General features: G+C 31.3%; 2 protein-coding genes across 2 annotated transcripts; both read left to right on the top strand.

The window, feature by feature from the left end:
• The first annotated feature begins 14,852 nt into the window (after positions 1–14,852).
• Positions 14,853–25,231, top strand: LOC148605238 (plasminogen-like). The gene is made up of 3 exons (XM_088548035.1): positions 14,853–15,009; positions 23,386–23,619; positions 24,525–25,231. The coding sequence occupies exons 1-3, from the start codon at positions 14,952–14,954 to the stop codon at positions 24,785–24,787; spliced, it is 555 nt and encodes a 184-aa protein (XP_088404161.1). The 5' UTR covers positions 14,853–14,951; the 3' UTR covers positions 24,788–25,231.
• Positions 25,232–26,888: 1,657 nt separating this feature from the next.
• On the top strand, positions 26,889–67,388 carry LOC148605237 (uncharacterized). Its single transcript, XM_088548003.1, has 27 exons — positions 26,889–26,991; positions 34,132–34,365; positions 38,252–38,497; positions 39,951–40,148; positions 42,136–42,333; positions 43,303–43,500; positions 46,758–46,955; positions 47,412–47,579; positions 54,010–54,210; positions 54,896–55,010; positions 55,833–55,933; positions 56,526–56,740; positions 57,982–58,069; positions 58,612–58,685; positions 59,221–59,257; positions 59,472–59,569; positions 59,944–60,069; positions 60,441–60,589; positions 60,755–60,890; positions 61,915–62,064; positions 62,901–63,000; positions 63,246–63,319; positions 64,283–64,414; positions 64,976–65,098; positions 65,589–65,740; positions 66,321–66,456; positions 67,019–67,388. Exons 1-27 carry the CDS (start codon positions 26,931–26,933, stop codon positions 67,091–67,093), a joined length of 3,783 nt encoding a protein of 1,260 aa, XP_088404129.1. The 5' UTR covers positions 26,889–26,930; the 3' UTR covers positions 67,094–67,388.
• The last annotated feature ends 664 nt before the right edge of the window (positions 67,389–68,052 follow it).

The raw sequence follows: 68,052 nt of genomic DNA, 5'->3' as shown, positions 1-68,052 counted from the left end.
AATTATGTATTAGGTAGATTTGCCAATTGTTGTGTCTAAGCCAAAGTCGTCTTCGTTACATGTACGTGTTCAACGTCAAATGCGGATGCCCATTCATAACTAAATATTTCTGTAATGTTCCGAAGGAAGATACTTATTGAACAATATATTAAAGTAAACAAACGAAAGACATTTGTGTAAATGCTGCTCTCGAACTGGCATGAATTCAGATGTATTTATTTAATTTCTTTTTATTCAGATGATTACTATGACAAACACATGTGCGTTTCTTTGTCAAATACACTGTAACAAATGTAGACAAGTATGTTCTGTTCTTTATTTAAGTATTATGATGGTAATTTGTACATATACATGATTTAGTTAACGTTTGATTTCAATGTAAATGAAAAGAAAAAAAAATTGTGGTATGAACGACTGCAAATAGATGTATTCGTATGGATGACACAGGCGTACTTGTGTGTCAGTAATTTAAATTAAGAAATAATGGGTGGAAACATCACTGTTTTTTTTTAAACACGGGGACTTCATTTCGTAATTATTTTACCCAAAGTAAAGTAAGTACGAAATGGAGTTAATGAATTTGTTGTTTTTTAATTTGCTTCCAATCCGGGCTTCTAATGCGACTAATTTCTTCATAGATAGAGACACATCCTATTCGTTGCACGTCATGACACTGGTATGGTGCAAATAATTCGTCTTCAGTAAAACTGGGTAAAAGTCATACATGTACAATGTACATATGTATGCCGATGACGTAGGTTTTATGTTTATAAAATACTTACCCCGACTGTGGTCAAAAGACCTTTGCAACACTTTATATTATGATTTTAGGCATTTGAATAGCGGTATCAGTTATACAGTATTAAAATATTAAGTACCACTTTTTAATTCTATCCAGCATAACCGATCCAAAACGTTAAGGTAGTACCAAGGATGCAAATAGCAGATTTGAAGTCATTTTGTGTGTGTGTGTGTGTGTGTGAAACAAAAATAGGGCGTAGTAGAATGCCAGTAACTCGCCATGGTATTAACGATAGCTTTCCAAAACATGTTCAAACATATCCAGTGGTCTAGGGCGCTGGACTTAGTACAGGCGGTGTTGCCATAGATGTCACAGCGGTACAAATTCGAGTCCCGCGGAGGGAACGACCAAATATTTGCATCGCAAATTTGACAGTTCTAACATCTTTGAGAATTTTTCAGACCATTCTATATATATATATATACATATATATATATATATATATATATATATATATATTATACATATATATATATATATATATGTATAATTCCTGTATTTGTTTGTTCTGATTATTAACAAGGTATTGAGTGCCGATCCATAACATTGGAACATTCAAATATAAATAATCTGAATAACAAAAGATTCCCTGGTGTGATTCAAAAAAATATGTGCTACTGGTTACCACTTAATTTGACCCAGTGATATTCATTGCACTGCGTGGAGTACGTTACCGACATGTCAAGGTGAGTTTTTATGGTAGGTATATACACCGGTCTAATGATGAAATCTAAATTGCATGTAATACTAGTTATATTAATATTGCACTTTTCGGTGTACTGTATACGTGATACAAGGCGAAATCTCTTATCATCAGCTTAAAAAAACAAATTTGTAGGAAGATCAAGATCCTAAACCAAATTGTATATGTTAAATATATATTGTGATTTTTTGAAGATTATGATTTGTATGAAATTGGAGAATACAGATTATGACTTGTACAAAATCAACTAAACAAATCACTTATAAATTGTGTAAATTTATATGCATCTGTAATTGTTAAAAACGAAAAAGTTTTAATATGTCTGTATAAACACAGATTTAATTTATATGCAAGTGAACATGTTCAAACAGTTTCACCAAAAATGTCAATTTTGGCCTATTGAATATCTAATCTTAAGATGTACTCATCACAGCATGACGAAAATCCATGACAGAAATGTGGTTGCATTTTGATATTTTACTACTTAGTAGTTGCAAGACAAGTGACTCTACCAATCGGTTTTTAAAAGTTTGTGAACGAATACTGGCGAAAAATCTGCACGATGGAAATGTGGCCACATTAAGACCAAATGATATCTAAATATTAAAATGCCAAAAATATAAATACTGCAAATTTCGGTTGGCTATAAATGTGTTCGTTGGAGAACCATCTCATTAGAACCTAATACTTAGGAATACCTTCGTCCAAAATTTAATTATATACAAGTAAATCTCAAAACCTGATATTGCTAACTTTGAACATTTTGCAAAATGCACAAAATTCAAATAAATATTACAGAAAATAATTTTGTGAAGTCATAGTATTTTCTAATTAGTAAAATGTAACATTTTTTCTGCATTTACCAAAGGTCGGTATCATATACAGTTTCTTGTCGTAATTTTCTCCAAGAAGTACAGGAATTAATGTAATTTAATATAAAGTGTATTTGGAAATTTCGCGCGGGCTTTAATCGCAATCGGAGATTGAAAAGAATGTCATGAAATGTAATGTTCAGTCGACGGTCATGTACAAGTTCACTTCCGAGGAACCTTTCGAATATTTGAATGTTATCATAATTATATGTATTAACTAATTCATATGATTAAAATGAGAAAAAAAATCATGCTTAATGTTCATTATAACTCTGTTCGGTCTTTGCTAAAGAAGAAATATTTAATTAAAGTCACGTTTTCTTTGAACAAATATTGATGATTTTTTTTTCCTTTATGAGTAGACTGACATATATTTTCTTACTTTTGGCAATCAATCTGTTAGTTGAAAGAATTATTCGATGCCGGTAGTTTTATTTTCTTGAACAAACATTGCTAAATAAACAAGCTTATATGTAATGTGCTATATATAATTTTGCCTGAGGAACGAAGAAAATTTCTTAAGAAATCTTAAAATTTTGTGTTGCCTCTTTTCCCGCATTTTTAAGCTGAGCGATAGGTTAATTTAGATGCATACAAACAAAATCAAGACAAAAAACAAACAAAAACAAAAACAAGAACAAAACAAAACAAAACAAATCGATAGACGGTAACAGGAATATAATATCAGCAAGAATAAAGATTTCTGTAACAGTGTCCATTTTTTAAGTTACCAAATGTCCAACCTTAAACGGTTCTGATCTGTTGATTAAACCAATGACACTGACTGGATATCAATGTAACTCAGTGGTATTATATAAATGTGAAAATGGATACAGGATTCAAGACCCAACAGCGATAAGGTGCTGTATAGAATCAAAAGAATCAATTGAAGGTTATTGGAATGCAACAGAGCCAAAGTGTGTCGGTAAATATAAAAAAAAACAAACATCTTTTGCATAGGAAATTTTAAGCATTACTAGTTAAAACAATGTCAGTCGCATAAAAACGGATACAAGATTCACGGTTCAAAAGTCATAAGGAGCATTGTGTATTCAAAGGAATCGAATACAAATTAAGAGAATGCATTACAACCAGTGTGTGTTGGTGAATACTTATAATATGCATATTTGTAAACTACTTTAAATTGCAACATGTTTTTCTCGCATATTTTATTAATTGAATTTGAGAGAAAGCAGTCGCCTAATTCGAGAAACTATTTTAAAACACACAGGTGAATGTCATGATACATATACCAGGTAACAAATACTTTGAAATTGTTACATGTATCAGCAAATGACTGTAACAAAATTCAGGACCTTTACTATAAATATCGTAAAATTCATGCGACTTTTTAGTAGGAAATCGCACTCTTACATCAACTTGAACATTAGATTGCGTACTACATAACTTTAATTAGAGCAGGTAACATATTGGTCGAAATGGTGTTTAAATATTTGAAATAATAACATCTAATAGTTTTTGTTTCTATCTACCAAGAATACTATATAAGAATTGGATTCCTGCATTACAGATGCATTAAATACGCTATTCTACTATACCCTGCTCAGAAGGATAGAAATTATATTGTATTACTCTTGTCCTTGTTTCCGTGTGCTTGTGTTTCTGTGTGTTTGTGTTTCCTAAACAGTGTATGTCTGTTTTCAATGTCTAGTTTTTTTGTCCCTGGATTACATTCTTTTGATTACAACTAAAACCTTGGTTCCCTTGATTATTCCTTCAATCGCAGTTTTTTTAAGCAACTATTTATCGCAGCGGCTTGAAGTCTTAACATATTTTCGTGTAGGTATTTCATATTGTGGGATTCATTTTCTAAATAATTCTACACCAACTTCCTCATGTTCCTTTTAAATGACGACTTTGTTTATTGTTAACTTATTTTAAAATTTTGTCGTTACCTTTTTCTGAGAAACTACTTATCACAGCGGCTTGAAATTTTAAGACAAGCTTTCTCTAGGTATACCATATGGTGTGATGAAATTAAAATAAAAAAAATGACAACTTCCTGTTTCCCGTGGACTTTGTTTATTTTTTACATATTTTGAGAATTTTTTTTTGCATTTATCTTGACAACTATTCATCTCATCGACTTGGTATTTTAACACATTCTTTGTGTAGGTATGTCATATAATTGGATTTGTTTGGGAAAATATCTACAACTAATCGTTTTCAGAGGACTTTATTTATGTTTGACATATTTTGAAAATTTCGTCGCTTTTTTGCAGCCAGTGTTCATTACAACTTGAAATGCAAGCACAACCCACGCATAACAATTGTGTTTTTGTTATTGCGCAATCAGTTCCCCAAACCGATGAAGAGACATCGATTTATCATAACTTAAATGATAACATTGAACCTTCGAGGGAATTGCTTAAAAACCCTGTGTTGTCTGAGATATCAGTGTATCCCAGTTCCAGTCATCATATGTAAAATTGTATCGGAGCTAGCACAGATTAGCAGGATATTTCAAGTTGTCGTTGTTTGAATAATCTATTATTTGAATAATTGGAGGGTACGACATATTAAGGGTCGACTAAAGCAAGAGTAACAATTCCAACATATTAGACAAATACATATTTAAAATGTTGAATATTGATGTTTGATTGCTTTTAATATATACCTGAATCGATGTACACATTTTATTGAACATACAGCTTTACCACGTCCAGTTCTAGTCATATCGAATATGAAAAACCCGACACATCCGGTACGATAATATTACAAACATACTGTAGGTATACAGTTCAAAATGTGTTATATATTAAATGGCACATCAAACCTTAGATGTTTAGCCTGCCGTCAGTGGAATGCATATTATATTCGAAATAAGATTTGAGTTTTTTTATAAATAAAATGCTGGTTGTAACGAAAAAAAAAACACATTGCTTAACGGAATAGATAAAACAATCATAAATTATTATGAAATTATTTATCCTTAATCAAATTAGTTTGAAAAAAAATATTGTAGAATGTTTTCATTGCCTTGCTTACATGAAAACATGCAATGAAGAAAAATGTGTTCCATAAAATCATGCATTTTTTTCATATGTGTAGTTTGAAAGGAACAAATAATGTATTCGTGTCATAGAATAAGTACATTGAATAGCAATGTGTGCTTCGTTGTGATTTCTAGATGTATCCTGTCAAACCAACAATATGCCATCAAACGTGAAGATTATGCCTAAACACTTGCAGTACTTTTATGATCAAAATGTTACATTTTTCTGTGATGCAAATTTCATTAGAACCTCTGTCAGATCAAAATGTAATGTTAATGGATAATGGAAACCAGCGCCACCTATATGTTCGAGACTGGGAATAAAATTAGGTAAGATCTAAATATTCAGTGATTGACAATTGATGGTCTATTAACTATCTATCTTGTGTTTATTTCTTAATGTAATTTTAATCATCTGTTCACCGTGTTGGGAAAGATGCCACGTTCCTCGCACGTTAAAGAACCCTACTGTGGTATTCTCCTGGAATAAGAAATCATAGGGCTCCGCCACAGGAGGCTAAATTGCCCGACCTTACCCACCTCTCCCTATTTCCAGTGGCAATCAAAATTTGTCGACCCCATTGTCCTTGTGTCCCATCCGTTTTTCATTTCATCATCATTTCATGTTCATCTTATCATCAATTTCATGTTCATCGTCTGAATATAGCTGAAATATTGCTGCTCGGACGTTAAACCCAAACAAACAAACAAACAAACTCATCTAACAGCATAACAAAGTTATTCTTATTTTGTGTTCTTCAACAAAACGCGAATGTCAATTGAACAGTCTAAAGAATAAAAAAAATCACTGATGTTTGTTTATTACTGGCTTCATCACTGTGTACTGTAGATGCAAGTGATGAAGTGTTCAACATTGTATTTGGAGTAGTGGTATGATGTTTATTCATTTGTATTTACAGAAGTAGTTATACATTTAAGATAATCCTTTTGTTTAAAATTAATAATTACGCTTTTACAAGCAATATAACAGTATAATACCTTTGATATTCATTAAGGTATATCCGTCAATAAATTGATTCTCCTTAAACAATCGATTCTCCTTAAAAATAAGATCAGGAGTTGTAGTTTAAACAAAATATACAATCTCCGCATCGATAAGCGCAACTATTTGACGGGTCGATGACTGATTGTTTAGTGACTACTCTCGTTGACAAATTAATAGTCGATAAAATTTGACTTATCTGATCGCTTTTTACGATATGTAAAATAACGGAATATCGATTCATATAAATTTCGGAATATTCATTGGAACAAAACTATGATAAAGCAACTGCAAGTTTACTGTGACTTTATTATGTTGCATTCAAGTTTCATTATTAAAGACCTAAATGTAAAGGTCAAGTTATTACATTGACTGTTCAATCTTCATCATGAAGGTAATATGTGTGCAAGAAAATAGAAACAAACCATTTTGTAAAATATTAACAGGCTTGTTTTACGAATCGGTGATTAAACGGATTCTGATCGATGATCGAAGGCGGATTGCAACTATAGGTGCATCAATCCAAAAGGTACTGTTAATATATATATATTTTAAAAAGGTATGAATATTTTTAATTACTTTATTAAAACACGCCCATCTTTTTGTGAGGTAAATTTTGTGTCCACACGTCTAGGCGTATATATACAGTTGATATTGGCCCATGTATCTTTTGTCCATTCTTTATTTAATTCGTTTATTTCGGATATTTTTTCACCATTTCCAGTCTATTTACTTACTTAACACCATGATACTTTGCTGCGTTGATTGGTATCACCCATTTGTGATTGTCTTTGATTGTACCCCTTTGTAACTCATGCCAGGGGGGATCTGCATGTCTACCAGAATATTAGCGGTTTATTCTCACAATCATATGTACCGGTAACGGAGCTAGTCGACGTAAATCTTCGGCACCATCTGATGTCACTTCTGGTTTTTCGTGAGAATTTCTATTGTCAGTATATGACACATCTTTTACAAATTGTGCTCCTTTACTTGCTGACCTATTCCTTCACACTTAAGAGGCTGACTTTATAGGTGATCTGATCCGAAATAAAGAATATCGTTTGGCTAGATCCTTTCATCCCAGTTTCCGCTATATGGATGACGTATTATCCTTAAACAATCCTAATTTGGGGGATTTGATACATCGCATCTAACCAAAAGAACTTGAGATAATGGATACTACAGATACTATGAAGTCAGCCTCACTTATAAATCGATGGTAAAGGAAAACTATTGACTAAACTTTACGACAAACGTGATGACTTTATATTCAGAATTGTCAACTTTCCTTTCATCTGTAGCAACATCCCTTAAGCACCTGCGTATGGAGTGTTCATATCACAAATCATACGTTATGCCAGAGCTTGCCGAAACTACGCAAACTTTTTGTATCGCGCAAGAACTCTAAAAAAATAGGCTTCTAGCACAGGGTTTTGTTGCTACAAGATTGAAGTCATCACTACAGAAGTTTTAATGGTCGTCATCATGAACTCGTGGATCGTTATGGTGTATCCATCTGCACTATGAAAACTGCTTTATTCAACGAGTAATAGTTTTCCTTTCCTTGTTTGTCTAACCCGGACTTGACTTTTTATGAGCAACTCGGCGGGTGTTTCTAGAAAAGCAGAGGACGCTTACCCTACCGGTGCAGAGAATACTGTTATCGAGTATGATATAAGCCCTTTAAATATTTCTTGTTATTGTAGAGGACGGCTTAATGGAACTACATCCCAATATGAAGACACCAAAATGAGCAGCGGTAATTTTAGATGCTTCTTTATTATAATTCTTATATATTCTTTGTAATACACCACCTGAAACGTGTAACATTCCCATTTTAGCCTGCTTCGTGCGCTACGCGTGTATCGTGTGCGTGTTTCATGTGATCGTGTATCGCGTAGCGTGGGTTTCGTATGAGTGTGCCTTTCGTGTGCGCACTTCGTGATGCGTTCTTCGTGTATCGTGCAACGTTCTTTGTGCAACAGTTCTTTATTCTGATTGGATGATGAAAGTAGCTCCTATGGTAGATAAATTTTATGGAATATCATTGTAAATTCGTTTTCTACGCAAAAATCAATATCCATTTTACATTGAAGAAATATTTTGTCAGGAAATAATATTATAAATTATAAATTATATGACACAATTTTAGAAAAACAAATCGTCCAAAAATGATTGAGGTTGATTAAGACTTACAATTAAAGTAGACCAATAAAATGTGTTACAATTTAAAGTATGCCAACTTGCTTAAATACATAAATAGTTGAACCTCAAGGATATTAATAAAAGAGACATTATGATATTAATCTGTTGTGAGAGATTTAAATCATATAAAATTTAATATTCATATATAATAGTTAGATCATAGTGTCACCCTAGTTTAATCTAAAATCGTTCCCTTTTGACGGCGTAGAAAATATTAGAAATGTGCAAATAAACAACGGTCGAAATTGTGGGTCATGACAATTAAAGTAAGTGCGATTTTTGTATCTCCCTATATCAACAAAATGTATCTTTATACACATTTTGTGGTTACAGCTAGGCATTTTTAGCAGAAATGGATTAGTTTTACTTAAAATAAGAACTATGCACATTCAAATTGGGGGGAAAATGCCAACTTACATTTTACACCTTAAAAATGTAAACATAATATACATGGAGAAAATAGATAACAACATAAAGAAAATACACCTTTTTAAAGGAAGAACATGTGTTTATGAATGTATATATATATATATATAGAAAGGTCTGAAAAATTCCCAACGATGTTAGAACTGTCAAATTTGCGAAGCAAATTTTTTGGTCGTTCCCTCCGCGGGACTCGAACTCGTACCGCTATGACATCTATGGCAACACCGCCTGAACTAAATCTAGCGCCCTAGATCACTCGACCAGCTAGGATATATATGTATACCGTATAAGAATACTTCTTAACAGTAATATTCTTTTTTTATGTCATGTAATTCAACGATGCAATCGAACTGCTTATATATTCAAATTACCAAACGAATTATGCAATGAAAGGGCCCTATTAAAGCTACATTAGCTGTCAATTCGTATTTTTTTTTGTTTATGTTTAATTATGCCTTTAAATCATTTCTACTAAATTGTACTTTTCCTGTATAAATTCATTTGATATTCACAAATAAAATGCCTTAAATACGTGGAATAGGTGTCTATATTCTTATTGTCTTGCAAGACAAAAAATCGACCTAGATAAATCCGTATGCATCTGACTTCTAGTGACCTTAATCTGACCATGTGCTGTATGGGTCGCTTCTTTAATAACAAATCTGATTGCAAAGCCAAAATGGTTATTCAACGGCACGGAATACCGACGAACTGAATCCGTAAAAGAAAAAAGTCCGAATATATAACGAAAAGGATTCTTTTGAAATTTACGTATTGTGATATAATGTGTCTCAAATATGGTCTTTATTTATTTGAAAACTAATCAAGAAGTAGATGAAATGAAATGAAAACAAGACTCGTGCTTACCCGTGTATCTGTTATTGTTATTGTTTTTCCCAAGGTTAACGTATTTTTAACCCAGGTGTATGTCATGTCGGCAATCTTCGGAAGAAATGGCGAAAAAAATTATTAGACCAGAGCTATCGATCTTCTCTGATTAAAAAAAAAATGTGTTTTTTTACAATTTTCTTTGGTATTATTGACATTTATTGCATTACCTATTTTATTGAATCAGCAAAAATTTATTTGAATCGAAATTCAGCAAATTTGGCACCTAATGCAGCTTTAATATTAAATGCAACAATTGAAATACAAAATGTATATGACAATGCGTGTGATTGAAATGTCGTGCATGTGGAATCTATATACAGGATACATATCAAACCGAAATCTTGAAGATGTGTATACTGAATTAAGCTGATATTGGATGTGATTTCTCAATGAATAATAGTAATTGCATCGATGGCAGATGGATACACCTTCCGTCGAAATTGATTTCCGAAATAAAAACAAAAACAAAAACAGAAAACAAAAACAAAAAACAAAAAGAAAAGCGACGGAAGAACAAGGAACTAAGCAAATATTAAACAAAAATATAATACTGAATGCTATATAATACGAAACTTTGAATAGAAGAATATTTACTGTATTTCTTGTATTGACAATTTTTGTCGTATTTTATTTCACCAATCTCCTTATTGTAAATTTTGGATTTATCCTAATACCATTTTTTAATTCCGATCTCGCCGAAGTATTTACAATTGCCATATTTAAAGAAAATAAATGCCTTATGCCATTAAATAACAACTTTTACTCTGTCTGTTGCGTAAGGTTTTTTTTATATTGGGCGTCTTGTTTACAAAAAAACAAGGATTTTGTTGAATAAATACATTGTTCATAGCATTTTTTTTTTCTAAATAAAATGAAGATTCATGTATAAATAAATGAGTTAATTTGGGATTGTGAAGTATTGGTATCAGTATTTTGTCACTGATATATTGATGTTATTTTATGTTAAGAGAAATCATGCAAAGGAACGTACAAACAGTATGAAAAACTTCAAAAATGAGTTTGGGTATTAGTAATTAAACTGAACGTATTACATATAATATTTAATTGTCAAAACTAATCTATATACGTGTTAGATATGTTGTATTTTTTGGAGATTGTAAAGTATTACGAATTATGCTTTTCAACATTACAACTATTATTTTTGATAAAATCAAATACAATTGTTTATATCAATAAATACTTCACGATAATATTTTTCCATCCCCATTCAAGATCTTCATTGCCCATTACACTGTCCCCCCATTTCCTATGCTCATGTGCTATAGAATGGAAAGTTGTCCCGATACAGGTACGGTTTATGACATCTTTAGTGGGTTATATATCAGTAGTATTGACATTCTGAGACATATCAAAAACAAAGTGATCGTTTTTTTCATCTGACTACATCGATCAGTATCACTGCTAAATTGGGCAAAAAGAGTAACAAGAGACCAAGCTTAAGTAAAAGGCACGCAGTCGTGGGACAAATACTAGACAAGAAAAACAGACAGAAACAACATAAAACAACGAAGAAACAACGGTTTTTTTTTTGTAAAAATAGTACTAACAATATAACACCCCCGACTGTGAACAGGTACATCTTGAATCAGAGAATGATACATTTGTTCGACCTGTTATGTTTTGTAATTGGTGCCAATATATGTAAAATGCATCAAAATATTTAGTAAATTTTGTATGTCCTTCTACAGAACCTGAACCGATCCGTGCAACAAAAAATTGCAATCGGTCATCGATCACCGATCAGTTTCCCATCAGTCATCGATCCGTCATACCGGTCCATTTAACGGGTGATTGTATCACGTGACCACAGAGCGGTCAATGTAGTTTACGGATTTTGTTGTTGTCATCTTTACATATATTTACATAATGTAATATATTTAAACGCCAATTTATACTTTTATTTTACATTTCTTTTTTTAAACAGATCTTACGTCATTTAAAATATATAAAAAAAACTGCGATCAGATCGGTCACCGGTCATCGGTCTTCGACCTGTAAGCGATAAATCAGTCAACGGTCATCGATAAGTCAAATCGTTGCGTGGATCGGTTTAAGGACTGTAATCTTGGAATTTATTTTTATACGTTTAGTTAAAGCAAAATGTCTTTATTTTTTGTCATTTAATCATGTTAATGAACGAAGCTTTAGGGGTGTTCAATGGGGAAAAGTTATTATTTGCAATCAAGAAATTGGTGACTACAGTATAACTCGTCCGATTGAGATCAAAAATTAAATACTAAGTATTATTAAAGACCATTTGTAAATCTAAACCAATAGTATTATTCATAACTTGTGTAGGCTGTTAACAAAAGATCATAGATTTGTCAAAGGAGCAGATTAGGTAACGGTTTTAATCCCCACAAATATATATATCAGTTTTAATACATGTGCCAACCATTGATTTTTTTTATTCAGGGGAATATCTAATGACAGTGTACATTTAATTTCAAGGCGTGTGGTAATGCTTTTATATATTTTATATATATTTTTAACCTTTAAAATAGAGTCCTCTTTGGCAAAATGATGGAAAACTGTGAATTTCCTAAGAAGTTATGGTTAGTCCGCAGTTGTACTGAGACGTGATATTTCATCAAAGAGTTGGAACTGTAAATATGTGTCTCCACGTATTTTTGTATTATTTTTTTCAACACGGATGCGGCAAATGAGAGTTTCATTTCCTTCTTTCGTTTCTATGCACGCAGGAAAGAAAAATGTACTTTCACCGGCATCGGTTGTTTATTTGGCACGCTTATGCACTTCAAAAACTGTTTTACATGTATTCCGATTCTTTCCCAGCTTTGTCTAGAAAAACAACGCATGGGATATTCAATAAAATGCCTTAGATTGAGATCAAACTAAAACTAGGGCAGAATATTGATCCGTTCCCATACTTTTCCGTCCCCAAGTTTATCCGGCCCAAGTCGATCCATCCCTAGGTGTTTCGTTACAAAGTTGATCTTTCCCCTCTAAAAATTGTATTGTATAAAATTATGAGGTTAAAATTTAGTATCATATATTGAAACTTGTTATTTACAGACAATTTTATTCTAGGTATCTAGATTCTAAAATGAAAAATGAGGAAACTTTAAGGTTTTGTTTATTCATTCAAAGACAAAACCAAAGGTTGCATGTTGTTCCATTTACACATGTAAACGAGTACAAACTATCATGGATAACCCAAACAAAAACTGCGGGTCAGTTTAGATGTTCTGGAAAGGTGAATAGCTTCTGCTCCCAGGGACACACCCGTCGTACTTTTGTCCCTCAAAGATCGAAAATTTGATAATAAATGAAGTTCATCGGACAGTCTGAAAAAAAAATATATTTGCAATTTCGATTACCTAATTAAATAGCCTCAGCGTGGACAATTAAACCCTACATAAAGTATACTATGAAGAAAACTATGTTTCCCATAGCACACAGTTAACGAATCCATGGAAGATTGATTGTATAACAATAGTTAACCTCTTTTCTTTTTTATTGAGGGGAGGGAGGGCTTTGTACGAGTTTCCATAATTTCAATATGTACGTCATGGACAATTGACAATATAACTGATATCAAATCTCGTACTCTACTGCTTTTTTGGACCTCTTCGTCGGTATGCTTACGTATAAGGAAAGCTACGCTACTGTGTATATACAAAATGTATAGCATCGCTGTCATTCAGTTCCATTTTACTTTTGCAAAGTCCTTTGATCTTAAAGACTCTGAATTGGCCTCGTATTTCTGACGCTTTGGTATATGTTGCCAATAAGTTGCAGAAATTTTGATATAAAAAAAAGTAAAATCAATAGTATTTTTGGCTTTTTTAAGAAATGCGATTTTCATTTTATGTAATTTTATGTCAAGTGTTTTTTGTTTGTTTTTTTTCATTAACTTAAATGTTAATGTGTTTAAGCATTTGGTTAAACATTCACATTTCTACCTTAATGAACATTTACAACCTATTAGTTTTAGCGAGTTCGATTTATAAGTGTAAACCTCCGAAAATTAAATACTTCCCTGTAGATAGCGTGAATATGTTACACATAACATGTAGGGTATATAAATGCACATCACACAGACACAGATTAGCATAGATTTAAGATATTGTGTTCTTTCCAAATACAAACTCCATTTAAAACAAAACTATTTTGTAGTTTCGTTTTGTAAATATTCAGAATTGTACACTCGTGCATTCTTATCATGATATTAATTTCTTTCTTCTATTTGATTTAAAAAAAAATATATATGATTGAACATACTGTGTACCTGCGTCATTCACGCTTTTCGTTGAGTGTATTTTACCACTGATAATTTCATTTAACTAGTGCATGTAATTGTGTAACTATTGTAACACACAACCGCAATCACAAGTGAAGATAATTGTGTTTTTTCGTTGTTTTTGTTTTTGTTGTTGTTGTTTTTTTTGTTTTTTGTTTTTTTGTTTTTGTTTTGTTTTTGTTTTTTTTTACATTAACTTAAATGTTAATGTGTTTAAGCATTTGGTTAAACATTCACATTTCTACCTTAATGAGCATTTACAACCTATTAGTTTTAGCGAGTTCGATTTATAAGTGTAATACTTATATTGTATACTTACAATATGATGACTAAAAATGGAGAAACTAATTTGATATCAACTAGATCTCAAAAGATATTTCTTTTCAAGTCGAAGTAATAAAGTATTATTGATTATTAACAACAAACATATTGACGACACAGTCGCAAATATTGCGTTTGAATTGTATCGTATAGTATGGTCTAATTGGTGAATATTATTTCCTTATTTATTGATACATTTTTCAAAATTTTTTTTATACTAATTCTATTTTGTATCAAATCAATCCGTACGACAGCCCATATGTATCAGATACCGTATTTAAGAAGTGTTACCTAGAATGCGATATTTACTGAAGAATTGGACGTTATCTACAAAAACAAATACCCGAAATGCCTGTACTTCCTTGTTTTAGCTTTCGAAATATTTACGGGGTCTTATTTGAACTGACTTAAGTAACAAGTAACAATGCTAGCAAGTTTTGTAATTTTTATATTGAATACAGGAATACTCACAGCAGCTCAAGGTAAGCTTAGAATACAGTATGCAACTGTAAAACTTATCACGAGTGAACTAATCAACGGATAATATACTTACACATATCTTTTTCAAGTGTTTTGTTAGCTATATATATCATCACTGAAGGGTGAAAAAGATAAAAGCGTATCACAAAAATACAAAATATGCTTGTTCTGAACTCCAATAACCAACATCTTCAAGCATTTTGAAATGTTACTGAAAGAAATACTTTAATTTTAAAAAGGTGAAGTCAGTAATAAATGTAAATAGTTAAATTTAGATAATAGTAAATTGTTTGCAATAATTTGGTTTTTAAGCGAAATTTTACGCGAGGGTATAAGTCAAATTATGCGCTCCCGAAAGAAGTGTTCATGGTTGTATTTTCAACTGGGTTCAGTATAGCCAAACTGAATTTTCAATGTCAAAACATTGTGACCCAAAGACATATCGGGCACTGACAACCCTTAATTCTTTACCAAAATGGATTTCAGACTATGACAATAGGAGATTGGATAAGGACGATGAAAACCGTATACTATAATATTTTGTACCATTCTGGATGTTTATAATAATAGGGCTGACACAAATATGAATGAACTTAGCTATTTAACCGATTTTTTTATATTCCTCATATTGTCTTTTATTATTGGTCGTACATTAGTACAGATAATATTGTATATATTGTATTATACGATAATTATAAACTTATACACTACATAACTTATACACCATATATCTTCTTTGATAACATACAATTGCGATTTGGCTCTTTCCAACCGAACAATCCAAAAATATATATTATTAAGTGTCAGAAAAAAAAAATCTTCATATTCCCTAATGTTGTGAATGGAAACATCATTTATTATACAGTGTTTAAGCTAAAACCTGAATATTTGAAATAATTGTCTACGTCAGACTTTTTCTTTATATCGATTACAATGCATCGTGAAGTGAATCGAATTGAATTTTGTCTGAACGGCTGAAAGGCAGTAGGATTCAAAATGTTTCAACGCACATTAACGTATCAACGATCATCGATTATCTATCAGGTCTTGATTTTCATCGTTTGTTTCATAAATCAAAGTCAACCTTTTATAAAGGAAAACTTTCAGAGATGAAATATATATTTACATCATCATCTCGAGCAAACCTATAAAATGAATATTCACATTTTGAAAATATTACTTAAAAATGTTGCTGTCATAATTTAAAGCAATATCAGTAATTTGTTTTGACTAGGGTTAAGCAATGTCACGTTTTCAATGTAAATCACAAAATGTCTGTTGTCTTATTGACATGAGTTATGCAACGGACCGGCAATCGCAATGATAAACATTTTAATTTTGACTTCTTCATCGTTTTTTTATATGATTTATTTGCCTACGTCAACGTACTTTGTCTAAAAAGATTAGAACCCCTCATGTCTGTTTAACAAAGGTAATGTTATCTCCTTTATTGAATTGATAAAATTGAAGATATGTAATCAATACAATATTATCATTTTTATATTCTTATTTACGTTCTGTAAATGTGTCATTGAAGCTATTACAATAGATGAAGAAAATGAAGAAAAATATTAGTTCAAAGTCAAAAATGGTTAACAAAATCTTTACTTATGAAGGTTTTTTGCATAATTTTATATGGTAATATTTTTATTTATACATTACCAATACATTCAATACTTTTAGCGTGAAATGTAACACTAGTGTGGCAAACATATTAATTATCGTTCGAAATTGGACGTTTGAGGTTTATATCATAATGAATATGTCTTCACTTGTTATCTACAATATGCTATAGATTGAAAAATATAAAAACAAATCTAATTTTAATTAAAATTCTCCGTTGGTAACTGAAATTTTGAAATGAGATGACATCTTTTATTTATTTTCATCAGTTTAATCGTTCCAGTTAATCACAAAAGAAATAATAATAATAATTATAATAATAAGTTCATTTTGAGATGCACAATTTGATGTACACTCAGACAGTTCACACTAACAGGAGGGGATCGACAATGCACACTATAAACAAAACAAGATGATAGAAAAGAAATTATAATACTGACCAACAAGATAAGTAAATGCTTACTTAATTCGCAATATTGTTACAATTTGCACATGCAAATTTAATCAGGGACACCTGGCTTGATACTTCAAAACGTTTCGTAAGCCATTATTACTCATCATGTTTTTTTTCCACAATATTTTTTATAAGATGGATTAAAATCCATTTCTATGTACTCTAAATATTTATTATTACACGATATCATTCAAAACTGTTTACGAGAAAAGATGCACCTGTGATATGAAATAGAAAAAATGGTGTGAAAAAAATGTAGAATGCCAACCAGTAATGCCTGTAACAACCTCTTAAAAATTGTTAGAAATTGAATTGAGGAAATTTATGGTGCATTATAAACAAGCCAATTCCTTTGATAGATAAGAGTAATGACATATCATTATTTACGAATCACGTGAAAACAAAACTTATGAATGTTCACGTAGTACTTAAGTAAGAATAAGGCAATGGTCGGTACATCTTAATTCTCAATATGGTATGTTTTGCCTAAATAATATTCAATACATATTAAAAAAAAAACAACTGAAAAGCACTCTAAATTTATCCTGAAAGATCTTTGACGTAGAAATTATATTACTGCTTACATAAGGAAAAAGTGTGGTAAAAGTTTCCTGCTGTTTTCCAATAGTGTATTTCAATTATATTTTACCTATCAGTATCTTATGATGACATTTGGAGGTTATCAGTTATAAATACTTGGTGTATGCAATAAAGCAATAAAATATATGACCATTTTTTCTCCATATGCCACACCGTTTACACAATTTGTCCGATTTTTAGAAAGAGAAGTACTTAAAAGGTCACTGTCTTAATGTATGAACCAAGTTTGTAGCTCATTTTGACTAGGGATAAGCAAGGTCATGTTCTTACTGTAAATGACGACAAAATTAGATGCTCTTATTTATAAGAAGTATACAAGGGTCAGCAATGGCATAAATTTTAAATTTTAAATTTAAATTTGGACTATTTCATTGTTTGTTATATGATTTATTGCCATCGTCAACGTACTTTTGTATAAATAGATAAGAATACTTCATGTCTGTTTAATAAAGATAACGTTTATCTGCTAATCGGGGAGGGATTTAATTTATACATCATTTGTTGGTGAATGTACCAAAGGCATTATCTATTATTTAATTTTGTTTGCACTTAATTCCCATTGAAGTTACAAAATTGCGATTTACTTTTTCAACAAAACACTACAGAAATAACATTTTTTTCTACTCTGTAGATAATAAATATTGATCTGAAAATCGATGACCGGTGATAAGTAAATGTGCAGAGAAATATTTCTAAATCGAACCCCGAATTAAAACATGTCTATTCTTAACACTTCACGAACGGGGTAGGTTTTGGTTTAGACTAGTGTGTTTTGTTCCTTACTTTATTATCGCAGGGAATATAACGACTTAATTTGCTTCCGATCGCGAAACTTGATGAAGTATAACCTTTGATTGAACAAATCACAGTATATTTGTCTGAGTCAATGCACAGCAACATTGAAATTTAAATGTGGACATTAATGGTATAGGATAAAAATAACTCTTTTTTCATAGATCAGAATAATGAAATATCATTACCATGAGCAACTAATATTTAAAAAAAATGGATATTTACATTTGCATATATCAAGTAGTACTAAAATACTCCTCCGTCTAAGAATCAGTCAAAATGTCTATAAGGTGTGGCACATGAAGAAATAATACATTTTACTGCATTATCCAAGTATTTATGCCTCATAACTCATGTTTGTTTTATTTGTTTGTTATATAATATGTTTGCCTTCGTCAATGTACTATTGTATTAATAAATTGGAACACTTTAACTCTGTTAAACATAGATAACGTTAATCCGTAAACCGTTGAATTATTATAGCCTATATGTAATCAATATCATGTACTATATGCCTGTTAACAAACTTTTCAAAAGGTCATCAAAGCTTTCACAACATATCCAAGAAAAGGAAAAACGTGTATAAGTTAAAAGTCGACGATTGAGACAAAAAATAGTTTTGTTCTTATACAATTTCTAGTCTTATATAATAAGGTCTTTATTTATGCATAGCCAATAACGATTTTATTTAGCATGGAATTATCAGTACATGTAAGTGTGGCAAAAATGTAGCATTCTCTTTTAAAATTGCAAGGACAATTTTGCAGCACTCAAAGTATATATAATGTTTAATTTATATTCAACTTTACAACACGGTTGTGTTGAGGAGAAATGTCATGAAATGTCTAATTTTAATCAATCAATTCCGTTTTAATTCGTGAAATTTTGTCAATTTGTGTTTCACATCTACAAGTTCATTAAGTAGCGATTTCCAAACATGAACAATTGAAATTAAAGTATTTCAAAATGTGCAATAGGAAAAATTCACTTGATCGCTCATTCAAGTCCTGGTAAAACATAATAAATGTCAAAAGTGCAGGAGTAAGATGACAAAATTGTAACTTCAAAATTTAAAAGGTGGGCCATTGAATATGTATACATTTTTAATGCTTAAAATTTTTAATTAAAGATAATTATATAGTAAATGGCTCGAAACCTGCTTAAATGAGATTTTTTTTCTATACTTCAACGGCTTTTTTTAACGAAAACATTACTGATAGATACAAAATATGTAGCTTCCCACAGCCTATTTTCATAGATAAGCATATATTTGATAAGAAACACGAAGCATTATTATGGAAAATTGAACAAATTACCCTTTTCTATCAATTAAGATCACACTCTTTTGTTGTTGCTCCTGTAGAGCTATGCCAAAATTTTGTAAGTTTTTCAAAATACATTTGACTGAACCCCAACCTACCCCAACCTCACACATAAGCCAATATACTTCAAAATGCCTAATTATTAATTGATATGGAGTTTCATCCATCAGTGAAAACACATAAATCATACTAAAGAGAACCACACATTATAGTTAAGTAGCTTTATATAGACCTACGTTTGCATATAACTATTTAAGTAATGGTGGGTTAAATGCATGCATACTCCCTCAATTATTCAATCACTTGTCTGTGAACATACTGCAAGATAATATATCAAGTTTATTTTATTTCATAGTCAATATTTCACCATGTAGTTTAACCTTAACAGACAGTCATGAATCTTTGTTTAGATTTAGCCTTTTAAGTTGAAAAAAGCTAAGGCGTAATTTGAATTTAAGACTAGATGACAGTATTGTTTTATATGTATGCGCACATGCATTAATGCAAATACAACACATTTTGAATGAGCCGTCTAAACAACAAGCTTTATGATTTAATTCGTAAAATATATCTTTTTAAAACAAAACATTTATTTTCAAATATATAAATAAATGTATAGATCTGCAAACACACATGAATGTTTTCTTAATTTCTTCTTGTATCGAGCTAGAATTATAACAAATAGGCTTCTAGAGCAGGGTTATGTTGCTACAAGATTGCAGTCATCACTACAAAAAAATTATGGTCGTTATCATGAACTCGTGGATCGTTATGGTGTATCCATCTGCGCCATGAAAACTGATTTATTCAACGGATCATGGTTTTCCTTTCCTCGTTTGTCTACCCAGGACTTGACTTTTTATGAGCAACTCGGTGGGTGTTTCTAGAAAAGCAGATGACACTTGCCCCACCGGTACACCTGGTCAATGCTCCCAAATTTAGTGGAGTCCGAGTTGCTCATTTGCTTTTGTTATTTTGTATTTATGATTTTAGTTATTTAATGTTCTTTGTTGTGGGTGTCTGTTTTCCATATCTTGTCTTTGTCTTTGATTACATTCTTTTGATTACCGCTATAACCATAGTTCCTGTGATTACTCTTTCAAGATGTCTAAGAATCTGTTGATAGTTAAGCTATGTCTACCTCATAGAAAACTCTGTCTTATTTTATTAAATGGTCCTTTGAAAAATACAGTTATAAATTAATGTCTTGTAATTACTACAATTTCAGTGATTGAAAACGGTATAAACATATCAATTGAACATGTTTGGATATGACCAATTCTTTTTTATTTGGTAATACTATACGGACAGATCGCTGATATTCTAATGGGGCTAATTATGGTCCTTTTATATCCAATCTGTTTCACTATTACTATGAATTGCTGTGCCTGGATAAACTGTTTAAATATCCTTTAAAACATGAAATTTTGCATGAATTCAATACTACTTTAGATATTTTAATGATATTTTAGATCCAATAATCCATATTTCGACAATTATGTTCAAAATATCGCACCAAACAACAATAACTGTCCCGTTAGGCTTGTTCTTGATTAAGACACTACAATAGAAAAAGAAACCCTAAAACTAAAATTTATGACAAAAGATATGATTTTGAATTTCCTATAGGTAAATTTCCATTCCTAGTTAAGTTACGGTGGATTCAATTTCTTTCTTGTCTGAGCCTCCGAGAGCCTACTTAAAGTTACGTTAACACTTATTGAAGACCTTTTGGTAATGTTAAAGCATTTAATAATTTGTATTAGGATTATAAGCTGGTGCATTTGTTACATTTCACCATATTAATTCCATTTTTTGTCCATTGGACATTAATGAAAGTTTATATCTGGACCTACCTTATGTTTGTTGTATTAGTCATGTTAGTGGCTATGTGACAATGTTACAACAAGGATGTATGTAATCAAATTATTATTCTTCCCCAACTAATTTGAAAGTGGGAGTGATTTGTTTAACTATCCCGTCGTGTCCGTACGTTCAGTGTTTTTTTTTTCAAGCTATCCAAACATTTTGCAATCTGGTTAAAAGGGGGAAAGGTAGTAATGTCGAATATATTTCATATAGCACTGCAAATTAAACGGAGATGTTCATGAAAATTTTACAAATTTCTTTTAGATACAATGCCCGCACCTACAGAAAAAGAATAACAAACTTACTGGTAGCTTATTACTAGTACAAACAAGTCATTTACACCCACAAAAGTTATATCATGGATATAATTTTGTAGGTTTGCAATAATGCTTAGCACACTTTCTAATATTTCTCTAACTCTTTACATTGTGCTTAATTCTACTGATATTTACTACTACTTCTGTCTTTTTTCTTTTGGCTCAGATATTTTTTGCTCAACCCCGTGTAGTTATAATTATTATTACTATTATTATTATTATTATTATTATTATTATTATTATTATTATTATTATTATTATTATCATTATTAATATTATTATTATTATTATTATTATTATTATTATTGCATTTGCAATTGCATAAACCGTTGATTATTATGGAAATGTTTCATATTTACCATTTAGTTCTTTATCTTTCTAAACCTATTTGTTCACCGTATTATAGTTTTCCTCTTTTTACAATGTATGTACCGGCGGTTATTTCTAGATAAGCAAAGTGCGTTCATCCTACCAGTGCACCTAGTTAATGGTTATTAGCTGAGTGTCGTTTTGGGTATTTTTTTATGTCTATGTTGTATGTACGTGCCTGTTGTTTTTAAAACAGTTCCAATTATGTTCATGTTTCATTTCCAATGGGTCATTAAGTCATCCTAATTGCATCACGGTTTTCTTTATTATCTGTAACAATACAGAGTCTATAGTGAAAGGAGTACGTTCATCAATCATGGGATCTATATTTTCATAGATACTTTAAGGTACAAATATGGTCAATGACTTGACATATACTTCAAGTCATAGCGAACAAAATGTCCTTGTGAAAAATGTTTATTTGTCGCTGAAAATGAAAATGTCATTGGGTTATGAAAGACAAAGTAGAAGATAGATAAGAGGATTGGTAAATAAAATTATGGAGGAATAACTAAGATTATTGAAGAAAAAAACTCGGAGGTTTTACCACTTAACTACAATATCTAAAATATCAAGTACTGAAATTATCACAATTACTATATACAGACAACACACTATGATCAATGCATAATCTATATGGTTCAAACAAACCGCAAAATTTATGTTAAGATGTATCATGTGCATTATTATCAAACAGCATATTATTTTTTTTTAATTTTTTTTTGGCGAATTGAATGCATAACACACAGAAATTTTAACAATAATTAGATTTCGTGTATTTATGTATACATCAAATAAGTTATGAATAGAAAATTAACATTTATTTTAGAATACACATTGAGCATAAATAGTGACGTTAAAAAGAAGGATGCATATCAGAGACACAAATCCACCAGCATGTAAGACAAAAAATCAAAGGCATTCTATTGACGTCAATGAAAGTTGAAAATGTATACAAATGGAATTTCCTGTAAATCAGAAAGCTACGAAATTTCAACATGTATATACTGTTCACGGCTTTATCTGTTACAGGACAACGAGATTGTATTGAATCATATCCACCCGACTGGAAAGAACACTACGATGGAATGAGGACTACAACTGTTACTGGTAAAACGTGTATGATGTGGAGTGAAACGAATCAACCTTCCTATGGAATATCGAACTATTGTCGTGCACCACTTCAAGATCCAGAATCGTTAAAAGGACCTTGGTGCTATATTGATAAAGAACCTTGGTGGGAATTATGTTTTGTACCACTTTGCAGTGAGTCAATTCAGTGCTTATTTTTTATTATGTTAAGTATTTTTACCATTAACGATCGCATTTCCATAAAATTATTAGTTACTGTATTTTCAATTGTGTAATCTTGGCTTTTTAAGTACATCCTATGCAAGGTGCTGTTGTACATATATCCAATAGTATCGATTTAATCAATAGATAAAAGCATTCAAGTTTATTGAGGTAGAACACTACATGTAGATGTTTTAAGTCTTATGTTGACTGAAACAGAAAATTGTTTTGAGACTCATAGAAAATGTAATCACTTATGGAAGATTTAACGATAGAAGTAAAGACAACTGACTATGCTATATATGCGGTAGCGGAGATTTGGTAAGCAAACTGCAATCGTGTTCAAATGCTCCAGTTTTAATATAAGCAGCGAGCAATATCTCAAAACCAAATCGGCCAAACTTTCTAAAACATGAACATTTAAATAGCTGTGATCGGTTTGTAGAATTGACAAACGTATGTAAATTCGTAAAGGTTATGGACAATAGGTTAAACTTCCCAGAGTACCAAATGATATGATATCATCATATATGGCTTAGCCTTCATTTATCCATTAGATTAATTGTATGTAATTATATGTTTTTTGTTAATTATTCTCTATGCAATTTTGGTGATTGAGAATAAAAAGAGAAACTAAGGTGCATATATAGGATGAGGAAACTATAAATGCGTCTATTCTTTCTTTGCATGACGTTCACGGTTAAAGCATGATTTGATCACTGGCTGCATTACGTAGTAAAGTTTAAAGAGAAATTAATTTTTCAAACTTTAAAAAAAAAATAAATGAAGATAGTTTAGTTCAATAACTTTTCTTTTATTTTCATACAGAAATAAATTTTTATTAAAGTTTGACTTGTGTTTAATTATTACACCAATAGATAAAGATTGCAGAAAGAGCGCAACTGACAAAAAATACGAGGGAACTCTAAACGTTACAATATCTGGATACCATTGTCGACAGTGGAGCTTAGCGTCAGTACCTCCATCTGGTGGATATCGAACACAGTTTCCGGATGAAACATTAAATTATTGCAGGGCACCAAATGCAGATATTCAAACTATACCATGGTGTTACACAACAAGTACACAAAAGCGATGGGAAAATTGTAATATTTCTCTATGTGGTGAGCGTTTGTTATAATTAAACTATTATGCAATTTACGCCACAAATTACTAGTAAAAGAATAACTACCGTTTCACAACCTATGGCGGGATTCATTGTGTTAATTAGCGGCTTTTGCTGTATACCTAGATATTTATATAACAGGCATTAAGGTACATGAATCTTAACTCTATACTGGCCGTTTGAATGAAATATTAAAACAACATCTACACTTTTGACGGTGCAACAAATGTAAAATTTAAGGGGTACAGCAAATTATCAAAGAAATAATGCATAAGTTTAAACAGAAAAGAGTCACTTTTAAAATGAGTTGCATAAATTGCTTGAACTTAATATCACGTTTTCAGTCACATGCCTCTTTTAAATAATTTAACGACACAATTTTAACCCTAAAGATAAAAAAATGTACTGTCATGAAACAACTCTCAGCAGCCACTGTTACAACATACTAAACTGTATTCTATTATTCTACCGCTGCGTAGTATTTTCATATGTTTTTTTTTGAATGATTGCCACAGTAAAAATGCCATATTCATGTTTTTTTGTAGGTGATATAAAATGTAAGTTTAAGTAAATATGAACACTTGAATTGCATATTTTGAAATATCATTGAAGTTCTTTAAATGATTTGTTAAAAAATGAATTGTTATATAAATGTTTAGATTGATTTTTTTGTTTTGTTTTTGTTTGTTTGTTTGTTTGTTTTTTGCATTGCTAAAAACTGTTTGACTTTGAAAACTTTAAAATGTCCCTTTTCGGAAGTGATCCACGTGGTTCAAACCTCTTAAGGTGTACATAACCAAAGCACTTTACTTTCTTTTATGAAAATTAAAATTTGTTACGCGATTCGTGAAGAGAGCAAACTCTCCCAAATCTCTTCCTCTATTGGCGACAAAAAGTGTTTTTGTTATTCTTGTTATCAACGTATGAATGTATTTGTTCAAGACAAGGAAGAAACGATACGAGCTATATATTACAAGTTTTGTAGTCTGTTATCGATTGTACACGGAATAATTTTTGTTCTAATCGGTCCTGCTTTCCAAATTCAAGTTGTTTACCCTCCCATCAACATATTTTCAGCACTTAAGGTAAATACCCTGAACACTGAAACGTGTCTTTTTCCTGAATACCTTCATCAGATGGTGCATCTTAGATTGTAAAGTGACTTACTGTAATCACTAAATTTAACGTTTACATGCACAACATTTCACATGAGAATAATTGTCTACTTTCACAATTGATATGCAATTCCCATTCATAATTCTATATATACACATGTAAATGAAATATTAACCGAACACAAATATTTTAATCTATGTGTTTAATAGGTAGATATATTTTGTATCATTGAAATTAAACTGTCGAGTTATGTCTTTTAGGCACTAAAGGGGCGCTCAAATATACTTAAGATATGAAGGTATGTTTATTTGACTATCTTAATTGAATATAACTCTCTCATGTCTACACCTTCTTGGTAACATTTCAATCATGTACTTATCTTAAAGTTATCATGACTATAATTCCTTCTGATTTTTTTAAACTGAGGATTTAACATCAATCGTTTTATTGTGTGCATGTATCATACATCCTTCCTGTTGAGTATGGCATGTTGATGACATTTCCTTTATGCGTTTTATGTAACACAATTCTCGTGTTATGGTTGTACATGTAACCACAATCACCATAGATCATAACTGATTTGTATATACATTAAATTTGACAACTACGTCGTTTATAATATCGCACAAATTCTCTTAAATAGAAAAGGTAAATTGATCACTAATTGTCAAGTAGACCCAACAGGATAATACTTAAGCCAAAATGATAGGTCACGCTGACTTGTGAAATATATTGTATTTGAGTTATATTGTCTAACTGTTTTTTGTTTTTTTTTTTTTTGTTTTTGTTTTGTTTTGTTTTTTATTTTATTTTGTTTTCTTTATTCAGGTATTACTTTCTTTAAATGAATTTCCTTTCATTTCCAATTTGTATTGAAATCTATTTGGTCGTATGTATATGTACCTTATTTAAACAGTGCTATCTTGAATTCAATATTTACTGACGAATTGGGTGTTATCTACAAAAACAAATGCCTAAACTTCCTTGTATAATTTTCTAGATAAATGTGGGGTCTTACACGAACTGATTTGATGGAATAACAATGCTAACACATTTTGTGATTTTTATATTGAATACTGGACTACTCACTGTAGCAGCTGAAGGTAAGATCTGAATATAGTATGAAACGATTGCACTTATTATGAGTGAATAATTTGAAACAGCTGATGTACTTTCATCTAGTACTTATACAACACTGTCATTAACTGTACTGCATCACTAGCAGGTCGATGAAAGATACATATACAGATGTATCAATATAAATAAAAATATAAATAATAATAAGTCTTATAATCTTCTTGCATTTTTTGAACGTTACTAAATAAAAACATTTTAATATAAAAAAGTCAGATCAGTCATTAATGGAAATAGTGTAATGTAATGTAATACGTTATAAAATTAAATTGTATGTGTAATGTCTTCTAATGAAAGGTGTTTTACTTGGTAGTAAAACGTCTTTAGGGCTTATTACCCAGGCCTTTTTACTTTTATTCATTAAGGTGGAAAAAATTGGTCCTTCCATATTTACCAAGCGCACAGGTGATCACTTTGTAATATCGGATCTCAATATGGAATAACTACGATATATGACATAGTAGCATATCCGGCGTATTTCTTCAATATGTTGAAATAAATGTTCGCTTTTTTAAATAACTAAATTTTAATACAAGCTCATTAAAACACGAAAGCAGAAATAGGAAATAATTAAGTTCTAATTAACTGAAATCAAAGCTCTCATGTACTGAATCAATTTATATTGCTTGTTCGAAAATTTACTGTAGAATAAAAAAGAGATAAGATATACAGAAGAAACCGGGATCAACGCATCAAAACACAATTCGTTGTATTAAATTATTAACACAAAACCCACTGATTAAATATCACCATGATGCTCAGCATAAATGACATTAATTTAGTCTTTAAAATAGTACGCAAAAATTCACGTGGCATCGCAACAGTGCAGAAGTTTGCGTTTGATTCAAAATTGAGATCAGTTTCAACCTAACTGTCAGCTTTTAGTTTGTTTAAACTGGCGTGTTTGTATTTGTCATTACTTTTTTGTTTGTTTGTTTGTTTTTTGTTTGTTTTTTTTTTCGTTCAGAGGGATATAGGGACATGGCAGTGGCATCTCGGGGGCAAGGCGTGCGGACCCCTCCTTTTGTTTTTGTTTTTTTGTTTTTTTGTTTTTTGTTTTTTGTTTTTTTGCTTTTTGTTTGTTTGTTTGTTTTTTGTTTGTCATTTCAATGAAAAAACTCGAGAAAAAAATGGTAAGTACTGACCTAGCATTCCCCTGTTCTGAGGAACCCCAGCTGACAACCTCCTTTTTAAAGTGTCTGGACCCGTCCCTGTATGATATAAGAATGTTTTCTGTGGCTTCTGTGGCTAAAAACTTGGGAAAAAACCATTTCAGCAAACGGTCCAATACAAAGAAATTCTCCCAATGTTTATCAATGCTGAGCACTGCTCTAAAATGTAAGAAACTGTGATGGCTTCGGGTGTTGGGTCACCCTTTCATTAATACGCTTGAGTAGAATTTTGTCAAAAAGAGCAAATGAAACCCCTTTCTTTGTCGGATCACAGACTCCTTTTTGTTAACATGTGGATGAACTTCCGCATGAAATGAGAAGAAAGCTCATTTCATTGTTGTACAGTATCACTCTTAAGTCATCATTTTCACTTTAGAACTATTGAAATGGTGCAATCTAACAGGGTTTGCTTTGCCTAGTTAAACATAAAATGGCTTTGTATGCGTCCAACATTTGTACACAACTTGAATATCGCCAGTAGTATAGTCATGTAAATACATGTAAATAGAAATAATAAGAGTCAGTATAAGCAAGCAATTATTCTACTGACCTATCCAACATCATGGCATGACATAATGAATGGTTGGAGTTATCAGCTTGAACTCACAATTTACTGAAATATATGAATATACATAATATAGTTATTCATCTATACTTAGACTTTCACTGTAATGGATTACATGCTATGATTGGCATATCTTATATATGGCATATAATACACCTAATATAAGGGTTCTCTAAATGTCATTACAATCTTTATATCAAGATATTAACTATTTTCACTTCATAAAACCATGTCATAATTATGGACCAAATGGAAAATTGCAAGCACCACTATTACTAGAAAGACAAGATGATTGTAATTGTGCTTTTATATTTGTAAGAAGGGTACATGCCTTATAAATGTGGTAGCCAGTACATCCCATTATTTACAAATTTGCTAAAATTAAAAAATGAAACAATTGGAGACACAGCTAAAAAAATCTCATTGTATATTTCTTCACCAGGTAATACATGTATGTATATTGTACATGTTAGTTGTCTTATTTACTACTGGTACTTAGATACATGTATTAAGAAGATGATACCATTGAAATATTAATAGACAGTGCTACAATTCATCATCACCCATATACACTTGTGTGTGTCAGTGTACATTTAAAATGCACTTTGAATTATGAAATATATTAAATCACCTGGTTGTACTGGCAAATGACTTTCATATTTGGTCATCTTCTACATCACTTGGATAATACATACATACATACATTTATGTGTATGTATATAATCTTTGTTCAAACTGTTTAGGTAGTAAGTGAGAGTCCTAAATTTATAAATGCAAACTGAGTCCCATGTGTTTCATTAAAATATATACTTGTGAACTTATTATACAATTTTGCTGATAAATAGCAAACATGTATGAAATGGGTTGTCATCATTATATCTAAACTGCTGTTCGGTTCAGAACGAAATTATATGCATTTTAAATGCAAAATATTGCAAGAATTTTCCCAAAGTTTCAACACCATTGGTACAGAAATTTCAATTTCACAGGAATATTCTGTAATTATGGTTAATTGTTTTCATACTTAAGAGTTTTTTAGTCTGCATGTTTCCATGTATGTATTATATTACAAGCAGATCAAACACCGAAGTCAAAGATTTCTGTTATAGACTGGTAGACTAGTGCTGAATTGTATACAAGTAATGATCACAGAGAACAGATCAGAATGTAGCATGACACATGGATATACATGTATATATATATATGTACCACATTTCTGTGATGACTTCGAAGACAGAAATAACTTTGGATATACACTGCAAAGATATGCATGGCTGTAATTAATCTCGACTCTATTGGCATCCTCCCGAGTCAGGGTTTTGAGTCCATCCTCGCTCCCTCCAACCACATCACTCATTCATATTTAGCGGATATGATCAAAACGAAGACGACGGCGTCGACGTTTCTATAGCAACGAAATGACATAATGACAGATTTATCTCCCCTTGTGGAAACCTCAACGAAAGTACCTTAACTACCCTGCGTACTTACATTATCATTACAAATTGATAAATGTATCAAATGCATCTACCTTTTTAAATGTTCATACTTTTTTTCACAATGAAATCACTAAAAAATGCATCTGAAACTTGCATATATGTTCCTTCGTAGAAAATCGATATATATTTCAAATACGAATATTGCAAATATTTATGAAAATGTCGATAGATAATCGATGACCGACCATAAGGAATTTAGAGTGAAACCTGCCTGTCCATGAAAAGATTCGAATGAGGCACGTGTTCAGTTCGCATCGTTCCGAAATACATTGAAATCGATATAAAAAGACTAAAAACTAGTGTATACATGTATTCAGATTTCAGATTTCAGTTTAGACTGGTTTCACTGTATAGTGTAAGATGTTATGTGCCTTTCCTTTCACGACAAGAGGAAATAATCAGATTCAACTTCATATTAACACTTGATAAGGAAGACATTTGATAAAAGCATATCATATTTTTTCTTGCGAAGTTTGGAGTCCCACCATTGTAAAATGTAAAAGATCCTATGATTTGGGGAGCAAGGGGTAATCTTTCTTGCACTTTTTTCGTTCCAATGAATTGTTTACATCATATAAAGCTTATATTGTGTACAATCTGTTTTACGTGGATTGCTAAGAAAACGATTTAAAGAAAAAAAACATAACAATAAACTATTGCTAAAAAAGGTTTTATGCTTTTTTTATTTATTTTGGTCTGTTTAATCGTTCCAGTTAATAACAGCAACATTCAGAATTTTATTAACACTCAGAGTGTAAAATGCAACAAGTGGCATTCAATGATACAGACTATTGACGAAATTGAAAAAGATGAACTCATATCCACATTCAAACGATAACTAAGCGAGTACTTAATCCATATTGATGATACAATATATCATATAATCTTTCGACTTTTGTCTACAAAATTACATGGCCATTTACACGTAAATATTTCAATTTACAATATGTTATTCAATATTGATTCTGAGAAAGGGTGCTTTTGTGGTATGATATAGGTGAAAATGTTTTTTTTTTTTTTTTTTAAAACAAAACCTGTAGTGTGCCACCAAATGGCTGGTTTTTACATTGACAGACCCTTCAACATTATTTTGAATTTATAATGAGGAATGAGGAAATTCATGGTATATGACAAAGACACCAGTTCATTTCAGCTCTTGATTGGTATGAATTTTCCATGTAAACAATTTAACACTGCCTATTTTAGAATCCCGATTCTCCCCTGCTCATAACCAAAAAGGAAGTCCTCACCCCGTCCCCAACAAAATTTCCTTCTCCAATCCAATCCCGAGAGCATTTTCATGAAATATTTACATTGTTAATTGGGTTTTACATTTTTTGAGTTCTTCAGTATTATTCTTAATTACATTTGATGAAAACAATGTATATTTCATATAACTCAATGCCTTTAAAGCTAATTTCAACATCATCACAATTCATGGTCACAATTTTTCGTACACAATCGACATATCCCCGTCAACATTCCCCATCTCCATATTCCTGTTTTCTACATAACAGAGACTGGGAAGTTTACCCTATATAAGTATTGAAACTAAAAATAAAAATCACTTGTTTATGCAAAACATGAAAGTTTACACCATCGTTTTTTTTTATTTTTTTGTTTTTGTTTTGACAAATATACCAAACCTCGTTTTACCTTAGTATTGCTTTGGTTAACAGGTGTTCATTTGTTTACTTACATTTATATATTTGAAGTGTCTTGTTTAGACAAATATTCGGGTTTCAAAAGTACATCGTAAAAAGAAAAAAAAGAAATACTGTACCAAATTTAATAAAAAAAATAGCGTAGCGTTAGATGCTTCGTTGAATACAAGTATAGAAAACAGATAAAGAAATTATGCTTAAATTTGTAATTGTTTTTTTGAAATTGCATTCCATGCGGGATATGAATTTTTTTATCAACCTCAAAATGAAAAGTGTTTTATTTGTGACTAGTTCAAAGAAAAGATGTGCTTCGAGTGTTCGGTAACAAGTGACGAAGGTTCAAAATAAAATTTAATTGATATAAAGGGAATATAAAAAACTATAAATTGGATGTACATGTAGAAAAGTAGCGGAATTGTTCAGGGTTCTGTTAAGACATGTATCACTGTATAATGTTTTGTTTCTTACCTTTTAAGTGTAAAGGCTTATATTTATTCTGACACGTATTGCGTGTTACATTTGATAAAAGCAGATCTTGTTCTTAGAAGGTAAACAATTGCTGAGAAATTGAAAAAAAAGAAATTTGTGGAAATCGATGAAGAAGCTAAATTCGTTTTAACAGTTCTGAATAATGATTTATTGTTATCACATATAAGCGAAACTGCTTAAATGTGTTGTTACATTTATCTAGTAGTACTTCAGAAAATTCCTGCATAAGATAATAATTAAATAATTATGTCATTGACTATGGAATAACTAATTCGAAAAAGTGGTTTGCCAGAGGACATTGCAATTATTTTTTGTTTTCATTGGTTTTAATAAGCTTTCTAAATGAATGGTTTTCTTTCAGCAATCCAGGTTTTTCGTATAACAAGGTATGATATTCTTACGACATAAAAGTTGATCGTTTTGAGTGCTTTGTATTAGCTGTTTTCGGGTTTTTATTCGTAATCTTTCAGGTGATGATGAATTATATAATTACCTGTTACAAATATACCATTCTTTTATGTATACTTTTATCCATGCAAACTTTTGATTTTTTTCTTATCCCCCGTAAAACATCAAGGGTTAAGGCATAATTCCGTTTATTTCATTAGTAAAACGGGGTGAACTGTTGTTTTGTATACTCAAATAACTCATTAACTTTGATTCAGAAAATAAATTCAAATTGCAACAGAAGTAGTTTCATCTCCTTATGAATGATAATTATTAAATTGTTACATCTCTATATTCAGTTACTTCAATGGTATTGATATGATCACGATCGAATCCTTGTTTATCAGTAATCACCTATTTGTGTCATGAATTAGAAAAAAAAAACTGCTTAGATATGTTAAAAAAGTAACCAAGGGAACCGAGATTCTATCGGAAATAAAAAAAACTTATCCAAGAAACAAAGACCAGACACGGAAATAGGTAAAACACAACAAAAATAACGAATACAAGTAACAAAAGTGAATGAGCAATTCTGACTCCAATAACAACTGGGAGTATGGACCAGGTGCACCAGTATGGTATGCGTCCTCTGCTTTTCTTCAAACACCAATTGAGTTGCTCATAAAAATTCAGGCCAAGGGTTGACTTAAGAGGGAGAAAAACACGACACGTTGAACATATCAAATTCCATGGAGCGGATAGATACACCGTAACGATCTGACCTATCATAGTGATGACCATAAAACTTCTGTAGTAATGACTTCAATTAAAAAAGCCTAACTGTAAGAAGTCTAGTGCGATACAAAAATCCCGTATTGTTACGGCAAGCTTTGGTCTAACGTATGGGTAGTGATATGTAAAATCCATACGTAGGTGCCGAAGGGATATTGCCAAAGATAAAAGGAAAGTTAACAATTCTAAATGAAAGGTCATCATCTTTATAGTAAAGTTTGTTCAATAGTTTTCTTTAACTGTGGATCTCTAATCTGATCTTTAATATGAAAATTGAAGTCGCCGTGGATACATGTAGGAGCCAAAATATCGCCTAAATATCTAAATAGATATCACATTAAGTCAAGATACCTTAATTGGTAGATAAGGAAAAATGAAAGACAATGGAAAGTGTAACGATACAAAAAATTCGCCAAAGACAGTAGTTGGCCCTCATTTTGCAGAGTATAAGTGGAAAAAATGTAAATGGAAACAAAATGTATTTAAAATCGAAAAAAAATATCCTGCATTTGCTAACTGTTGATTTCTCAATATGTTAAAGAAAACCAAGACTGTGTTGAATCATATCCAAATGAGTGGATAGGAAACTACAATGGAACAGTGCATAGAACTGTCACTGGTAAAACATGTAAAATGTGGAGTGGCACAAAGTTTTCTACCTATGGGCTAACCAACTATTGTCGTGCACCAAAGAATGACTCAGATTCTCCAAACGGACCTTGGTGTTATGTTGACGGAAATTCTAATTGGGAACACTGTTTTATTCCAATCTGTAGTGAGTATATATTGTGTATTTTGAACACACGTTATTTTTCACTCCCACATAAATTATGTGTATATAATATTAGTGTTCCACCAACTGTGTGTGTGTGTGTGTGTGTGAATAGTCTTTTTTTTTCTTTCTAAAAATATATTTGCATTGATGAGTTATTGATTGTGTCATTTTGTCTGCGTATGAAAATAATACACAAACAGAGAACAGGTATTAAAAAATATCCGTGTGCTTAAGATTGTTAGAAAGCATTGACATTCAAAATTAAAGTTCAAATTAAAAAAAAAAAACATAATTGACAATGACAAGGGAGAAAGACCAACAGTGTTAATTGCGCTTATTGACTGGATCTTATTTAACTAAATTTCCTATCAATAAAAAGATAAAACCAAATTATCTAAACTTAAATGATGTAAGTGTAAACTTTATTCTATACTACACTTCCTTTACAAAACAAGTCCTGACACTCCTGTTTCCGACCCCACCTCATCATTATACAGACTTGTTGCCATCATTTTGGAAATTGGTTTCCATAGACTCTTTAAACCAGTTTGTGTGAAAAGTCAAGATGAAGAAAAACGATCATTTCTTTCACTACCGTTTGTCAACAAAAGTATAGATGCAATTAATTTGGCTAACGTCCTCCATCGTAAAAACGTAACCAACAAAATTCCCCCATAGTTCAAAGACAAATCCATACCAATTATTTCATATTCCTATACTTCATCCATTGAATCCAAAATTTTCAATTATAAAAGGCTATAGCAGAACCTCGAGATTGAGGACTTCAAGGCTAAACCACCTGACTGTTTTTGCAAAACCTCTCCATTCAAATATGGTCTTTCTGGTCACGTCGTTACGGGAGATTTAACCATTATCGAAAACGAATCTCTGCGTGCGTAATATATTTTCTTAAGGTCCAAAGTACCGTGAACCACGCTCCATGAATTGTAACTATAACTTTAAAATTCTTGTGGATGCCGTCGAGAACTATGCAAGAAAATGGATAAAACGATAAGAAGAAGACATTGATTCTCTGTCAGAGTGGTTAAAGGCCGTGAGGTCTTAAATTTTGAAACGAATAAAAGTTTTAAGTAGGTGAGTGTATGCCAAGGCTACATCAGTTTTCAAAGACCCCGATGTAGCAAAAACATTGTCTATTTTACATGACAAATATGTTGTCGTACCAGCAGACATAATCCAAAACAACATTGTTTTTGTCTGCAAAACATTTTATATCCAATGTTTATTATCAGAGGTAGACGTAGAAAATAATAGCAGTGATAAGACCTATACAGCTACCACTCTCTCCAAAGAAGAGATTGTTGAAAACCATAAATCTGTGCTATCCTCTTTTGGTCTCTCTACCAAGGACGATGATTGTGATTTACCGTCTATGCACTGGATTCTTAAACTTCACAACAATCCATACAAACAACGTTTCATAGCTGGATCTGCAAAATGTACCACCAAACCTCTTTCAAAACGTTTAACTTCTATACTCACAACTGTCAAAAAGGGTCTGCAGTCCTACCACAACACTTGTTACTCCCATAGTGGTATTAATTCAACGTGGATCCTGGAAAATTCGAAAGATCTTTTGAAGACAATCAGTTCAAGAATATTATCTGAATATAATAGCATTAAAACCTATGATTTTTCAACACTGTATACTTCTACTCCTCATACTCAGTTAAAATCCCGACTTAAAACATTATACAACGTTGTTTTTTTTTCAAAAAAGATGGAGCACCTAGATACAAATATATAGTTATTGGTAGAGATTCCTCATACTTTGTAGGACATAATTCCAAATCACCCTCAAAATATACAGAGGAAGATGTTTACAAAATGCTTGAATTTTTAATCGACAGCATACTTGTCCATTGTGGTGGACGTATTTTTCAACAAACGGTCGGCATTCCAATGGGAACAAATTGTGCTCCGTTAATTGCTGACCTATTCCTTTACTCTTATGGAGCGGGCTGACTTCATAGCTGATCTGATCAGAAAGAAAAAATATCGTTTGGCTAGATCCTTCAATCTCAGTTTCCGCTATATATATGACATATTATCTTTAAACAATCCTAATTTATGGGATGTGATACATCGCATCTTGACAAAAGAACTTGAGATAAAGGATACTACAGACACTGTGAAGTCAGCCTCATATCTTGATGTACACTTTAAAACCGATGGTAGAGGAAAAGTATTGACGAAATTTTACGACAAACTTGATGACTTTTCAATCAGAATTGTTAACTTGTAATTCATCTGTGGCAACATCCCTTCAGCTCCTGTGTATGGAGTGTTCATATCACAACCCATACGTTATGCCAGAGCTTGCCGAAACTACGCAGACTTTTTGTGTCGCGCTAGAACCCTAACAAATAGGCTTCTGGAACATGGTTATGTTGCTACAAGATAGAAGTCATCACTATAGAAGTTTTATGGTCGTCGTCATGAACTTGTGGATCGTTATGGTGTATCCATCAGCACCATGAGAACTGATTTATTCAACGGGTCATAGTTTTCATTTCCTCGTTTGTATACCCCGGACTTTACTTTTCATGAGCAACTCTAGAAAAGCAGACGCTTACCCTATGTATGATTTTAGTTACTTTATGTTCTTTGTTGTGTATGTTTGTTTTCCGTGTCTGGTCTTTGTCCATGGATAACATTCGTTTGATAACTGCTATAACCTTGGTTCCCTTGATTACTCTTAAGTTAATTTATGTTCTTTGTAGTGTATGTCTGTTTTCCATGTCTGGTTTTTGTCCCTGGATTATATGCTTTTGATTACCATTATAACCTTGATTCCCACGATTACTCTTTAACATTATCAAAATCGTTCGCTTGTTTTTTGTTTTTTGTTTTTTTTTTGTTTTTTTGTTTTCTGTTTTGTTTTCTGTTTTGTTTTTTGTTTTTTGTTTTTGTTTTTTTGTTTTTTGTTTTTTTGTGGTTTTTTTTTCGTTAATTAAGCATTGTAATTGTTATATTTGCTAAAACAGCGACACAAATCTAATGAAAAACATTCAAATTGATAGTAGAACAAAATAATTGCCCCATCCAAAAGAAAGAGGAAAACGGTAATTGATATTTTTCAAGACAAAAGTATGTACGTAATTTAACTGACTTTTTAGTTTTTTTTTTTCAAATTGCAATGTTCAATTATCTTTCTTAGAATATGCTATATAAGGTGCTTCGGTACATTTACCCAAAAGTAACGATTTAATCAATAAATTAAAGCATTCAAGTTCATCAAAGTATAACGTTACATAAAGATGTTTCAAGTCTTATTTAGACCGAAACCTATACTTCGTTTGAGGCTAAAATGTAAATACTTATGGAGGATTGAACATACAGCGGAGATTTAGGGGACAAATTCCATTATTTGTTAAAATGCACCCATTTTAATATAAGCAGAAAGCAAAGTCTCAAAACCAATGTCACAAAAAGACCAAACATTATTAAACTTAGAAATTTGAAGACCTGTTATATATTTTTAGAATTAAGAAACTAAAGTAAATTCATCAAGGTTATTGATAATAGGTTTAACTCTCCAGTGAAGGAAAATATATGAAATCATCATATATGGCTTAGTCTTATTTATTTGTATATTTATATGTAACTATTTGCATTTTATTAATGCTTCTCTCTCTATGATACGTAATTTTGGTGATTGAGAATAAAGAAAAGAGACTAAGATGTTATATATATTTGAGGAAACTATAACTGCGTCTTTTATTGTTTTGCATACATATGACGTTTACGGTTAAGGCACGATCGGATCACTGGCTCCATTGTGTAATAAGGTTTGTTAGAGAAATTATTCTATCAACCTTTAAAAATGTTTCAATGAAAATGTCTTCTATTGTAACATCAATAGATAAAGATTGCAGAAAGAGCACAACGGACACAAAATACGAGGGAACGTTGAACATTACAAGTTCTGGATACCATTGTCGGGAATGGAGTTTGGAATCCACACCTCCATCAGGCGGAGATGTTACAGGATACCCAACTGAGACTTTAAACTATTGCAGGGCACCAGATGGTGATAGCGAAACTACACCATGGTGCTACACAACAAGTAAAGAAAAACGATGGGAACATTGTAATATTCCTTTATGTGGTGAGTGTTTGTTATCTATTTTATAATGTACAATTAAAATTAACGGTACAAGAAAAAGAAGAACATACTACAATTTCCAAAATCATTAAGTGGACATATCAAATAGTAGAAATCAATAACAGCTACGTCTAGACGGAAAAAGCTAAATATAACTAATACTGAGCAGAAACTGATCTCACACGAAACAGATCTGAAAGCTTCACAAGAATGAATGTTACAATAATCTTATCTAGCCAATTAATCTATGACAAAACAGGATAGTTAAGGTGCTGTTTTTGAAATAGCATGACCTCTTTGCCAACTGTGGATTAGATTGTGTGAAATACATTTATATATCAAAGATTAATCAAGGGAACCAAGGTTATAGCGGTAATCAAAAGAACATAATTCAGGAACAAAAACCTGATATTGAAAACAGACATCAACAACACATAACACAAAATAACTAAAGGCATACATACAAAGTAACAGAAGCAAATGAGCATCTCGGACTCCACTAAAAACTGGAAACATGGACCAGGTGTACCGTTGGGTAAGCGTCCTCTGCTTTTCTAGAAATACCCGCTGAGTTGAAATGTTTTGAACTTGAATGAAATGTTAAAACTATATTTAAGCTCGTTAACTTTAGTCAATTACATCGCAAGAGATGTAATTAAGAGTGCAGGAAATTATCAAGAAAATGTTGCATAACAAGATAAGAAAGAGTCGTTCTACATGAGAGTTGTTGATGAATAATTTTCTTTAAAATGATATCGTGTTTTTCAGGTCACAAGCCTCTTAAACCTCAATATTTTTATATGTTTGTTTTCTGTATGAATGTTTTAGTAAAAATGTCAAACTGTTTTCTTTGTAGGTGATATACAATGTAAGTTAAAGTAAACGTGAAAACTTTAATTGCATTTCCATTGTAAATAGTTAAGATTTCTGTACTCTATCATTAACGTTTATTTAATGTTTTGTTAAAAATAGAATCGTTATAGAAATGTTTGGATTTTCATTCCTACAAACTGTTTGACTTCGAAAACTTTAAAATGCTTCTTTTTTTAAAAGTGACCCTCTTGGTGAAAAACTCTTCAGGTATAGATATAAAAAGCACATTAAATATGTTTTGTTTGGCGATGTAAATGTATTATTGGATTCGTGAAAAGGGCAAAACTTCTCAAGTCTCTTCGTATATTAGAATGGGGAATTTTCATTTGGGAATGGAGAATTATTAATGGGAATCGGGAATGGGAACAATGGGGAACGGAAATGGTATATGTTGAAAGTGGGAATATTATATTATTCAAGAGGTGTACAACGAAAGGATATATGAAATCAAATAATCAATTGTGCTTAATGTCTACTATGTATGTCGTTGGTGAGGCATACATTTTTCGGTTTTGTTTTAAATTTAGCATGTCAACTGTACCTGGTTTCGAGACTGTTGTATAAATACATCTTATTTTTCAAGCTACCCTATGTCCGGACGTGATTGGTTCTAATTTGTTGACTGAACCATCGATTCTTACTGGTTATAAATATAATTCAGTAGTAACATTTAAGTGTAAGAAGGGATACATAATTAATGGTTCCTCAGCTATAAAGTGTACGGTGGATGCACGCACATCGATTAAAGGTCATTGGAATGCATCACAACCACAATGTGAAGGTAAGTATTTCAAATGTATTAAATAAAACAACTTATTTTTTGAAACTCGTTACTTCTGTATTGTTTCAACACAATGTTTTGAGGAATTTAATGAAAAATTATAAACAATGTTCAAAGTCATAATTTTACACTTTGAACATTTATTCCATTAAAAACTAACAACAACAACTACCGATCAGCTGATAATATGATATAATCCTAAATTTTTGAATGACCAAATTCTTATTAGGACTTATTCTTCTATTACCTGATAATAGCCATATATGCATGTGTCAGTCAAAGATTAGTCTTTGTATAGTTTTCAAAATATTAATATTCATGGTAGATAGATAAACACATATGTATATATACACATCTCTGGACTGGTCTGGCTATTACAACGTTTGAGTGTAGAAAATATCCAAATCCAATTTGTAAATTTTGCTAGATTACTAAAAAAACACACGACAGTATTTTTTTTTTTTAAATTTCTCTCAATAATTAAGGGCATTTTCATTTAAGTTTGATTGCATATATATATATATATATGTACCCTAGGTTTCAAAAGTTTCCAATTTTTGTTCACTCAATTCTTTTGACTATTTATCCGTTTCATTAGAACATTAAAAATATACATACTCTAAGCAGAAACTGATCTCTTTATATGACACGGTTAACAGCAATATTTTTTCTGCCTATAAATAAGTCGATTGTTTACCTTTCAGATGAGATGATTTAAATAATGCTGTATCATTAAATAAAAAAAACATTTGTTTTGGTGAGGTTAAAATCTATGGATATAAATAAGGTATAAGTTATGCCTTTGCATGACAAAACGTGAAAACTGGACAGTCTGCGTATGAAATAAGGGTAACGAAAAAACTACCGAACAATAATCTGATCCGTAATCCGTAATGTTGATTCAAATCAACATCAATTCTAACGAAAAAGATATTACACCACATGCAGGCAAGAAGTTAAAACGACATCCGTCAAACTGGATGTTTTTTTTTTTATAATCTTTCGAATCGTAGCCAAGCTGTGTATACCGTGTCATATATGTGAGATGGAAACTTGACATCGAAGAATTCGAAGAAGTCCTCTGCAGCCCATCATAGTACCAAAGTATGATCTGATCACTGTCTTCAAATCTTATTTGACAACAAATTTCTTGTTCAACTAAGATATTTAAATTTGAAATAATGCAGAACATTGTGAAATTGGTATATCTCTATGGGTTCAAGTATGAAACAAATTTGTGAGATTTCAATTGCGTGCATGATTACTAATGTTAAAGACACACTTGTTAATAATTGCATTTTTTACACATAGCATTTTTAAAAAAGTGCTAAAGATATGTGTGATTGCCATGTCTTCAAAGTATGTTTCTTGTCTGAATTAATTTTATACATTATAGCGTGGCTACTTTAAATCCATGAACAACATGTAGATCACTTTTAATGTGACTACTTATTAATGTTGTTAAGTATTATGAATAAATTCATGTGCATGATGAAATATCGAGTTGAATGTCATAGTGTTTCAAATGATATTACTAAAGTGAGATTAAACGTAAAATGTTAGATTTGTACAATGCAATAAATTTGTTGTGTTTGAATCGCTTATTATGTAAATCAATAATAAAATTCACTTCGACAAGATTGTCGACTCGGCTGTTGTATATAATCCAAGACGACTGAGTTTATTGAAATGGAATCGACTCAAAGGTTACAAATACATCAAATAATCATTAAGTAAACTAACCAGTTCATGGGTCAACTATCTTTCTAAAACAAAACTTTATCGATAATGTCAGAGAAGTAGTGTAGCAGGGTTATTGTTTTTTTTCACAAATGGACTTTATTCTTCATTCGTCATTCGTACAAACAATTTATAGTAGTAGCGTTAAATAAGCTGTTTATGGTATACTGTTATTTAAATCAGTATTTTGCATATTTCATTTCAACAAGAGTCAATAATTGAATCCGTACAAATGTTTATTTTCAAGGTGTCCCATGTCCAAACATAAACGCCTCTGCTCTGTTGATGAGACCATCAACCCTGAAAGGATATAGGTATGGCTCAGTGGTAACATTTAAATGTAAGATTGGATACAAGATTCAAGGGCTTCCAGCCATAAATTGCACGGTGCACTCAAGAGAATCGATGATTGGTCATTGGAATGCAACACAACCAAAGTGTTTAGGTATGTTCTTCAGTCCGACCTATTTCACACATATATATATAAGAAACTAATGAATTTATCAATTTTGTCTTCGATTTATCTTTAAATTCGTTTAAAAAAACAGATAATTACTAGATGTTTAACTGATTTTAATGAAGAGTAACCATCATGATTTGAAAAATAGGGGCTTTACAGTACAAGTCCTAGATTCGATTTAAATCAACCAATACAATTTATACATACCTCTTTTTTAGATTAAAATATAGTATCTACAATACCAAAATTCAGGGTCATGGGCCACATATGGAAACACTGACACTTTTTGCGGAATTTTTTGGACGACGATCATTTATTTATTTATTTATTTTTCAAATTTCTTAAGTTTACATATTTAAGTTTTTTTAATACTCAATGTAGTGATAGAAATTTATTCAATCGATTTTAATTTTTAACATTTGAAATAAATGTATGAGTGGCCAGACTGTATATTACAAATCCAAGAGTCGACTTTAATCCTGAGTATATTTTGTCACCACTTTCTTTTTATTTTAATTAAAGACATTCAATAAGAGCGAAATGTTTTTCTTTTTTCTTTTTTGTTTTGTTTTGTTTTGTTTTGTTTTGTTTTTTTATTTTTTCGTTTTGTTTTGTTTTTTTATTTTAAATATATAGACTGGTTTATGTGCACTAGTCACCAACCTCTCAAAATAACTTCAGGAATTTTCCTGCAAAATACTGTTCTACTTATAAGCAAAAATAAAAACACAAAAACTAGTTTAGTGTGAGTAAGTCGTTAAAATGAAATGAAGCATTTATTCAATATATAACGGACCATTTTATTTTAACTCGTATTTTTTTTTCCGAATTTTTTAATACAATTTACAGACGAAGTGTTAATTAAGCAGCTTTAGTGATACAGTAACTAAAACAATAACAGGCCTTATTAAATTTCAACGAAATCTTGTAACTTTTATAAGTCTAATTTTTAAGCTGTCCCGTGTCCAGACGTCAACGCCTCTGATCTGTTTATTGAACCATCAACCCTGACAGGATATAATTATAGCTCAGTGTTAACATTTAAATGTAAGACTGGATACAAGATTCAGGGCCCTCAAGTCATTAAGTGTACGGTGCACTCCGAAGAATCGGTAATTGGTCATTGGAATGCAACACAACCAAAGTGTGTTGGTAAGTTCTTCAACTAAACATATTTCACACATTTATATAAAATAAATATTTGTCTTTTTTATTATTTTCTTCAATTTAGTAAAAATATATCTTTTTTTATATTTAAAATATTGAATCTAGTCTTACATAAATTTATTCTGGAGATTTTATTTTGACATAATTAAAAAAATGAAAATATGAGTGACGGTACCATTCTGTACGTCGCTCTCTTTATTTCTTATTCAATTAGAGCAATATTGTTAACATATTGGGCGAAATGACATTAAAGTACCAGTGCACTTTAAATTCAGACACCTCCAATAGATAAGTGAATTATGGTGTAAAAGACCTACTAAACATATGATACTTTTTCAGCCTACACATGCTACACTTTAACACGACAATCATTTCTGCATTCAATTCTGCACTTTTAGAAAACCATACATTCGTCTCCCACTAAAATCGACCAAATCAAATCAAATCAAAATAATAACTCTTGCAAAGTGCCAATTTCATGAAAAAATATATATAAGCAATTTGGTTTAGTTTATTTTGAATGCAACAAATTTTGTTTTGAAATTTGTTAAACTGTTAAATTTCCCGATGGATGCTCGCTGCTCATGTTTAGCAATTTTTGTCAGATTTTGGGACTCGTCTCGTTTTATCTTTTTCATAGCATTATTATTGTTTTTGCCCAGTGAGCAAACTTCATAATTTAATTTAACAAACCTTGAAATGTTATTTGATATATTTTGTATGGGATCCTTGTTATTCCCTTTGGGTTCCTATAAAAAAAAAAAAAAAAAAACATACTAATACAAAACAAATGTAAAACTTAGAGAAATCTTTTTCCTTTCAAAATTTCAAATCCTTATATTTAAAAAATTAGCACACTAAACCATATTGTAAATATCTGTAAAATTACATTGTAAATTAATATATACAAATACAAGTATAAAAAGTTCTTTAATATTATTTTCTTATCAGTTAATTGTTCACAGAATCACCATTCTGATATGAAAGAAATATATATATATTGATTTCTTTCATATCTTTTATATATGTAAATCTAATCACTTTGTCTTTCACGAACTTGAAAATCACGCAACAGAAAACAATCATGTATGTAGTTTTGGAAATACTTTCTGAGGAATTATAATACTGCCATGCGGCCGGCTCTTCCGGTGTGTTGATACAGATCTGTCCATTGAAGCCAAATCCATCAGCTGTATGTACGGCCTTTGACTGTATAAAGCCCGGTGTTTCCTTGCGTAATTCTTTTCTCTACAGCAGTTGCTCCTCAATCTCGCATCGACAATTAAACACCCTGGGATGTGCAGATTGCGACTTGTGTGGGAAATTGCAGTTTGATATTTAACATCCATGTCTCCGCATCTCAACCTTTTACCGGGTGGCGGGGCCGGGTATCCCCTACATCTTTCCATTTTGACACCATCTTGGACACCGGTAGCATATGGATAGTCCATGTCCGAAAATAATGAATTCATAGCATCATCGTGGATTGGGCCAAAAATGCCACCTTTTGATTCCTCATAAATATAATTTTCAAGCTGTCCCGTGTCTCGATGTTAACACCTCTGATTTGATTATTGAACCGTCGATCCTAACAAGATAATTATAGCTCAGTGGTAACATTTAAATGTAAAACTGGATACAAGATTCAGGGCCGTCCAGCTATAAAGTCTACGGTGCAGATAAGAGAATCGATGATTAGTCATTGGAATGAAACACGGCCTAAGTGTTAGGTTTAATGTCTATAAAAGAAACTTAATGGGTTTATTAGCTTTGCCTTCGATTAATCCTTCAATTCGTTTGAAAAAAGACCCAAAAATAACTACATGTTTAACTGATTTTTTTTTAAGGTTATCCCTCGTGATTTGAATAACTAGGGGCTTCGCAGTACAATTCCTCGATTAATCATCCACCATTTATTCATACCTCTGACTTTATAGCTGATTTGATCAGAAAGAAAGAATATTGTTTGGCTAGATCCTTCAATCTCAGTTTCCGCTATATAAATGACGTATTATCTTTAAACAATCTTAATTTCGGGGATTTCATACATCGCATCTACTCAAAAGAACTTGAGATAAAGGATACTACATACACTTAGAAGTCGATGGTAAAGGAAAAGTATTGACCAAACTTTACGACAAACGTGATGACTTTTCAATCAGAATTGTCAGATTTCCTTTCATCTGTGGCAACATCCCTTCGAATCCTGCGTATGGAGTGTTCATATCACAACTCATACGTTTTGCCAGAGCTTGCCGAAATTATGCAGACTTTTTGTATCGCGCTATAAGTCTAAAAAATAGGCTTCTGAAACAGGGTTATGTTTCTACAAGATTGAAGTCATCACTACAGAAATGTTATGGTCGTCATCATGAACTCGTGGATCGTCATGATGCATCCATCAGCACCATGAAAACTGATTTATTCAACGAGTCATAGTTTATCTATCCTCGTTTGTCTACCCCGGACTTGACTTTTTATGAGCAACTCGACGGGTATTTCTAGTTAGACAGAGAACGCTTACTCTACCGGTGCACCTGGTCCATGCTCCCAGTTTTTAGTGGAGTCCGACTTGCTCATTCATTTATTTTTTTGTTACTTTGTATGTATAATTTTATTTACTTTATGTTCTTTGTTGTGTGTGTCTGTTTTCTATGTCTGGTCTTTGTCCCTGGATTACATTCTTTTGATTACCACTATAGCCATGGTTCCCTTGATTATTCTTTTTGCAATTAAAGTATAACAATATTCTGACGTAGACCGAAATGATACATATGTATCTTCGATACCAATATCAAGGTCCATAGGCCACATGAGGAAACATTGACACATTTGTGACAATGATTTTAATCTACCTATATATTTCTTTGAAAGATTATTAAGATAAAATTGACCAAAAGTATCAAATATAAAAAGCCCAATAAGAAAGCAACAGAAACGCCAATGTTTTGAAATGTCATATTTAATGGAAGGATGAACGGATAAAAGGAAAAGTATGCTTTTCATTACAAAAGATGTTTTGTTTAGTAATTAACGAGATCGAAGTTGTAATTTAGAATATTTCTTTTTTTTTTCATTAATATAAGTATAATTACGTAATTGTCTTTGAACGCAACAAAGAGATCCGATATGAAAAAGCTTATCTTTTGACCAATTAGGAGTTAACTAACTACCTGTCAAAACTATAATACTTAAATTCATCGAACTCCATAACTGTCATATATTATAATTTAATTTTCAAGCTGTCCAATGTCCAAACATCAACGCATCTGATTTGTTCATTGAACCATCGACCCTCACAGGATATACTTATAGCTCAGTGGTGACATTTAAATGTAAGAAGGGATACACAATTCAAGGCCCTCCAGCCATAAATTGTACGGTGCAGTCAGGAGAATCGATTTATGGTCATTGGAATGTAACACAACCAAAGTGTGTTGGTAAGTATTTCTAGCAAACCTATTGTGCACACCGTGCCAATTCTATATCAAAATTAATTTATATTCGTTATTTTTTTGTTTATTTTATTATTATTATTATTATTATTATTATTATTATTGCATATTTCATTTTTTTTCTTTTTAACAGAAACAGTTTTAAATAGAGCGGTATTCTGAAGTTTGTTTAAATACAATGCATAAAAAACACTAACATGTTGGTTCGTTTTTCCGTTCAATTCTATACACAATGTGAAAATTTTCTTAGTTCACGGCTTTATATAGATTATTCAAACTAAGTCTTTTTCTTCATAAATATCATTTAAACAATATAACAGGAGATTATTCATATAATATATCAGTTAAAATATTGTTGTTTCTATTGTTCACAAAAAGTTCTTGATTATCTGCATTTCCAATATGTACGAGATCTGAAATATTCCTATTTCACTTAAATAGGTATTGAGTGTTCAACCATTACATTAAATCATTCTAATGTATTGCACCATATGACGAAATTCCCAGAAACAATACAAGTAGAATGTGATAGGGGTTACGTATTGAATGGACAAGGTAGTATACAGTGCACAGAATCTGGTAACTGGAGTCATTTACCTACATGTGATGGTGAGTTATATAATGAACCCTTGCATTTGATAAGTATTATATAGTATTTTCCTGGTATCATGAACTAGCAATTTGGTTCACATTACCATCAAAGATGTGTTGAAATGTGTATGTTTAAAAATTCTTTGAGATTTAAATTTTTTGCAGTCGCGATATCTAGACGCACAATAAGCACTCAGCATAGGCATGAACGTCGAACAATTCTAGCGGGTGTTTTGTATGCAAAACAAACGAAGACTCAATTCGTTCATTTAGAGTGCAAATTGAACGTAGTCCGAACATATGTGTAATTGCACGATATATATATTACACACTTAACTTTTGTTGCAATGCAGGTACAATGTAGCAACAAATTTAGTGGTTTTATATATATAAGAATACTATGTCATTTTTTCTTTAAATATTATTATGAAAAAGAAAGGAAAGCTTATCTTGCAAAATAAATAAGGCAGGACAGGTTACAGGGAAAAATAATAAAAGGGAAAAACAGATTGTCCTATACAGAACAAATACGGAAAATTCATTCTTGTCCTTTCTGTTGGCCACCTTAAACAGAAATGTTAAATTTGTACGAATGTTATCGGGCTAATGTAAACTTATTATATTTCATAAATAATTCAGATGTTGTAATATGAAATGTATTAATATAATTATATCTATTATTGAACCAAAATAATGTATCATATGTATTTGAATCCCGAAAAGTTCAAAAGTTCTACTTAAAACCCTAAATTCATGATTATTATCCGAATACAATGAAATTAAAACCTATTATTTTTCAACTCTTCATATTTCTATTCCTTATACTCAGTTAAAATCCCGACTCAGAAACATTATACATCGTTGTTATTCTGAAAAGATGATACATGTAGATACATTTATGTAGTTCTTGGTAGAAATTTGAAAAGCAAATTCCAAGGTATCTTTCATACATACCGAAAAGGATGTTTTCAATACAAAAAGAATTTGAGATCGACAACATTATTATTTATCAAGTGTGATGGACAAATTTTTCAACAAACGGTCGGCCTTCTACTGAAAACAAATTGTGCTCCTGTACTTGCTGACCTATTTCTTAACTCTTATGAGGCTTAAATTATGGCTGATCTGATACATCAGAGGGCACATGGGGTATGGGGAATGAGGTATGGGGCAGTGCTGGATGGGACAATGGGTAATTGGGCGTTGGAAATATTTCTGATTGATCAATCAAAAATAATTGTTTTGCCTTTTTCTGCAACCAACGTACTAATCAGAATTATATGACAACAATTAAAAGAGGTTGAAAATTTACGCGCTCATAAGATTTATAAACATATGTCACTTTATTTCATATTTGGATTTAAATAATTTTATGTCGGAGACATTTGCATAATTTTAATATTGACAAATTAAACGTTTTGAGCAATAAGAAGAAGACAATTAAAAAGTAATATGTCATTTTCGCAACCTCGAAAAGTATATTAATATTGCCATTTTTATTTTTTTATTTTTTTAATAATTTTGGACCATTATTGATATTAAAATTGTTCGTACCATTACTTTATCCTCTGCTTTTCTAGAAACACCCGCCGAGTTGCTCATAAAGAGTCAAGTCCGGGGTAGACAAACGAGGAAAGGCAAACTATGACCCGTTGAATAAATTAGTTTTCATGGTGCTGATTGATACATCATAACGATCCACGAGTTCATGATGACGACCATAAAAACTTCTGTAATGATGACTTCAATCTTGTAGCAACATAACCCTGTTCCAGAAGTCTATTTGTTAGACTTCTAGCGCAATACAAAAAGTCTGCGTAGTTTCGGCAAGCTCTGGCTTAACGTATGAGTTGCGATATGAACACTCCATACGCAGGAGCCGAAGGGATGTTGCCACAGGTGAAAGGAAAGTTGACAATTCTGAATGAAAGGTCATCACGTTTGTCGTAAAGTTTGGTCAAAAGTTTTTCTTTACCATCAATGTCTAAGTGAAGGTCAAGATATGAGGCTGACTTCACAGTGTCTGTAGTATCCTTTATCTCAAGTTCTTTTGGGTAGATGCGATGCATCAAATCCCCGAAATTAGGATTGTTTAAAGATAATAAGTCATCTATAAAGCGGAAACTGAGATTAAAGGATCTAGCCAAACGATATTCTTTCTTTCTGATCAGATCAGCTATAAAGTCAGCCTCATAAGAGGGAAGGAATAGGTCAGCAAGTAAAGGACCACAATTTGTTCCCATTGGAATGCCGACCGTTTGTTGAAAAATACGTCCACCACACTGGACAAATGTGTTGTCGATTAAAACTTTCAGCATTTTGTAAACATCTTCCTCTGTATCTTTGGAAGATGATTTGGAATTATTTCTTACAAAGTATGAGAAATCTCTACCAAGAACTATATATTTGTATCTAGGTGTACAAACAAAGTGTGTCACGGCCACACATATGACGCTTATTTTGACAATTTTAACATTTTAAACAATAATATAAGACTATAAGGTAATTTCAAGCATTTGGACTCATTCAATTTGCAAACAAATGTCTAATTTTAAAGAATTTGACCTGAAATATATATATCACAGCTATCACATCAACACAATACTGATATAGACAATATTAACATTTTTGAATATAATTTTTGATTGATAGGTATATGAAAATTGTTCGCACACATACTCTTTTGAAAATATGCCATTTAAAGATTTTTGACTGAAATTTGAGTGTAACAACCACCTTCCTGATACTAATATTGCCATTTTTAATATTTGAATATATTTTGAACCAGTATTGAAATTAAAATTGTTCGCACCCTTACAATCTGCAAAAAAAATATTTTTTGAGAAATTAGACTGAAATAAATGTGTCACAGCCATACATATAATGCCTATTTCGACAATTTTGATATTTCAATCAAAAATACAAGACCATAAAAGTAATTTTAAGTGTTCGCATTCATTTACTTTGTAAAATATCTCATTTTCAGGAATTTAGTTTGAAATATATGTATTACAACCATCAACATAATATTGAAATAGACAATTTCAACATTTTTTACAATAATTCTAGACTAATAGGTATATCGGAAGTGTTCGCAAACACACACTTTGCAAAAAAAAATGTCATTTTGAAGATTTTTGACTGAGATATGAGTGTCGCAACCATTAACCGGATGCTAATATTGCCATTTCTAAAATTTCAAATAATAATTTTGGCCCATTATTGAAGTCAAAATTGTTCACATCCTTACAATCTGCAGAAATATATCATTTTTAGAAATTGGACTGAAATAATGTGTCGCAGTCACACATATGATGCTTATTTTGGTAATTGTTTACATTTACTATCAGTCCATTATTGAAATTGAATTTGTTTGCACCTATACAGAAATATGTTATTTTGTGAAACTGGGACTGAATATGTACACATATGGAAAAGTGTTTCCCTACTTTAAATTTTAAATAAAACAAGAATATCCATTTTTAGAATCATTATAGAAATGAAATTCAAGTACAATTTATATATATATATCTATAGTTTTAAATAATAATTTGGATGATTATTTCTCATGCAGCTCGGAGTGGCGATAATACATATAAACAATGCAAATATGGCGTGATTTCGGTAAATTTCGGACTTTGCAGAGAGATTCCAAAATCAATATTGATTGCACGCACAAAACCTTTGCATCCTGTTACTATATTTGTTTGTGTCTATTCGACAGATCAAATCGTTGACAATTTCGTATTTGTTGTTTGAACTGATTAATGTAAAGTTGAGGTTTTTACATCCTAATTCAATTTCATATTACAACATCTGAATTATTTATGAAATATAATAAGTTTACATTAGCCCGATAACATTCGTACAAATTTAACATTTCTGTTTAAGGTGGCCAACAGAAAGGACAAGAATGAATTTTCCGTATTTGTTCTGTATAGGACAATCTGTTTTTCCCCTTTTATTATTTTTTCCCTGTAACCTGTCCTGCCTTATTTATTTTGCAAGATAAGCTTTCCTTTCTTTTTCATAATAATATTTAAAGAAAAAATGACATAGTATTCTTATATATATAAAACCACTAAATTTGTTGCTACATTGTACCTGCATTGCAACAAAAGTTAAGTGTGTAATATATATATCGTGCAATTACACATATGTTCGGACTACGTTCAATTTGCACTCTAAATGAACGAATTGAGTCTTCGTTTGTTTTGCATACAAAACACCCGCTAGAATTGTTCGACGTTCATGCCTATGCTGAGTGCTTATTGTGCGTCCAGATATCGCGACTGCAAAAAATTTAAATCTCAAAGAATTTTTAAACATACACATTTCAACACATCTTTGATGGTAATGTGAACCAAATTGCTAGTTCATGATACCAGGAAAATACTATATAATACTTATCAAATGCAAGGGTTCATTATATAACTCACCATCACATGTAGGTAAATGACTCCAGTTACCAGATTCTGTGCACTGTATACTACCTTGTCCATTCAATACGTAACCCCTATCACATTCTACTTGTATTGTTTCTGGGAATTTCGTCATATGGTGCAATACATTAGAATGATTTAATGTAATGGTTGAACACTCAATACTTATTTAAGTGAAATAGGAATATTTCAGATCTCGTACATATTGGAAATGCAGATAATCAAGAACTTTTTGTGAACAATAGAAACAACAATATTTTAACTGATATATTATATGAATAATCTCCTGTTATATTGTTTAAATGATATTTATGAAGAAAAAGACTTAGTTTGAATAATCTATATAAAGCCGTGAACTAAGAAAATTTTCACATTGTGTATAGAATTGAACGGAAAAACGAACCAACATGTTAGTGTTTTTTATGCATTGTATTTAAACAAACTTCAGAATACCGCTCTATTTAAAACTGTTTCTGTTAAAAAGAAAAAAAATGAAATATGCAATAATAATAATAATAATAATAATAATAATAAAATAAACAAAAAAATAACGAATATAAATTAATTTTGATATAGAATTGGCACGGTGTGCACAATAGGTTTGTGGGGAATGGGGCAATGGGGTATGGGGCAAATGGGAAGTTCATTTCATACAGTGACTGTATCAGTTTCCGCTATATAAATGACGTATTATTGTTAAACAATCCTAGATTCGAGGATCTGATACATCCCATCTACCCCAAAGAACCTGAGATAAAGGATATTACAGGCACTGTGATGTCAGCCTCATATCTTGACCTACACATAGAGGTCGATGGTAAAGAAAAAATATTGATCAAACTATACGACAAACGTGATGACTTTTAATTCTGTATTGTCAATTTTACTTCCGTTTGTGAAAACAATCCTTCAGCAGCTGCGTATTTTTTTTATATCACAACTCACACGTTATGCCAGAGCTTGCTGTAACTACTCAGACTTTTGTATCGCGTTAGACGTCTTACAATCAGACTTCCGGAACAACTTGAAGTCAACACTACAAAACTTTATGGTCGTCATCATGAACTAGCGGATCAGTACGGTGTATCCATCTGCACCATGAAAACTGTCTGTGAAACGTGTCAGAATTTCTCTTTCCTCTTTCGTCTACACCGGATTTAAATTTGTATGAGCAAATTGGTGGGTGTATCTAGAAAAGCAGAGGACACTTCTCTACCAATGCATCTGGCCAATGCTTTCAGTTTTTAGTGGAGTCCGCGTTGCTTAATTACGTCTGTTACTTTGTATGTATTATGTCCCTTTTTTGTATGTATGTTGGCATGTCTGGTGTTTGTCCCGTCATTACATTCTCTTGATTTCCTCTAGAATTTTGGTTCGCTTGATTACTCTTTCATATTTCATTTACTTGATATATGAACAAAAATCTTGTTTATACATTAAATCGCATGCAATCAAATAAAACACAAATATTAAGAAATATATCCTGTTTTAATAATACTGATTCTCTTACTTAAGAAAGTTTTAAAGTATAATTAAGGAACTTAATAGGTAAATGTATAACATTCTTACAATCTTAATTTCAATTAATGTTTCAAATGCATTGTCACAATGCTGAATTTAAATGAAAATCAAATAAAAGTGGTACTTATCTTCTACGTATTATTTCCAAAAAAAAAAAAAGTTTAATTTTGTAAAAATGAAAAGATATTGTGCTTTAAAAAAACATCTACGTGCAAACATACATTGGTCAAATAATTGTTCGACATACCCGTTAATAAGGGTTATTTTTCATTTCCCTAGAACTTATTTCAACGGATATAAATGTCGCCCCAAAAATTGATTTAGTGTTAATTGTAAAATTATATATGTTCAATAAATGTTTCACTAATTTTTATAAGATTATTATTTATATTTCAGACTTGTTTGTCTGGCCTAGTTTTCATTTTCTAATTAAAGTGCTCACCGAGAATTTTAAATACAATTATATACTTATTTATTTTTTCAAGCTGTCATATGTCCAGACTTGAACACCTCTGGCCTGTTGATCATTCGTCCATCGAACCTTACAAGATATCAGTTTGATTCCGTGGTATCATTTGACTGTAAGAATGGATACAGGATTCTAGGTTCTTCAGCTATAATGTGTACTGTTGATTTAGAAAATTCAGTTATGGGCCGTTGGAATACAACACAACCAGAATGCGTCGGTAAGCGTTATGCATCCATTTAAATTAAACGAATTCATTCCTCATTCAGATTTTTTGAAATCAATGCTTTGTAATCCTTCCATTTCATTATCTTATTCCGTGGCGAAGTTTTTTTTTAAATGACATTATCTAACAAAGAATCGAAGCGGTTTTATATTTTGTATTGTAGATCGTATATTAATATAAATATATATGGGAACCGAGTACTTAACAATGGTACGTGCGCCATAATTTTAATACATCTGTGACAGACAGCACTACAACATAGTTGTTAATGTATATATGTTATTTGTTTATATGTGTTTAATATAAGTTGCCGTTTTCTATTTGAACTGAAATTCGCTACAATTTACCCTGAATTTTTCGATCAATTTGACGTTCGTCAAGACAGTGATACGTATATAAACCGAACAGATAGTAATTTATTTCGTTTTAAAGAGTTTATTTTCGGTTTGTTTTGGTTTAAGATACATCAACTCATATTGCGCTTAGATGTCGGTTTTGTTCGTTTATTTTCGCTCATAAACAACATCTGGTGTATTTCAGGCGTCGTTCTTGGTAGAAGATATATCAGGGAAGAAAAAAACAAATGCGTCCATCTTTATACGTAAATGCAATATTAGTGATAGAGTTTTTCCTCAATAGGTGATCTCTGCTCATGTCCACTATTACATATACTTTGCAGAACTTTCGCATTCTTCTACACAAAGCTCTAGTCCTGGAGCGGTTATAGGAGGGGGTATATCTGCAGCTGTTCTCGTTGTTGTAATAGTAATAATTGTTGTTATCTTCATCAAAAGGTAAGATATTGTAATGTTATCAATGCAATGCGAACCGATTAAATTTATCTATAAAACTCTCTTGCCTTTTGCAAGCAGCTTGTGCATTTGCATAAATATGAACGGTTAACGTTTTTCATATTCCAGTATGCGTTCTTCATTATCTGGGAAGGCGATGAACAAAAAAATCTTATTAGTTTAAAATTGAATTAATTTGGACGATTGCATATTGTTCCTCCAAAGTTTGTTCAGATCGAATCGTAACCAACTTAACATTAAACATATTTAGATACACCACGAACATCGACGACGTTGTTGTTGTTTTCATATCTCGATGTTTTGTAAAATATTCATAACTAAAAGGTAGGAAAATACAACCATTGACAACAGACAAAAACAAAAACGATAATTCCTTTCCTTTTTTGATAAACGTTCTAACGTGAAAAAAAAGCATGAACCAAGATAATTAAAAAAAGCAAGTCTAGCTTCAGAAAATTGCGTATTTACGAACAGTTTTTAGCTTTAAACATATCTAATCGCTATTTCTATCCATTAACCTTTCATAGTTCGATGTGTTTATTTTTAATCGATGTGTTGTTACATTGGTAACTAAATCAACAATGTCAGGTTCTCAGCAGCCTGTACGGGGGTTTTAAAATCTTTATATCTTCATATTTTGTTTGTTTTTGTTTTTGTTTTTGTTTTTGTTTTTTTTGTTTTTGTTTTTTTGTCAGTGTTTCAATATTCACTATAAATGTGTGTTTTGCTATTATTTTTTTTAATATGGTTTCCTTTTCCTTTTGTTAAAGAATATTCTTATAAATAATGAGGACTCGTTTTCAGAAGACAACGTGAAAGTAATAGAAAAGAAGAACCAACCAATTACAAAGAACCGAACATAAGCAAAAACGAAAACAGCGAATATTCTGAAATCAGCCTATCAGGTATTTAGTTTAGAATTGCATTGTTTTTTTGTTTTTTTTTATTTCAGCATAATAACAAACAAGCTGATATTTTGCGATGTTCGATTTTCATGAGTTTTAAAAAAAAAACTTTTGCTCTACGATTCATCTTTAATATTTCGACCGATGAACTTTCGACTTCCGAAATACTTTGGTGCTTTTTTTCGTGTTCCCAGTTGTATGATAATGCATTTGTTCGTTTTACCACATCTGCTCCTATTTCTATGGCAGTCATTCTGAAACCGTCTGAGTATGTCGCCAGTGTGGGTGCTGCCTATAACCAATCGGGTTTTATAAGAAATGATAAACAAGCACATAAGAGTCAATCGCAACGAAAAATTTTGCATATAACAAGTTGGTATCACATCGTCCATTGTGTGATATCGCCGTTATCTAGCCTTCCTAGAAGAAGTTGAAACGACAAAATCATAGAGAATATTGATATTTAATACAGTTAATTTATGGTATACTGTGTACTTCGATCGACGAAGCTGTACTTTGTATTTTTATTTTATCGTTAAAAATTCTTTTTATGCATACAACCTAAGTTAATTTGCTTAAACATGAAATGCAGGTCTTGAATTACTTGAAGACAATCGTGATCCTTCACCAGCAATTAATGTCTCTGGCATAGACAGGACGTACAATAACGAAACAAATGAAGATGGTGGATATTATGATTTCACTAAAGGCCCACAGATGTCAAAAACAGCTATTCTAGTTAAGGATTTCTATAACTATGTAGAAAATGGTCGGATCAAAGGAGGAAAACTTGAAGAAGAGTTTTTGGTACGTTTAAGTTATAAATATTTGTTTTTTTAGACATATGAAAACTTTTGAAAGCAAATTGGGTTTTGATGTTCCGTTTCTTTTGGGTGCTTAATATGAGTTTCAGTGAAAGAATGAAGAAGGGTATTTTACCTCGATATTGCCATTTAGTGTATGGACTTTCATTAATTTACTTTTTTTTTGTTATTCTTTTCGTGTACCAATAATTTATCACCGTGGTAAATATGTTATAACCCTTCATGATTTGAAGACCATGTTCAGGATTTTTACATAAAAATTGGTCCAAGCAGGAATACATATGATTTGAATGATATGTACTGCGGGAAGCAGGTTTTCAAACATAAGATACATTTGAATGATTTTTTTTTATATTTCAGATGATCTGATACACAGATCATCTGATTAAACTTTAAAGCCAATTTTAAGTGGGACGATTCAGTGTTTCGTAATTAAATGCAGCTACAAAATCACTAACTATAGATTATTTTATATTGTTCTTGTTCTTTGAAATATTTTCACAAATGGCCAGTTAGTCAGTATTTAATTTGCAGTCATACGGCCTTTAAACTTTGTGTTAGGAACAAACAGAGCTAAATATCAGAAGATATTTAGAACGTAAGGAGCTATAAATCAGAGGAATATAAATCGATGGTTAAAAGCTTTATATCAGTAGAAAATGTATAAATAGAGCTATACATCAAAATAAAAGATATAGATCGTAAAAAAAATCTAATTATCAGAAAAAGATATATAGGGAAGTAAAGAGCCATATAGCAAACGATGATGATAAACAACATGAAAAATACACCTGCTGAAAACCTGAATGCAAGTTATTGAAATTAAAAATGCAAATCCCGAATATTGGTGACATGTGTTGTGATAAATAAATGCAACTGTTTTCATTGATCAATAATGTTCCTAAATCATGTTTTTTAATGTATTAAAAATATTTATTGAAATATGTTCAATCAACATTTTAAAATAGTATTCCCTATAGCTAAGATCAGTCATAATGTCTTTTGTAGCTTGCGGAGTTTCACACAATTATGACGCTTTTCGTTTCGTTTTGTGTATGTGTTTGGTTTTTGTCTTCTTTATGTGTTTGTGTTGTGTTTTTGTTATTGTTTTCCACTGTTTTGTTTGTTTTGTTTTGGGAGGATGTTCAGTCATTTTTCTAAAACTATAGTTTTCAGAAATAGTTCTGATACGAAACAATGTAATACAATCAAATGATATTACAGAAATTTAAGACTGGTCTACAGTACCCAACAACTGCAGCCATGAAACCTGGAAATAAAATTAAAAATAAGTACAAAAATCTTTTCGCTTGTAAGTATATTTTAATAGTTTCAGATAATTTCCTAACGCATTCACGGTTAACGATATCACAGAAACGTAAACTAAATTCTAAAAAGAATACGAAGCATCACAAAAATTACAATCAAATAAAACCAGAATCATAGCGGGCATAAACAAATGAAATCAAGAATCACGATGTAGACAATGGAATAACTACATATGGAACATATTGTATGTAGAGATTACAATTGTAGTAAATCAATGAAAACGATAGCATTGTGTCACGGCTAATAATAGCATTATATCATGAAACATGTTAGTGTGGTTTTATTGATATTAACATTATCCAATTTAAAATTATCAAAAACATCAAATACACTGCATTTGGCCACTTATAATATACAAAGTATGAAAAAAAATCATCTTCTTAAATAAAGTTTTTTTTATGAAATCTTAAGAATTTTGTTTACCTTATTTAACCTAATGACCTCTTTATATCTTTAATCATACAGATTTTTCACATTTTTATCTAATTCACTTTTTACTATATCTGTGTGCACTTATTGCTACAGACGACGGAACTCGTGTTGTTTTAAAGACAAGCCCACATTTAACGTCCGATTATATCAACTCCTCTTATGTTAATGTAAGTACATATAAGCTAAGACAAGAAAAAAATGGTGCTGTTTTATTAATATTTGGTTATTAGTTACTAAACACAAACATTTGGAAAAAACGTCTTAGATCGATGAATGTTTGTATTGTATATCGGCTAGGAGTCCGTCCTTACTCAATAGGTTCAAAATTCAATAAAAGAATAGACCAATGATAATTTTGTACATACACGTTATTTTTCTGCAAACATTACATTTAAAATTGACAGATTTTGCCTTCCAAAGTTCAATACAAATGTGTTTGATTCTACGGAACCCGTCGCCTCTTCATTACCCCATAAATTATCTACCTACTTTAAAAACAAAAAAATACAAAAAAGTACCTCACTCATTCAACGTGTCAATCTATGAAAAATGTGAAAAATATCTCAATCATTCTTTTTTACAATTACAACAATTACAAGTAAAACATAATTACATTCATCGCTCAGTGGTTTTCATGAACAGTATCTGCTTATAGATATGTGCTTTTTTCTTTAAATAAGTGCCATTTTGTCTTTATTTCAGGGTTATGGACGATTAAAGAAGTATATTGCATCACAGGGTAAGTTGTAAACACAAAATGTTCTAAATATAGCTTCTGATAAAAATCATGTAAATGAAACTTATTAAAACAATGTCAGTTAAAATTGAATTGAGCAAATATTTAGTAGCTTAATTTCTGTAATAATTTCTTGTATCTATCATAAAGAGGTAGTAAACACTAAAATTATTAATTTGTGGGTAGTATTAACAGACATTTTCAACAAATATTTCAGGTCCGCAGGACAATACTGTCAATGAATTTTGGCAAATGGTTTGGCAGGTTGATTGTGGCAAAATAGTAATGCTGACTAATGTTTTTGAAGAGGCCAAGGTACTGTCTAAATTATGCAAATCAAATTAAATATCATTTTAAGAAAATGTATTAGGGCAATACATTAATCCAAAACATTTTTATGCCAGTTTAAAAATCTTTTGATTTCTGTTTTTTTTTTATACAATCGCAAATGAGTGTAGTTATAAGATACATTGCTAATTACATATTTTTATATAATTTGAATATTACCAGAAACAATTCATCTGTTATGGGATCAATTTGCATGAAAGCCTCAACGTCTAAAAGATTTTAGAACATTTATATGAGATTTGGTAATAATCGAAATTCATGTTTCACGCATGAAAACAAACCGAGATATAGTCTGAATAAATGGTATATTTTCATTTCGATTACAATTGTGATTCGTTTAGCAAAAATGCAACCACTACTGGCCGGAGACTGTTGGAAAATCAAATGACTTTGACGGAATTGTGATAACATTGACGAAAGAAGATATATATTCAGATTTCACAATTAGGCATATCAAGATGTTAAAGGTAGTCAAAATAAATCATGATTGTTAAACAATTGATCAAGATCATTTTTTTTTCTAATTTCATACGCTTGTATGTGTGAATTCTGTAAACCTATGTATAAAAGTCCATGCTCTATAGGCGTCAGTAGTATATTAGTACTGGAATTTTTGGAAAACATTTAAACACAATTTGTTCGTCAATGGTTAAGTACCTTTTGAACCTTGTTGCTTTATTTAACCTTGGTACATAGCTTATTGCTGCAATGTATAATCGCATGTATAATAATGTTAATCAAAATCTAAAGAGAAAAAAAAACTTGTATAAGTGAGCCTTTTTAAGCGATAATGTTTGCTACACTGCTAAATTCAGTACTTCTCTTCTCATGTTATAAGGAAAGAGAAAAGAAGACCATCATACAATTCCATTTCACAGCTTGGCCAGACAAAGATGTACCGAAATATTCATCTTCTCTTGTATATTTTCGACACAAGGTTAATTCGACAGAAAGTTCATCAAAGGGCCCACTTATCGTCCATTGCAGGTAAAACAGTCTTTTTCATGTTCAAAGTAGTAAAGTAGCAGTATGACGAAGTCAACTGTTTTCTTTTACTTTAAATGAAGTAAACTTTATCGTTATTGTAAAGATCTATCAGAGGTGTATTGATGATTTTAAATAATGAGGTACATGTTTTACTTTATTTTTAAGTGCTGGCATTGGAAGAACGGGAACATATATAGCTCTTGATTACGCTGCAACCGAGGCAACAGAAGTGGGCTATGTTGATGTATTTCGCTGTGTTGAGACTTTAAGGAGACAGAGAGTAAACATGGTGCAGACTGCTGTAAGTTGAATTAACTACATGATCAAGCTTCATTGTTGTTTGACGGAAACAGGCGTGTTGTCCTTATGTGAATCCGGGGTAATAAATCGAACTTTATTGAAGAGGTTTACTAATGTATAAATAAGCAACAGAAATTTTCACACAAAATTGGATCGTTGAATTAATTAAAAATAACTTTCGGAAACTATAGTCGGCGTCACATAAATAACATACTGTAAAAATTTGAATAAAAATATTTTCTACTACTTTATTGACACCTACCGTCGTTTAAATTGTCTTAAATGACTTGCTCATTCGTTTAACCAAACGGCTTCTCCCTAAACATTGAATCGTTAAATTCCGGTCAGATTTTAATTGTAAAAAGTCGGCCATGTTTACAGTGATCGGGTTGCTAGGATATGTTGTTTACGTTTAAATGGTTTGTCCAAAAACCGAAGAACCCAGAATGCACTTCGGCGTTATTTCGGATATCTCGGATTTATTTTACGCGAACAACGTACAATACCGAGAAGTTGATCAAGCAGACGATTGTCACCGGAGTTCGACGGGAACTTACGAACTTCGTTTGTAAACAAATCGTCCCGTAAAAACCAACATGGCGGATATTAGTATGGGATTTTCCCGTAAGGAGTTGTTACGCATGATTTAAGCTAATAAGCGACTTATTTTTGAGAAGCTGTTTGGCTAAACGAATGAGCAAGTCATTTAAGACAATTTAAATGACGGTTGGTGTCAATAAAGTCGTAGAAAATATTTTTATTCAAATTTTAACAGTATGTTATTTATGTGACGCCGAGTATAGTATGTTTATGAGTTAAAATTCCTATTTCAAGTAATCGTAATGTGATCAGGGAATCAACAAATTTAGTGGATCTATCAAATTGCACCCTCTGTGTGACGTAAGTATATTTTTGTAAATGATAATAGGTGTATTTACTAAATTCCAATGAAAATAAAAATGACCGTTCCGCAGTAATTGGCAACGGGCTTTTTTTGTCTTACGAATTCAATTTTGTCATATTAGCGCCAGTACGTATTCCTTCACGATTCTGTCTTAGAAGCACTGGTGTGTCCTTACACTGGGACCCCTACCAACGATTTCCCAGACGTTTACAAGGATCTGATGAAGTTTGATTCTACTAAGAAAAAACATAAGTTACACGTTGAATATGATGTAAGTATTCTAGTGTTTTCAACTCGGTGGGTATTTATAGACAAGCAGAGGACGCTTACTCTACCGGTGCACCTGATTCATGCTTCCATTTGTCAGGGGAGTCCGAGTTGCTGATTTACTTTTGTTACTTTGCGTGTATTATTTTGGTAATTTTATAATCTTTGCTGTGTGTCTGTTTTCCGTGTCTGGTCTTCGTCCCTGGATAACATTATTTTGATTTTCGCTATAATCTTGGCTCACTTGATTATCCTTGATATTGAATTGTTCATTTGAAATCGAAATATACACACATCAAGTACAAGGTAACACTTATTTTTTTGGAAATGTTGATGTTGCTATGATGGAAATGAAGAGTAATTTTAAAAAAAAATCGGCCTGATAAACTCAATGTAATAGTCATGGAAAAGTCAACACAACAAATGCAAACATCAAGGTTAAGTCCAGAAAATCAGAAACAACAGAAATGACATTGCCTTTGCAGGAGAATTCCTGGTGAGAATGATGGGTTAAAGCTAAGTTTTATAACGTGCCTAACCTCCAGCCTACATATTATTACGATTAGTTATTTACAGTATATTCCAATAAAAGAGGTATTGTGCCATTGTCTATAACCGTATAGACAGCGATTATATAACTTTATATGCATGTATTGTTATTTACTCTTTTACCCTTGTTTCTTATACTTTATTGAACCGATGAATGATGTAGCTAAAAGCATTATGAATGTGGTCTCAATGCAAAAAAAAAAAAAAAATAAATAAATAAAAAAATACTGGCGTACAATATTTGATGTGCATTTTATTTCTTATACCTTTTTCTTTGTTATAATTCTTCAGCTTTTTACATCACTGTCGACGAACCATGACGAAGATGATTTCAAGAAAGGAAAGAACCCCGAAAACAGGAAAAAGAATAGATACAGTAATATCATCCCAGGTAGGAAACAAATCTCGTTGACTCTGATAGAATGCTTTGTTTTTTTGTCAACAATTGTCATTTATTCTTTTATTGTAAGGTGTATCAAAATCAATCCCATCAACCATGTTTTCAATTACATTTGCTCGGTTTTAAACCTGTGCTGAATTAAAACGTTGCATCTTTAAGATACAAACAATTGTTTCAGTAAACGAAAACAAAGTTTAATTTGAGCTACTACAATACATGTATATATTCTTTTGTAGTGGAATCAGAAATGCCACGTTTGATATCAACGGTTGAAGGTCACAATGAGTACATCAACGCTGTTTTCCTGCCGGTATGGTGTACTTTAATACATGTATATAGAATTTTAACATTAAATTTTACTTTTTTTGTATATACATTACAAGTGTTGTAAACACTATATTGTTTCTTCTATATAGCATAACATTTACAAAAATCAAACACCTGGATCTATATCATATACCATATATCCATATTGCATACCTAGGAACACACTTGAAGTATATTTAAACTTTAAAAAACATGACATGTGGCCCTTGGATTTGAATAGGAGTATCGGTTTGAAACGACAGACCGACGGTTGAGATTTGATACGGCATATCAAACAAATTTTAGCCTGTAATATTCAGTATATAACGTATTTATATATCAGATTATCTTATTTGGAATAAATATCTTCATGAAGCTCCTGATCAAATGACATTAGGAATTATCCAAATGTGTCACTATATTGAAAATAAATAAGCAGAATCAAGGGTTTCTAAGTTATTGCATATGCATTAATGTAAATAAAAATTATTCTACTATGTATGATTTTGTCCGATTATTCTAATGGTATTTTACCAAATTAAATGAATCTGTACGCATTTACAAATGAAAATTCATCTTCAATTGAACAAAACAACCGAAAAATTCCAAGTAAGTGACACGAGTAATTATCTAATCCCAAAGCTCTTATGATAACCAAAAGAAAATGCACATGGACAAAACAAGAGAAATATTAAGCCAGTGCCTGGGATTCATCAGGTCTATTGAATATGATATCATTGAAATACGTCACCCCACATGATGTAGGTCATCACATCTGTCCATCAATGTCGCAAATGCCAATGCAAAAACATATCAAAGACGACAATAATCAAATTAATACGATATTTCAACTCTTAACTGAAACAATGGCAAATCGACGGATATGATGTGTTCCATATAGTCGAATTGTTTAGTGTTTCAAGATTTTATACCTCTAAAGCAATTCGTTTTCAATAAAATATTTTAGGGCTACAAAAGCAGCCGAGCGTTTGTTGTGACCCAGATGCCGATGGAAAACACATTGATAGATTTCTGGAGGCTGGTTTATGACTATGAAATTTCAGTTATCGTCATGCTCAATACTGAATATGAACAAAAGGTAAATACCGATGAAGGGTTAATGTATAAATATATATATATATATATATATATGTTATTTAGTACCGCTTTCTGGTAGAAGTTTATATTGTTCGTGCTTTAGTTTTTTGTATAACGGCTTGTTTTCCTTTTCTAGTTTTTATCTGTTATCTATACATTTTTTTTGCTGCATTGTGTACGTAAACAACCTTTGTTTCCTGTTTTCTCACTCAGCAAATTGACATATTTGAAGTATCCTATTACTTACACTTCGATATTTGTTACCAATATTTGTATACAGAGACGGCGTCTTCCATGTGGTAACGGCTGTCTACTTAAGTATCTAATATAAACTTCTAGTTAATATTACAAAGAGAAAACTAAACATATTAGGACTGAACCTCCAATGAAGAAGTTTTTTTTTATATGAAGCTATGCGTTTTAATAACAAATGTATCTGTGTTTGCAGGAAAAAATTGTTTGTACTTGCAAATGAATGTCCAACCGGCCTGTCTTGCATTTTAAGAATGTAATGAGATGTAATGCTATCGAAGATGAGATTATGTTTTATATTATTTTACAGGATGTGTACTGGCCTAAACAAAAAGATGAAAATTTAAGTTTAGGACCGTTTAAAATCAAACAAAAGAAGCTAGTCCGGAAGAAACATTATGTAGTGATGGAACTTTCTTTATCGTCCAATCATGTAAGCAAAACAGAGAAAATTTTATGCAAAATCTAGATAATAAGTTGTACAAAATCTCTATATTTTGGCTCAGTTGGCCCAAAATAAAGTTTGGTGACCTATATTTTGTTTCTTGAAATTTATAGTATGTTCGTTTAGGGTCGTCATCTCTGAAAAATATAAGAATAATTTATCTACTGAAAGTATTATATATGATATACCTTGAATAAACAATTCGGGATATTTTAATTTTTGCAAACTATATATTTACAGAAAGCGATACTCAATATTGCTCTGAAGCATTTCTAGAATTGCTGACATTATAAATTGCATCTACAGAATACTTCTGAGAGTAACTGATTGGGAGTAAATTATTTAATATGTGCATAATAGCGTATGGAACACCAACAATAAATGCACACATGTTCAGTATTTAATTGTTCGCATTGCTTGAAAAACTGAACAATAACACACATATCTTATTAATTTAAATTTTGAACACGTTTTCTAGGAACAAAAGAGAGTGACAATTTTCCAGCAAATCTTCTGGACTGACGATAAAACCATACCGGATAACGTCGAAGATTTTTTCTCTTTTATCACTGGCATAGAAGATGCACGTGGAAGGGAAAGCGGGGAAGGTCCTCTTCTCGTCCATTGCCTGTAAGTAAACACAAATCTAATGTATATTTTAAACTTTCTTTTGATTTTAAATTAATACAGCATATCTAATTTTCTTATAAAAGGGGGAATGTACATATAAAAATATGAAAATAAAGGTTATAAGTTTCAGTATATTTTAGATAAAAATAACAAAAGATATAAAACCAATTTGTTCTACCATGTGCAAAGCAAAGAATGGCCTTTTGCGTTTTAGGGTTGTTGAATTTTGTACAACTGTATTTATCGAAAAGCAATCTTTGTTATGGTTCTAACTTTGAGCCAACGAATACACGCGGAGATTTTTTCTCCATATGCTGCAAAATAGAACAAACAAGTGGTTTAAAGTTCAATGCAATCATGTTTCATTGGGCAAGAACCGGTACACAATGCACATCTACGATTGTCAGGAAACGAGATGCATGGGATGACCTGGTTGAGGATACTTTTCCCCAAAACAATTAAAATCTTTAATGACTATTCACATTGTGTATCGCCTTTGTCGACCTAGTCTTTTGTCATCTATAAATAAAGTAGATTTCTTAATAAGTAGTTTGTATTATTACCCTTCTAAATATTTCAGAAATGGGTGTGACAAGAGTGGTCTGTATTGTGTAATGTCAACTGTTATAGAAAAAATGAGGATAGAACAGGATGTTGACATACAACACACCATCAAACAGATGAGGAATAGAAGACCCCAAATTATATCTAATTATGTCAGTGAATAGAAAACTTATACACACGTATTATAATCTTCAGCTAATCGATTGGGAACAACACATTCTTGATTATGCAAAACAATTCATGTGCAGCGAGTACAAACACACGTCCATCAAACCAACCATATTAGTCATTCAAACGTGAAAATAGAGGAATTTAGATAACATCATTTAAATATAATCAAGTAAAGAACACATAAATGCGTACTGTTACATGTATAACTATAGCATATTCGAAGTATACATAACCGTATATCATTGCTTCATGAAAAAAATAGAAACTGGGCTAAAGTAATTTCTAGTTCATAACCCAATCCCCTATCAACTTTATTACAATTTTAAAGTATCCTAGCTTATATACGAATGATTTTGAGGCCAAAAGAGTAAACTGAAGAACTCATAATTGTTATGCGTAATAAGCAATCATTGGTATCTAAAAGCAAAAACAAACTACAAAAGTATGCGGATGAAGACAGAAAAAAAGTACAAAATTATTTGTAATTTTATGTTAAGATCATAAGACGACAAACATGTCTAAATTACATTCTTTCCTCTGTAGGAGCAATACCGTTTCCTGTACGAAGCTGTCATTGAATACTTGAAACAGTTCGAGACATACGCCAACTTCATTTAGCAGTTTGTAATAACAATCAATGAAGTATATAAAGTGTGTATTTAACTTATATTAGCTTATCATTTTATATTTTGACAACTTGCAATTAACATATCAACCAGTAGGCTTAATTTGTGTTTTTTAATGTTAGCTTATATCATAATATATTGAAGTTTTATTTCCTGTGTTCACATTCACGCCATGTACTTGGGTTTTAATGTATCTGTCCAATCATTGACGCTCATGTAAATACCGATTTGAATATATAATTTTGTTTTAAAGTGTGAGTATGGTATAAATAAAGGCATAATACATGCTTGTTGTGCTTTATTGATAAAACTAGACCGCATTTGATAGCATATCTGCAAAATTCATCATGACATAACCCATGTGAAAAACACTCATTTATAAAAAAAAGTATATACAGTCAGAGTCTTTCTAACAATATGATATGGTATAAGAATATTTTCAACTGCTAAGGATGTTCGCAGATATATCTAAGAATAAAAAGAACTGAAAAGGGTTGTGAAGTCTTTTAAAATCTTTCATGGTATAACGAAATAAACACAATGGGTTAGTGTGGTCAGGTTGGTTGGTGTTTGAGATATAAACATTTTAGATCTTGGCTGGAAAAAAGATTTTTCTTCATTGTCCATACAATGCTGCCATTATGAACGTGATATAATATTGTTCTCCAAAAAAATTCTGGTATAAATTTTTAACAAATTGATACAAATAAAATGTAAATTCATAGACAATATGTTATTTGGAATGCCTTTTCAATGTCATAATGATCTACGTTGCTTAAGGAATAGACCTCAAATGTACGATAGGGTCTATAAATTAAATTTGATGAATTATCAAGTGATTAAATTCATATTATTGTGTTTACCCTAAAAAAATCACTCACAATGCGGTCTCCGTGTTGTCCTCGGAAAATTGTATGAGGTCTGATTTAATGCAGAAATGGCACAAGTAAA

This window comes from Perna viridis, chromosome 10 (assembly GCF_037379345.1).
Source record: "Perna viridis isolate PV_CMFRI_1.1 ecotype Kerala chromosome 10, ASM3737934v1, whole genome shotgun sequence".
NCBI classification, from domain to species: domain Eukaryota; kingdom Metazoa; phylum Mollusca; class Bivalvia; order Mytilida; family Mytilidae; genus Perna; species Perna viridis.
Note: the sequence above shows the minus strand (reverse complement) of the source record. Positions and strands in the feature narration are given on the sequence as shown.

Coding starts and splice junctions, on each gene's coding strand:
- LOC148605238 (XM_088548035.1), top strand. CDS start 14,952: ATGCTAGCAAGTTTTGTAATTTTTATATTGAATACAGGAATACTCACA. Junction 15,010..23,385: donor AATACTCACAGCAGCTCAAG/GTAAGCTTAGAA, acceptor TATCTGTTACAG/GACAACGAGATTGTATTGAA. Junction 23,620..24,524: donor ATGTTTTGTACCACTTTGCA/GTGAGTCAATTC, acceptor TTACACCAATAG/ATAAAGATTGCAGAAAGAGC.
- LOC148605237 (XM_088548003.1), top strand. CDS start 26,931: ATGCTAACACATTTTGTGATTTTTATATTGAATACTGGACTACTCACT. Junction 56,741..57,981: donor AACTTGAAGAAGAGTTTTTG/GTACGTTTAAGT, acceptor ATGATATTACAG/AAATTTAAGACTGGTCTACA. Junction 58,070..58,611: donor GTACAAAAATCTTTTCGCTT/GTAAGTATATTT, acceptor TTATTGCTACAG/ACGACGGAACTCGTGTTGTT.